At 37.2% G+C, this 72,089-nt stretch overlaps 1 protein-coding gene across 1 annotated transcript; it reads right to left on the reverse strand.

Annotated features, from left to right (window-relative positions):
- Positions 1-219: 219 nt before the first annotated feature.
- Positions 220-11,665, reverse strand: UFM1 (ubiquitin fold modifier 1). The gene is made up of 7 exons (XM_062615373.1): positions 11,630-11,665; positions 11,242-11,375; positions 11,099-11,155; positions 10,661-10,718; positions 6,360-6,399; positions 5,948-5,980; positions 220-2,370 (listed from the first exon to the last, which is right to left on the reverse strand). Exons 1-7 carry the CDS (start codon positions 11,663-11,665, stop codon positions 2,303-2,305), a joined length of 426 nt encoding a protein of 141 aa, XP_062471357.1. The 3' UTR covers positions 220-2,302.
- Positions 11,666-72,089: the final 60,424 nt, after the last annotated feature.

Here is a 72,089-nt window from a genome sequence, read left to right on the forward strand (position 1 = left end):
CCAAAATTAGTTCACAGGATACCTTTGTAATTAAACCCACCATCCTTTTGCAAACATAAAATACAGAAAAAAGACCCTTTAAATTGACTTCAGCAAAGGTGTGATAATCACAAACAAAGGAAGCCTTTAATTTAACACCAGTCAAATTATAACCACAGCCAAAGACAAGATAAACTCCAGGTAGAGCTGACTTGTAAAGTACACTTTGAAGTTTTGTTAAGACAAGCCAGTACAGCACTTTTCACCATATGGTGACAACTCCCAAGCCCTAAGCAGGTTGGTTCTAAACTTAATTTTTTTTCCCATACAACCATGTCAAACATAACTTAACAAAATGAGCTTGCAAATGTCAAATCAACTTGCAAACATCTGCTAAGTACATTGTAGCACTGAAATTAAGCCTCTTTACCAAACAGAAAAGTTATGTTCAGATTTTAGACCACATGGTGACAAAGTTGTAATGAACAGATAAAGAGCTACAAGCACCACTTATTGTTCCAAATAAATACTTTGCATGTTACATACACTACTTGCAATGCACTATGTCAAACACTTTATGCCCTTATTACAGAAACAGTGTAAGAAATGTTAGCCACCACCTGAAATTAGTTTTACATAACTCTCTTTCACATAAGCATCAGAGCACCTTAAGTTCCAAAATGCATCTAACCACGATGGTCCTTTGAAAGAAACTGCACCTCTAGACAAAGAAAAGAAAAAAAAAAAAGGCTGTGTTTGTTATATTCCAGTATCAGATGGTTTTTCATGCATTCAGTGAAGCGATATGCAGCCAAAATTTACAAGCAATTAATTTGGCTCACTCTAATTATATCACGGCACTAGATTAATAGAAACTATGCCCTCTGCCCCTTAAGGGCAGTTTTCTGTAGAATTCTGCAAAATGAGTGTCTTCTGGCTTGAAATGAATCTCACAGCATGTTGGTCAGAAGATTAAAGGGCAGAGTTTTTAATTATTATTATTAATTAAGAATATGAGAGAGAACAAAGTTCATTTTTTTTTCATACAATTGTTTATTAAAATAAAAATACAGAATTTTACAATTCATCTGAAGAGCTGGAAAATGTTTACAGTCATATATCACTTTCAAAAGAGTCTTCCTCTATATGCTCCATTTACATCCACTTAGAAGGGCATTTTGTACTTCTGTACTACCTGACACATTATCTAAAAATCTTTCTAGAGTATGATTATTGCACAGAACAGTTGTATTTGTGACAATACTTACTTAACCAAGCACTACATTGCCCACTGTTCTTTCTGTTAAACCCAGTAGGAAAGGAAAAAATGCAATAATGTAAGATTCTGCCAAATATATTAATCACAAAGTAGATTACGAGTTCAAGGAAAGCAACATCTTCTCTAATTAAATTACACAACTGATAGTTTACCCCTGGCAATTTATAAACAAGAAACACATAATCTGACACAGACATTTCAGTGAATTCTACACTGTTTCCCATGTAACACGCAACAATAAAACCAGACTTTTTTAAAAGAACCAGTATCAGTTTACTGAAAAAGGAATGACATATTTGACCAGTTCCTACACATTCTCAAATTATGCTGCAATCCTTCTCAGCTGATGGCACTTCCTGTGAGATTAGGTCCATAAATTCTCTGAAATTACATTTAACTTTACAATACGTCAAACGAAGGTTTTACATGGAAAAACCTCTGTTTTCTCCTTTATCTAACATCTGCAGCAACTAAATCCTACAAAGACTTTGGACCATTTGGCAGTTATTTACTTACTTGAGTAGTGAACCCCTGAAATTTCCTTTCTATTTGAGCTTAATTCTTGAACCATGTGAAAACTGTTCCTGTAAACATGGAAAGTAAGTTTTGGGGAAAAAAAAAAAAGGGAAATACGAAGTTTTAGCACTCAGTAGGAACAATCTCTTTGTAACGAAATTGTAACTCAGTTCCCTCTTCCACAAAGTAGGCTCAACGCTATCCAATATTTTAAATATCTATTGATTGTGGCTGTGTGTTTACCCTTGTGGTGTCAGTAACACCTATAAAGAAATCCAGCTTGCTTTCAGGAACGCAACATGCAATCATCCCATTTTTCAACTAGTCCAGGAAGAATCCGTGCAGGAGTCAATATATTTTAACAAGAAAATGAAACCTTATCTCTATTTAAAAAAAAAAATCAAATCCTGGGGAGTCATTTTTACTAGCTTTATAAAAGGCCAATTCATTAGTTGCATTTTGGAGTTCCAAAATAAATAGACCTTCGCTGCATGGCAATGTCACTTATTCCAAAGCTTTCAGGAGATGTTAAGAACTCCCCACTCGATCTCTGGGAATAATCCGTAGATCTGAACCATGCTTTAGAAATACATTTCCTAAACAAACAAAACAAACAGAATGTGTTACCAACCAACAAAATAAAATGTTACCTAAACAAGCATACACATTTAAGGGATAATAATGTTAGGCCTGTGTTTAACATGTTTGCACTAATTCCTCTAATATACCAGAAATATAGTCTTTTATGTTCCCATGGAACTTCATCTTATCTCTCTTACTCCAAACAGCTCTTATTTTTAAATAAAAATACCAGTCCCAAAGTCATCTAATAGGACATGAAAGCTATGGTCTTTCAAATGTTGCCGTTGCATACTTGAATGTGTAATTTCACTTAAATGTCATAATAATTTTAACACCAAGAAATGCTTTACTTATCCATAATCACTTTTTTTAAATCTTGTGTTCATTCATGCATATAGTTATTTTTAATTCTCTCCTCAGTTCAGTACTTATATGTGTCTGACTTCAGAACCTTAGCTGTACCTTTCTTTCAGGAAGGCTCTCCACACATCGAAGAATAAGTCAGTCTCATTTTAGCATAAAAACATCTTAAACATTATATTTATTACTGTATAGTCCTAGTCATGATAGTCTTTTCAAGAGGACATAGCATGAAACATAGAAGTTTCTAATACTTAGATGTCTAGGATATTTTTTGCATGTGTTCAGAATTGTCATTTAGGTTGCTATTTTCTTCTATTAAATGTAACATTAGAAAATGAAACCACATTACTAAAAGTAATGTATTATTTAATTGCTGTATGGAACTTACTTTTTTTTAAAGTCATACTGCTACTGCACAAAACAGACGATACGTAATTCTACAATATCAGGTTTTAATAATATATACCTATTCTTACTCATCTTTGTGTTGACTTGTAAAAGCACAGTAATTGTATTTCGCTTCAGGCGCCACATGTCAGGGACGTAGACTGCTCTCTTAAAACAGTATTTAACATTTGTTCAAGTTATTACTCTATTGCAACAAAGCTACCTTTTTTCAAACTTCACTTTTCTGGCATGTGGATCAGGATAAAAACTATTCTAGTTATTCAACATCACAAATGTCAGAAAAATCAGTTCAAAAAAATGTTATCAGAAGACATTCTGGTTTTAGAGACCTGTCAAGATGACATACCGAAGAGATCTCTAAAACCCACTGTACATGAATCTGTCACACCAGCAAAACAAAGAACTAAGCTTACTAATACAGGTTAGAAGTATCTGTATTGCAAAGGCCATCGTAAAACTCCTAACACTTAAAGCAGGCCACAGCTGCATCTCATGCAGACAACAGTTCACTCCAACTCTCAGACTGTTTCCATCATTAATATCACAGTGGTTTTATGAAACACTATTCCCTAAAGAATACAGGATTTAAAACTGAAATCATTACAGGAATTAAGTACTAAGCCTAGTTTTTTCAGCTTTCATTTCACCTACTCCACAGACTCATGTAGGGAGAATGAAAATCATACCTGAGGAGTACTTTTATTCAGAAAGGTGCAGAAATAGTGGAACAGTACAAAATCTCTGAAATCCCCAAGGATTGCTAAGATTTTATTCTTAGATCATCTTATTTTGGGAAGTTTATGAAGACTAAAGCAACTGTTCAATCTTCAGGAGCTTTAATACAGGAAAAAAAAAGTACGTTTCACCGTACCAAGTTTCTGAAATACCAATTAATAAGACTGAACAAAAGGTTATATTTAAATTATATGTGTCTGCTTGTAAACGGAAGAGGGATTCTGGACTGGGTCTTGGTTTTGCTGTAAGTTATTGGGGGGGTGTTGTTTGGGGTTGTTTTTTTTTTTTTCCCCTGTGTAAGGGCAACATCACACAGCACTGTCAGGGCAACGGTACCTTCTATGTTAAAAAAAAAACCATGTGCAATCCATGTACCTAATCTTATATCTGCAGATAAGATCACAACTGTAATGAAAAATTTTGAATCTTTTCATTTATCTGATTCTTGATTATGAGATGCTGTCTTACAATTCTACTGAATAATTGCTCAACATTTAGAAGAACTTAGGAGAGATAAAGTAAATCCATGGGAGATGTGAATGCAATATGCACAGCTGCAAGCATGATGAACTGCCATATGGATGTTTTCATCCAGGAGTCATGTAGTCCTAAATACATGCACCTTGAAGTATTAAGCTACAACTAATTTGAACTACATAATACGATATGAAAGTATACTTTTGAGACAGAGAAACAGTGGAAGTATACCTTAACTTAAGCAACTGACTTTACCTATTTTGCCATGTATTCTTGAGTGGTCACGTGAAAAATTGGCTTTACATGTGGGTGATGATCTAGTAGAGAAACTAAATTATTACTTTCATTATCTGTTTTTAATATATTGGGTCATGAGATCATGACAAGGACAGCATCAGCTGAGGAGTCTACCTTAGGCAGCATACCTGTCAAACCATAATCCAGGAGTCCTAAGGGAAGGACAGAAAAGACAGAAACCTCCAGTGGAGCAGAAAGCCAAAAACTTGCTTGATCTTCATTTTCAAATGTTGTGGATGCAATCACAGACCCCAGAAATGGGTCACAACACTTAAATGGTTTCTTTCGCAATTCTAAGAAATTCCCCAAACTAACATCAAGCAACTGCTCTTCTAACCACCAGATACTTTTATGTGCTCTGAAAGGATTTACTTTATACTATTTGACTTACATAGCTAAATATGCTGATAATACCTTACTTTCTGAGATGCTGTAGAGATTTCACGCAAAAAAAAACAGAGAAGCAGTATGTCTCCAGCAACTGGGTTCCACAAGCACCAAAGTCATTATTATTGTTTCTTAGTAAAAAAAATTATGAACATTTCTTCCCTTCAAAGATATTCCACTCCACTGTTAACATTGTCTCAATGGGCTGAGAGTACTGTAACCATTTCCAAATTAATTTAAAAGTATAGCTTTTTTAACAACAAGTCCAAAGAAGCCTGGTTCCAGACAACAGACCATTATTGGTACAATTCAACATCTGGACTGTGTTTCCATGTATTACAGGAAGTAATGGGGAAAAAATTCACACTTTTCTGTGACAGAGAAACTCTCACAGGAAGCCTCTGCAGCTGAAAGCAGAGGTTTCTCACATGGAATCCCTTTTTGAGGCTAAGAGGGCTATTGCCAAGAAGATCCTCTCTTCTTGAGAACGTGCTTTCCAAAGCACCTAAAGTTCTTGCTCTAAATGCAAGTATTACTTTTTAAACATACCCCATGAGAAGTGCTGCTAAAATAGCGAATACTGCTCAACTAGGTATCACGGGGAAAAATAATACAGCTATTAGTTGTTATTTCAGTAGCATGTAATACAGTATTGCTCTTTTTAACTGCACAATAAATAGCTGAGCTCTGAAGATCAGAAGTACCTATTTTTTTCACAGAATTAAATACACAAATGCTGAAGAATAGCTCTGTGGGTTTTACCTTTTACATACTACACTGACTGTAGTTTCCAACTACTGAGTAATGCTTCTCTCATTTAAGCAATCAAAACTTAAAATATAAATCATCCCCAAGTGCTATGCATTAGTTTAAAGGAAATATAACTGAGCTTTTTAATACTAGGCTTCATAAATAATAACTTACCTGCTGTCTGCGCTGGGTTTATTCCTATGCCATCTAGAAGATGAAAGAGACATATTATGACTAAACTTAGAGCTCAAAAAATATACCAACAAGATGTAGTTGTTACATCAGGTCTTCATGCAGCTATTTCCTATAACCAGAAATAGTCTCATCACACAAGCTAACAAGAAGCATTCAGCATACGTATTTGGACAAAACCAAATTAATTATATTAGTGGTTTAATACCTTTACACCATGCATAAGCAATTTTAATAATGCTGTAATATTATTAAATTCAATTTGCAGTCTGTAGAGGTTGTGAAAGAAAAGACACTTTTGCTTTCATCAATACCCCTTAAATGAAACAACAAGAAAAACCCTATTAAAAAATAAAAAAATAAAAAATAATATATATAAAAACTATATTCTTACCATTTGTTATAATGGCACTTGTTGCTGCAGGAACTTTGAACTAAAGGAAGTAGAGTAGGACAAAATTACATGAAACATAGTTAAAGAAAATATATAGGGAATATTCAAATCAACTATATTTTTAGCTGGTTCAGGTACAACAAAATTATGGGAAAATATTTCCCTCAGATTTATAGATAAAGCAAAATAAAGGTTTAAAGTCAAAGATGATTAGACACCTCAATACAGAATGTGAAATTTGCAGGACTAAAAACCTAATTAGATCCAACTAGTATTAGTCATTGGATACAATATAAAAGTCAAGCATCCACCAAGTTGAGAAATTAGTTCCTATTGTACTAAATAAAGGAATACCTAAAGCACGTATGGAAATGAACTTCAAAACAAACGCCTAACAGGAATTAAAATAGAATTAGCTTGAGTTAATCTTGGTTAATTTTGAGCTATTTCCTAGCTTTCTCTCTGGCTGTACTGGGAGCTCTCCAACTGCACTACTGGAACAGAAGAGTTCATTTCAGGATTTGCTTACAAAGGAAGCACTTACAACACTGCATAAGATCTGCCTTCCTCCTCAGATTTCTCACACCTCCACAGCAACTCACCTTCATGCACATCATATGCAGTCAGTTTTAGAACATGAAAAGCCCTACTCAGGTAGGGTAGCATCACATATAGGCTTCAAACTACCTCAGAAGGTCTGAACTGAGATGGGGAAGCCAAAAATAATTATTTCTTAGAGGGACCAGGCAGGGCCAGAGAAAAATCCAGCACTATGTAATGTAATGTGGCTGGACCACACAGGACAGAAAAGGTTGGGTGGGTACAAGTCAATCAGTGCTACTTGGTTGGTTTAAGGACCAAAGGTTGTTCCTCGTGCTTCCTTTACTTGGCACAGTGAACAACTCTTAAGGTAAAAGACTGAGGTCTCAGCAACCACAGAATCATAGAAAGGGTTTGGGCTGGAAAGGACCTTAGATTATCTAGTCCTCGCTAACACACGCACGGACACCTTGCTACTAGACTGGGTTGCTTAAGGCCCTGTCCAACCTGGCATTGAACACTGACAGGGATGGAACATTCGTAACTTATTTGGGCAGCATGCTCCAGTGCCTCAGAATCCTCACAGTAAAGCAGATGAGCAAGCATCAGGGAAATCACCTCACAAAGCACTTCCTCTTCTTCTCTACATTGTGTAAAAAAAGGGTAAGCTAACTATGATTGCTAACAATGAGTATTTCCATGGAAGAACTGCAGAACTTTTCCATCTGCCTCAAACAAGTCACTTCAGCCCAGCAGTTCCTTTCAGCAGCATTCTTTCAACAGCATTCACTAGTTTTGCTTTCCCTATTTTCTGATTGCTCAACTTAAGATTTCCAGGTTTGATTTGCAGAAACACCATGCACTGACAGCAACAGCTAAAGCCCACAGAAACCATGCCTGAATATAGTATTTAGTTATTAATATTAAAAAGTCTTTTTTCATCTCCAGACACAAAATTAGCAGATATTAACTTATTTTCCTCTAGCCTTTTACCCGTAGTGGGTAAATCATGTCACCTTCTCATCTTGTAGCGTGACATGAAAGCAGTAGTTTCTGCAAAACATGTTAGGTATCATCTCCATCTCCAAATCAAAAAGTAAAGGACTAAACCACAAGAAACCCCTGAAGAAGCACAAAATACATGTTTAACTTATTTTTCAACAAGCAGATTTCCACTGCAAGTAAGTGATACCATCAATCTTTCATCCCAAGTCACCTGATAAAACCCAAACAGGTAACTTTTAGAACATTAAGTGCCTCTCCTCATTCTGTGTCTCTTATTAGACACAACAATGCAATGAATCATTCACAGTAGAATGGACATCTATTAATTTTGTGTCATTTTGCTTCTCAGTAGCAGAATCTACCTGATGGTGATACACCAAGTATATATGAGATCTGTGTGGCAACCGGTTTGTGAAGCACTAGTTAAGAATTTTATTGCTTCGTACTGTATAGTGTTAGAATATAATAAAACATTTTATTACCTTAGCCCAAAACACTGGGCCAAATAGCAATAGCTGTCAGCTATACAGTCAGCACTTAAATATCATCACAAATATAATACAGAAAGGGAAATTACCACACTGGAAATAATTACACATAATTTGGTGCGATATGGTTCGCTACTTAAATCAAAAATCCTTCCTGTGGTTGCTAAGTGTATGTATCCCATGCTGAAAACACACAAGCTTTCTCAGATACAAAGTCAAATGGATACTCAAGCAGCGAAATTCTGTGTTCAGTAGGCAATCCCTGGTTTACTTTGAAATCAAATTCCAGCCTCAAACTCACCCTTTAAAGAGATTGTTTGCTTTAAAAACCTTATAAATTGATAACTGAGGCTGTCACACAACTTATTTTCCCCAATACTAGGAAATATATTTATTGATATCTACAGCCAAACTATAAGGAAAAAGTGACAATCGCATGCCAACAATCATATTGCTTTCTCACTTCTTATAATGATGATAAAAAATCCTCTACAGTAACAAGCTCATCTCTTTCTTGCACAATGAATAGCAGATAAGTGCATTAAACCATAGAATTTTAGTACCAGTCTATCAAGAGTAACATTAAAATAACAAAATAGTTTCAAAAAACCCCATGCTTATGAAAGAATAAACAACTTTGTAAATGGAAATAGATTACTATTTTAGTAATGATTCCACAAAGTTAAGAGAGTTTTTTTATAAGTATCAGACAAATGTGCACCTGAGATATGTACCAAGTGGCTCTAACAGATGAAGGAAAAAACCTGATAAGATACCACACATTGTAAATGAGAACATTAGCGCTGTCACAATAAACTGTGACAGTTGTGGAAATAACCATAAATAGAGAAAAACTGAAGACAGCAGTGTTTCCAGTACTCTATATGTCATTTACATTTTTATATATAGTCTGTAAGACAAACAGAGAAAATAAAAACTAAGGAAAGAGCTAAATTTGCATTATCCAAATTATCACTGCCAAATGCATCTACTGAGAAGGGCTGACACTGCTATAAATGACAGACTTCCCAAGACCTCTCCATGTTTAATGATAGTGGATACTCAAAATACATCAACTAAAATAATGGTTTGCTAAATGTGAACATTCAAGTAATTCTCTAAATCAATTTCACAGAGGACCCTATAACTTGTGAAACCACTATAGTACTTGAACTCACTGTGGTTCCATGAGTAGGTAAAGATACCAAGTTTGATGGCAACCCTCCCACCAAAAGTGGCCCCTCAGTCTTGGTATCTCCAACCACTCAGTCTTGCTTCAGTCTTCCCTGGTCCTTCATACTAGGTCTCTATATATGGGTTGTGTGGGCACAGCTGCATTAGTTCAGATAAAAAATAACTGGGAAAAAAAAAAAAAAATTTTAAACCAGTAACTATCTTTAACAGCATCCATTATTCTTTATATTGTTCTGTTCAAGTAGTCATAAAACAAACAATCCACAACCTCCTTCCACAAGCTGTGCTTCCAATTAGAACTTCTGTCACATGTTGGTGTAACACCAACAACATAAGGACAATCAAGACATGGAGTCTATTATCTTTTCTAATTATTTATTCTATTACAATTCTAAGCTGTGCTTTTGAGCCCCTTATTTTACTGTTTAACACCCAGATGAACAGATGCTAATAATTGTACATTTAATCTGAAACAGGATGCATCTCTTCAAATACATTACATAGGCCAATTTAGTCACCTATTAGTTTTGGATTCTATGTAACAGATCAAACATAGAAATCAAACACCACATTATCCTCATCTTAGTCACTGGTGTCTGTTCTTTTAATCTAGGCAATATGACTAATATCAATACCTGCTATAATCAAAACCTGCATGTCTTCCAAAATTAGAGATTACTGGAACCAAATGCAAGAAGAGTTTAAGAATTTCTTGAATAATCCTAAAGAATTTTATGTATATTCTACATAAGCAATTTAAAATATTAAATATTCAATAGTAGTGCTTTTTAATTATGTTCATGTTCACAATGTTTTATGTTACTGAAATAAAATTAACTGCAAAGAACAGCAAGCACATCAATACCTGCTCTTAAAGTGTAAATTGTGCAAGAATTGCTTACTAACTTCTGAAAGCTCTGACAAGCTACTCTGACACAAGTAAAGCCTGTGTCTGTGCATATCTAACAAGAGCATTCTTTGTGCTGAATTAACCATATTTTTTTACAATTAAATAGCTTTTGCTTTCAGGAATATTCAGAAGGTTAAAAAACATCATCATCACTGTCTACTTACTTCTTCTGCTGCAAACTTCAAGACAGCTGTGAAAGGTGTACTTTCAGGCACACTTAACCTAAAATTACAATGTAAATAAACGTATGACTGCTGAGACAAACTAAAAAGCAATTTCATTTCACTTTAAGCAGAGGCAATACCCTTACCACAGGTGTGCATTTACTGTTTAAGGCCTAGATCAAAACCTAAAAAGACATCTATAGCAGCAGACCAAAGCAAACCAGCCCCAGCAGGTGAGTTAACTACGGCAAACCACCTCTCGGCTCACACGGAGGAAGTAAAACGCCTTTTCCTCTCGTGCGGAACCCCTGGAAGGGTGACCAGCAAACTATACAGCCCAGGAGCGCCTGTGCGCGCTGCCGCCGGCTTCCACAGCCACCTCGCCTCTCGCAGCAGGGCCGCAGCACCTGCCTGACCCCGGCCCGCCGCACCACTCACACTTTGTACGGCAGCCGCGGGTCCGAGGTGAGCGTCACTTTAAAGGTAACTTTCGACCTGGGAAGAGTAAGGAGAAAGTTCCGGTTTAGGGCGGGAAGGGAAAGTAAGGAGCAAAAGGGGTAGCGGGCACCAAGCTCACTCACATGATGCTCTCACCGCCACCGCTCCCCACCGACACGTCAACAGCCGCCTGAGAGGGCCTTCTGTCCCTTCCGCCTCCTGAGCTGCCCGTAGCGCCGCCTGAATTCAGAGGAAAATGAACCTGCCCCGCCGACCGCTACTAGGGAGAGATCGGCGATGTTGTGTCTCGACGCCCCACCGTCACGGGAAAGGGAGAGGCTGAGGGATGTGCGAAGGGCACCGGAGAACAGCGTTGAGGATTTGTAACAAGGCAGTGACAATGGCTGTCGTGCGGTCGATTTAGGACCGAAGTTTTAGATACAGCGTTTCCGTAGACGTCTGAAGTGGCGCCTGGGCGGTCCCTTAGCGGCAGTGGGCCGGGAGGAACTGCGGGGTTGGGGGGATGTGTACCCTCTGCCGGGCCGACCGGCTCCGAGGGCTTGGCATGCTGCGTGCCCCGGCCCGGTCACGGCGGGGGGGGGATACGGCAGGTTGCGGCCATCGCCCATCGCACGTGGCTGTCGGGGTCTACAGAGATCCCTTCTTCCGAGCAACAAGGGATTGCTGGTTTTAAGTCTGTGTTGTATATAACTGCAGGTTTATGTGTGTATATATATATGTTTATATATATATGTGTAATGCGTGGGGAGGAGGTCGTTCGTTTTTAGGTTTGTTTACCTGAGGCTGTGTGTCCTCAAACCGAAATGTTCTGCAGGTGCTTGTTGAAGTTGCGCAAGGGAAGATGGATGTAAAAGCGCAGATTGCCACCCTCTTAATACTCAGTATTGTTCACATCTTCCATGCAATGGGGAAGCTGGAGCTGGAGTTTTATTTGAATAATGGTGGATACTTATCATGGCAGAAATAAGTTTCCAGTTTTATCTGTGACCTTTGGCAAGCTAATTTTTATTAAAGGCTATATAAGGTTTAATGGGAATGCAAATATTTTTTGGTTTTATGCATGTGTTATATTCAAGTTAAATTGAATGTAAAAAGGTTGGTGGGGGCTGAGTTTCCAGCCCTGGGTGTGTCAGTATTACCTTTGTAGAAAGTATCTTACCAGTCTGCTTTCATATTTTATCCAGTATCTCATCCTTCTTTATGAAGTACAATTTTCATGTAGGCAGAGGTGCTTGTTCATCACATAACTGCTTGCCAGACAGGTCATGGCAAGCACTTTCTTGGGTTCACTTTAATTGGGGTCTCATTAGGGTTGAGGTAGAAATGCCAAACAAAAGGCAGTTGACACATTGGAGTCACGGATTTCTTAGTTAAAGGACTGTCCCAGTCATGAAATTTAGCTTTTCACCCATGCTGATCTTGTTTGAACATAGACAAAACTGAAAAAAAAAAATATCCAAAAACTAGAAGAAATTCATTACCAGCTTGTACAAGGGCATTAATATTTCCGTATCTCTCCTGCATTTATGTTATCTGCCTTTCACAACTGTATCTCATTGGTGGTTTATACTCATTTTGTAATCCATTGGTGATCTCATGTCTTTTTCATCTCCTTCCTCCTAAGACATTACACCCTGCACTGGAAATAAATATCGTCTCCGAGCATGTAACCTTGTTTGTGTAGCTAAATGTCATCCCATATTTATTCTTACCCTCTTTGAACAGTTGTTTTTGCATGATGCTGTACCTTTGATTTATACAACTCTCTGCCATCTGCAGCTTCTGTTAATGCATTGCTGTTTTCTGTGCCAAGGTCATTAATGCGTATGTGAAATACAAGACTGATCCTTTTAGGATTTCATTTCTTACTTTTCACTTTAAGGACTTCCCCTCTGAGGAAATAAGTGCACCCAAATCTTCATGCTGTTGAAGCTGGACTGCTTTTAGTACCTGAATTTACTTGGTTAAATCTGGTTTGAGCATGTGTGCTTAGAACAGCACACACACCCCTCATCCCCCGGCTACCAAAACCTTGCAATGCAAACCCAGTACACAGGATCAGGATATTTGAACGTAGATTCAGAAACCCACGTGACTTCATAAAAATGAGACTTCCCCACTGCAGGAATTTTATAATTTTACTATGCTGTTTAAACCTGTTCCAAAAGGTAGAAGGGTTAATATTTTTTTCTGAGAATTTACAATGAATGAAGGAAGGGGAATGTGCACGATTTTTCTCTTTCAGCTGGAGAGGTAATGAGAGTTGGTGTCCCATCTGCAGATAAGCCAGGGATGGATTAGAGGTGACTGTATCTCACTAATTGGTTTATATACAAAAACATTTTTCTCAACTCAGAAAAACTGGTCCATTCCCAGCAAAATCATACCTCCTTTCCCTACTAGGAATTGAGAAAATAATGGACTTTATTGAATTTGTTTTCCCTACAGCTCTTACTAGCTAACCCTTAATTACATTGTGTGGTATCAATGACACATAGCTTTTGACTTTTCTAGATATGTAGAGGGCAAATGGAATGACCATTTCATCAATTCAAAAGAATTGGGATCTCTGGAAATTCGTAAATGCACTAGGACAACAGAAAGCTTTTAAGTCAAGAAAATGTGAAGAAAAAAAAAAACCACCAACAAACCCAAACAAAAATAACAACTCATCAAAATAACGAAAAATACATCCCTTTGGTTGCTAAGCTGTGACTGAGGTGAATTGGGATACCCCTGACAACACTTCAGGGAAATCTGTCAGAAATCCTAGTTGTAAATAGCATTGCAAGAGACAGAAGTATTGCAATGTGTGGGAACTGTTTATCCCACGTGCCTGCATTACATAGGTAGCCACCTGGCTGGACCTGGTTTTATTATGTTGAGAGGGGAAATAAACAGAACAATAAGAAAGCAAGTACACAAAAATGCTACCTTACCAATATCTATTAATTGATACCTAACTGCTGGAGTGCATGTGCCATTTGAAGAACGAATTTTTATACTACAAAATGTGCCCATATAGAGAAAGGTTACTACACAAGCATCTAAAGAACTCCCTGGAAGTATGAAATCTCAAGTTTTTAAGAAGTGCAGTAAAACATCTCCCACCTGCAAGACTTGCTTTGAGCCTTGTCAGTTTTGGACTGAAAAAGGAGCATTTAACTTCCAACACTTAACTGGGCCAGAAAAGCACTGAATTAAGTTTTTTAGCAGGTACCCAGAAAATTAAATCTTATCACTCAGCAAGCTTTTTTCCTATGGTCACAAACAATGAATTAAACAAACAAGCATTGCCAAGCAGTATGCTACAGGAGGGAGAGAGGAAGGCAAAAGAAACGCAGTGGTTCTCCAACCAACCACTTTCATACTGAGCACATGGGTAACAGTGTGATCCCTTCTGCTCTTAGCGAGGCTGTGGTTTCACCAGATGGATTGAGCTGTCCTAAGCCCCAAGATAAAGGAGAGGTCCTGTTTTTATCCCAACTTCTGCTTCACTCTCTGTTCCTGGCCTCCTTCTTCCTTGCTGCTTCTTCCCCTGGCTTTGTTGCTCAGTGGAACCACCTGTAAGTCAGCTCATCAGACATAGCTGTTTTCCTGATGACTTGGAGCATTGAGTAAGCTTAAGTAACAGTCTGAGCTGATACAGCAGAGGCAGCAAGGAGATCTTCTGTCAGTAGGGAAACATGGAATAAGGCTTCCTCTTCATATAATTTCTTATAGTCAGAAGGCTGTGATTCTCCTTTGGTGGGTACATCTGCTTACCTGTCCTTTGGTTCAACATGGTGGTGTGTCTCTTGGTTCTTCCCCTCATCCAGGTCAAGCTCATCAGTGGTAAGCCCGTGTCTCTTCCCAGCATGTAGAGGCACCTCCTCAGCTGCACAGTTCCACTTGGTCAGCAGGAGCCAGCTGCCTTTCTCAGATAGTCTGTGCCTGTTTGCTCTGGTGGGATCTATCTGTAGGAAATTAATCCCTGCAGCAAGCAAGCAAGAGCACTGCGTGATCTCTAGGTTGTTTCTGTTCTTTTTTCTGGTGTTTCTCTACTCCAAGGCTACAAGCTGCAGCATTAGGCTAGATTGACTAGTCTTGAGCATGCTGGCTGTAGTTGGGTTGCCCTGACTTTTTACTCCCCGACAATTACAGATTCTGTTTTGTTTGTTTTGGGAGCTTTTTTGTTTGGTTTTTTTTTTAAACAGAAATAACAGTGTAACATACAACGTGAATTTAGCCTCTTTAAACTAGCCTGTTTGTACCTACCACTGTGAAAACTTTAACCTCCTTTAAACAGGGAGTTTTCACATTCATGAGCCTGCAGCCTATGTGAGACAAAATGAATTTTTTATTATGTACTGTGTCACTGGATTTCTCTGTAAAATATAGCCATAGATAGAATTTTTTAAAAGCACTGTTAAGCCAGATAGAGAAAGATTATAATACTTCATGAATGCAATACAAAGTTAATAATTAGACAAGTTAATACACCTTCATAATCTTCCTTTAACAAAATAATAATTAAAAACCTATTACAGCTCTCATTGTGCAAGCGTTTTACAAAAATGTCAAAATGAGATCACATACAGATGTCATGTTAATCATATAAAAGTCATAATGGTAGGTCTCTAGACTTCAGAATTTTTATTTTGTGTTAGTACAGATAACCATACACCAAACTAAGGATTAGTCTTCCAAAACACCCAGCACTTAATGTATTTATCAGCTGCAGATACTTTGTTCTTTCACATATGAAGGTTTAGTGGGTTAGTCTTTTTCCCTTTGTTCTTTCACATATGAAGGTTTAGTGGGTTAGTTTTTTTCCCTTTGTTCTTTCACATATGAAGGTTTAGTGGGTTTGTTTTTTTCCAATTGCTTTGAAAAAGTAATTATTAAGAAGTCTTTAAATCAAAAGGATAATAAGCATTTGGCAGGAAAAAGTGTCTGTGAGAGCCAAAAGTGTGTGTTCTGTATTTTTGACATTTTTTTGTCATGGAATTTGATTTATGTAAAAGGTGAAGAACACCATTACACATATGTACTATGTCCCAATTTCCAGAATTTCCTTGAAATCAACTTAACTTTGAATAATTTTCCAGGTGAATAAATTTTCAGGTGTCCCGTTTGTCTTAAAAGTAGTTTGATCTATATTTCTATATATATTTATGTATATTTGAAAGAAGGAGAACCCAGGGAATTACAGGCCAATAAGTCTCACCTTGGTGCTTGGCAGGTTCATGGAGTAGATCCTCCTGGAAAGTACATACACAGACAATAAGGGGGTGAATGCAGACAGCCAGCATGGCTTCACTAAAGACAAATTATGCCTGATGAATTTGGTGGCATTTGACACTGTTCCACATGACATCGTTGTCTCTAAACTGGAGAGGTGTGGATTTGATGAATGGATCATTTGGAAAATAGGAATTGGCTGGATGGTTGCACTCAAAGAGTTGTGGCCAATGGCTCAAGCTCCAAGTGAAGATCAGTAACAATGATGTTCCTCAGGGGTCAGTATTGGGACAGTATTTTTGACATCTTTGTTGGCAACATGGATTGTGGGATTGACCGCCTTTAGCAGGTTTGCTGATGACACCAGGCTTTGTGGTGCAGTTGATGCACTGAGGGAAGGGATGCTATCCAGGGGGACCGTGATAGGCTTGAGAGGTGCAAACCTCATGAAGTTCAACAAGGCCAAGTGCAAGGCAATCTCAAACACAGATACAGGCTGTGTGGAGAATGGATTGAGAGCAGCCCTGGGGAGAACAACTTGGGGGTATTGGTTGAAGAGAAGATCAAAATGACCCATCAATGTGCACTTGCAGCCCAGAAAGTCAGCTGTATGCTGGGCTGCATCAAAAGACACATGAACAGCAGATCAAGGAACATGATCCTGCCCCTCTACTCTGCTCCTGGGAGCACCTCTTTGTGAGTACTGTGTTCAGCTCTGGCGCCCTAAACACAAGAGGGAAGGGACCTGTTGGAGTGAGTCCAGAGGGCCATGAAATGATCAGAGGGCTGGAGCACCTCTCATATGTAGACAGGCTAAGAGAGTTGGGCTTGTTCAGCCTGGAGAAAAGAAGGCTCTGGGGAGACTTTTTAACAGTCTTCCAATACCTAAAGGGGGCCTACAAGAAATCTGGAAAGGGACTTTTTACAAGGGCATGTAACAAGAAGACAAGTGGGGAATGGTTTTAAACTGACAAAGGGGAAATTTAGATTAGACATTAGGAAAAATTTCTTCTCTATGAGGGTGGTGAGGCACTGGCACAGGTTGCCCAGAGAAGTTGTGAATGCCCCATCCCTCGCAGTATTCAGGGCCAGGCTGGATGGGGCTTGGAGCAACCTGGTCTAGTGGAAGGTGTCCCTGCCTGTGGCAGGGGCATTGGAACTGGATGATCTTTAAGGTCCCTTTCAACCCAAACCATTCTATGAGCCTATCTTTTGTCACAATGGGAATAATGACAATTTTTGTTAGTGATAGCAATGCTTATGTGGTATTTTGTTTTTATATGCAGGAAATGGTTTTAAACTAGTTTCCATAAGATTAGTATCCATCGTCATTATGTTTTGATTAGGCACTAAGAAACAAAATTCCATCTTTTGATTTGAGAATGTCTAATGAACTGTAGTTCTTCAAATCTGGAGGATTCCAATATCTCTGGTGAGAAAGAAAGACATTTTTGGGAAAGATACAGATATAAAGAAAGGATATCCAGTTCCACAGATTAAACCTTTTCTTGTAATTGGCAACTGCATCAAAATAATTTTTGCTTGATAGCAACAAACACAGGGTTTTACAGAATAGTTTATTAACTATGTTTTGGTGAATTGGGAAACAGTTGTATTTTGTCAGTCTCAGAAAAAATTTGTACCTTTGTTACGTGCCTGCTGCAAGCAGCAAATCTGTGATCTGAGCATACTGCTCTGAGAGTGCCCAGTATGTATTTTTGTATGTATTTTCTTATGCAGTAAAAAAAAATGCATCCATCATCAGGCTGTGCAGTTCTGTCATTTATTTTTACTACTATTAGGTACTACGGTGAGTTAGCTTGTTACTAGAGATAAAATCACCTTGTTTACAAGATGATTCAGAGAATCAGATAACATACAGAAATGTATTGCAGACTCCTATAGTGAAACATAAGAGTATACAGAGGCATAAATTCAGGCTAAGAATGTTTTTATTGTAGTATCTGTTTCTTCCATGGAGCATAAATACAAATCCAACTGAGTTGCTTTTGTGATGCTAACTGGGGTAGCTTTCTTATGTTCTGTTTCATGTCTTAAGCAGATTGTGCTTTACGTTCAGTATTAAACTGTAGCTAAGTCCATGAAAATTCAGTGAAAGACATTTTTGTGCAGCTGTGATAAAACTGGCAGGAGTCCTGATTCAGCTCCTCCTGAATTTCATTATTCATAAAGTGCCTAACCTGTTAGATTTTTTAAATGAGGGATACTTTCTTAAAAAACTTAGGTTATTCTAGTGACTTCACAGTTAACATTTAACTAGAAAAAAATGCACAGATTCTTGCTGAAGTGAAGCAAGAAATTAAGCCAAATTACATTTCCATTTTTTAATATAAAGACTGGCAAAGAGAAAGAGACTAAAGAATAAATTAATTTCAGGTCCAGGAAGTTGTGATTCTGGCAGGCTTAGTACAAGATGACAACTGTGATATCCCTCACAGTTCTCTAAACAAGGTCGTTTGTATATATTTTCTTTATTAGGTCATTTGTTATGAAGATACCTCTCGTATTTTTCCCTCTCCTTTTTGTTCTCTTTGATGGCAAGCCCAGAAAAGAGTTTATATAGTCTGCAAGCATTACTGCAAGAGGACAGTTTTCATGAAGGTGAGGTTGCACGGGTCATTAGTTTATTGTTTGAAGAGATTAGAAGAGAGATTTACTGAGAGTGCAAAAGGTGCTGCATCTCTGTAGAAATGAAAGAGATGTGAAAACTTACATTGTGTTTGCAAAGTCTGGACTTTTAAATTGCTGAAGCTTGCTTTGGCCAAAAGGTAAACATGACCTTTAATTTCTTCATCTAGAACAGTCCTTTCCAATCTGCTGGGGTTCAGGACACCAGCCTTCAAATCTTGATTCTGTCCATCAGGCTTTGCCTTCTAATTTCTTTGGGTACAAAGCCAAGAATTTCTCTGCATGTCGCCTTCATGTGGGCTTCTTAATGGATCAGAGGTTTACATGAAATGTTCTGACCTTGGAAATACACCTTTTTATTCAGTGCTTGCTGTAGTGCAAAGCTGAAGACTTGTCAGAACATTTAAAATGCTTTTGTGTTAGACATGGTGAGGAACTTCTTGTTTCTGGTCCATTACCCATAAAACAAAATTAATTCTCATAAATACAAAATTATATTGGCAGAAGGGATTGTTAATCTTTAAAGTGTAACACTGTTAGGAATAATCAAGAAACAAGCAGGAAACACAAAATGACCCTTAAATAGCAGATGAAGTGTTGTGTTGTGCAAAATGACTTTCTGAGTAATGTGTAATTCCTTTCAGTAACTTTTTGTTTGCTTTTCATTGCAAGTTTGTTGTTTTTTTTTTTAATATAGTGTATTATCTTGTTAGGATGCCTTTGTGCCATCTCCAAAACACTGCTGTTTAGCAAAACTTAAGAAAATTTTTATATATACTTAATGTCTTCTAATTTAAATACATTTTAACCACAGATTTAATGCTAACAACAGAAGAGTGTTCAGTCATAGCAGCCTTCCAGTATCTGAAGGGGGCCTATAGGGATGCTGGGGAGGGACTCTTCATTAGAGGCTATAGTGACAGGACAAGGGGTAATGGGTTAAAACTTAAACAGGGGAAGTTTAGGTTGGATATAAGAAGGAAATTCTTTCCTGTTAGGGTGGTGAGGCACTGGAATAGGTTGCCCAGCGAGGTTGTGAATGCTCCATCCCTGGCAGTGTTCAAGACCAGGTTGGACGAGGCCTTGGGTGATATGATTTAGCATAAGGTGTCCCTGCCCACGGCAGGGGGGTTGGAACTAGATGATCTTAAGGTCCTTTCCAACCCTAACGATTCTATGATTCTATGAAATGTTGGTGCCAACTTTGTAAATATCTATACCTAATGTAGCTCCCTTTGGGTCCCTTTATATTCAAAGCAAAGATAGTACTTCTAGTGCACAGTTTTCATCATTCTGAAGCAGACATCTAAAATAATGACCTATTCCTTCAAAATGCCTATTTATTCCGATTGACAATAGGGAGAGACTAGGCTGACTACCTGTCATATTTTCATCTGCTTTATACAAGCAACAGTGTTTGGTGAGGTAAATCCAACTCCATGTTCATGCCCCTGTGCTGTTCTGGAGCTTCATAATACAGAGCCCCTGTTCGACCGTTCCACTCTATAACTTTTGGCATCCAGTTGAAGTCAAGTAGATTTTTTTTTTTGTTTTCTTGTTAGAATGTTGGGAAAGACAGGTAAACTTCAGGTTGTAACCCACCCAGTGTATTAATTGCTTTTTTGAGTTGTTCTGGGTTTTTTAGGTCAAAAAAAAAAAAAAGAAAAAAATATTCTGGGACCTTCTCTTTATACAGTATTAAAATACTACAAAGCATAACAGATTACATAAACTTTAATTAAAAAAAAATCTCAGTTAACAATGCCATGCATGAAAGTGAAGTTGAATTAAGATCTGGAAGAAGAAGAAAGTGCAAGTAAAATTTCAGTGGATAAATACCGTAATGTTTACCATTTTCATGCAAGAGCTAAAGAATAACTAAATTACACATTTCAGGTGCAACATTAGTTGAGGTTAATGTGGTGCCTTCACAGACAGGACCTCTTCCATCTATCAAAAGCTTGCATAATTAAACTCTTAAGTTTTTCCTGGTCTAAAAAGACAAAAAAACCTAAAGCAATTGTTTTAGTGGTGATTTAAATATTCTCTTAGGTATCTGTCCTTCATGCCCTTTATCCTGCAGTCCTCATCACTCATACTGGGATCAGTTCTCTGGAATTAGTTTGCGCTATATGTTTAACTTCAGCAGTTAATTCTCTTTTTTTTCTGAAAGCTCCATTACACATATTCCCTTCAACTATTGCTTTGGGAAAAATTCCAAAGATAAATCAGGATTCTGGATGATAGAAGGACAGAGTGAGATACAGAGAATATAAAACAGAGTAGTAAATAGTAGTATAGAACTGAATAAAAGAAATCATAGAATCGTAGAATCGTAGAATAGTTACGGTTGGAAAGGACCTTAAGATCATCTAGTTCCAACCTCCCTCCCATGGGCAGGGTCACCTCACACCAAACCATGCCACCCAAGGCTCTGTCCAACCCGGCCTTGAACACTGCCAGGGATGGAGCATTCACAACTTCCTTGGGCAGCCCATTCCAGTGCCTCGCCACCCTCATAGTAAAAAACTTCTTCCCTATATCTAATCTAAACTTCCCCTGTTTAAGTTTTAACCCATTACCCCTTGTCCTGTCACTACAGTCCCTAATGAAGAGTCCCTCCCCATCATCGTTATAGGCCCCCTTCAGATACAGGAATGGAAAAAAAGGAAAGAGTAAAATTAAATAAATGTGTTGGAAAGAAGACATCACAGAATCCTGTAATGGTTGAGTTTGGAAGGAAGGGACCTCTAGAAATAATCTGGTCCAACTCCCCTGCTCAAGCAGGGCCATCTAGAGCAGGTGGCCCAGGACCATATGCAGATGGCTTCTGAGTATCTCCAGGGATGGAGACTCCACCACCTCCCTGGGCAACCTGTGCCAGTGCTCAGTCATCTTCACTGTGAAAAAGTGCTTCTTTATATTCAGGAGGAACCTCCTGTCTTTCAGTTTGTACCCATTGCTTCTTGTTCTAGTTCAATACATTAATTCAGAGGAAATAAGCTGTACACAAAAGTGATGACAAAAAAGGGAAATACAGAGTAGAATGGAAAAGAATGGAGAAAATTTATGGGTATCACCTGCCTTCTGCCCAGATGAAGAGAACCAAAATATAAAACCACAAGGGTTTTTAATGAAGTAATCAGATAATTGAAACGACATATGTTGGGAAAATGAAATGGGGAAGTATGACTTAACATCAAACACATTGTTAACTTGTAAAATCTCCCCTAAATGCAAATGATGGGAAAAAAAATAATCTGAATTTTTCTTCTTTTCATAGTTTCATTCTTGGTTACATATATGTGCTGTCTCCATTTAGACACTCTTACTGTCCAACAAAAAACTTTTGGCACCACGCTGCTGGGTATTTTTCTTCCTTTTCTATATAAAATTTATGGTTTTATCCTATATGATTTCAGGACATTTTCTCTTTGCTTTCAAGCTTCTTTTGCTGATCCCTACCTTATTTGAATTGACATATTTTTCTTCTTATCTCACTGCCTTCCCCATGCTGTGCTCCATTTACCCAGTCATGTTGTTTGCACTGTACAAATTATCAGTTCTTCACTAGTTCTCACCTTCCGTTTTTCTTAATATATAAGCCAAGATATGGCCTCTGCAAGATTGTTGTAACCTAAATTAATAGTATTATCTATTACATTAAAATATTTTAAATTCAGTGTTTCTGTAGATAGCTCCTAAGTCTGTTTTTTTGTGGGTTTTTTGTTGTTTTGTTGTTTTTTTTTCCCCACACAGAGTAATCGGTGATAGACTCAGTCAATGTGTCCCAAATGAATCACCTGTATGGAGGAATAAATGTAAACGTTGCATAAAAAGAGGATTAGTGTCTTTCCTCTGTAGTATACCACAAAAAACCTACTGTAAAACCAGCAGATTTTCCAGCACAGAAGACCTACTCTTAACATTTCAAAAATACCACATGGAAAAATAGAATTTATATGATATATAATAAAATTTATCAACAAGTTTCCTTATTTTTATGAATGCATGATTTTTATAATGCACAGTGGAGAATGTTGTTTTTGCAGGAACTTCAGCAACTAAAATGATAATTTGACATTAATTATGATGTAATGACCAATCTTAATACAGAAGTAATGTGAATCATTCTTACAGAGTTGAACATTCAGAATTTAGTACATTCAAAATCATAAGAGTATAAGTAAAATAACAAGTGAAGACAAATGCCCTCACAGAGAAATTAAACTAGTTTGTTGGACTTACTGTTCCTACTAGGTCTGTAGCATAGCTTTTAGTCTGTATTCTATCTATATCACAAATAAGTTTATTACCTTCAATAAAGCTATTGTGGAAAAAAACCTATACAGGAACAAATGTTAGTTAAAGGAAATACTGTCTACTCAAAAGTTCCTGCAATTGGTCATTTTTATAGGAAATTGTTGTTTCAGATTATGTATAGAGGATTTGGGGAGGATTTTTTTGTTTATTTTATTTTTAATTGAAAGCATTCAACTTGAAAGGGAGAAGGTCAGAGAGGTCTTAGTTAATCTTTGGGTTTTGATGAGTCTTCATAGATAGCAAGTGTATTCTACAGATTCAGATTAGCCAAAAGACCCCAAGCTCAGATAGAAGTGCATTTGCTTTATTTTGCTTGTTTTTTTCTTGCACAGTCCCTGATGAATTAATGCATGAGGTAGAATGTCTGTTTTTCAGGTAAAGCTGTTGTTGACTTCCTAGACGGGAAGAAGACTATTGAAACTAATATTCTTCTAACGTCGAATTTCCCATTATTGTGTTTGTTCCGTGACTTGTGACCACATAGAAAATAGTCCTGCTTGCTATTGATATTTCGTCAGCTTAAGCTAGTCTTTTTTCACTTCAAAGAGATTCTTATTAACTCGGTTTCAAAGCCCATGAAGGCATGCTTTATCAAGTGCTCTATTGACACTCTGGAAATAGATTTTCTAAGAAACCCAATTGACTTCTTGAGTCTATTATTCTATTAAAACTGCTTGCAAGGTTTGAATGTCTCCAGGGATGAAGATCCACAGCCTCTCTGAGCAGCCTGTGCCAGCGTTTGACCACTTTCACTGTAGAAAACCTTTCTCTTACATTTAAATGGAATTTCTTGCATTTCATTTTGTGCCCATTGCCTCTTGTCCTGTCATTGGGCACCACTGAGGAAAGCAGCAGTTAAATCCACTCCCTTAGTCTTCTTACACCTGAATAAACAAATGTTACCAAGCCTTTCTTTGTATGTAGTGTGCTCCAGCTCCCTAATCACTTTGACTTGCTCAATTTCTCAAAATCTTTCTTGTATTAGGGATCCTAAAACTGTACAGAATATTTGGGATGCAGTTTCAGGTGATAAATACAGAGGAATCACTTCCCTTTATCTGCTGACCTCCCTCCAGCAATGCACTTGGCCTTCATTGCTCAACTTTGCTGCACAACTAATCTTCTCAACTAGTTTTGTTGCCTGATGTCATTCCATCCCAGGTGCAGGACTTTGTATTCGTCCTTATTGAACTTCGTGAGATTTCAGTCAGCCCATTTCTTCAGGCTCTTGATATCCTCCTGAACAGCAGCCCTGCCCTCAAACGTTCAGATTTTGCTGTTTTCCACAGTCTTCCTCATAGTGCATTCTCCTTATTCAGGTTCTTAATAAAGGTATCTTCTCCAGTAGTAACCTGTAAGGAGCACCACTGCCAGCTGGACTTCATACCATTGATCACAACCCTCAAGTGTACTAGTCCAGCTAATTTTCCACCCACACTTATTGAAACCATATCACTGCTTTGTTTAAAGTATACTATGGAAGACCATCATGAAAACTATAGTAGAGACAGGGTAAATGACGCGCACTGCATTCCCATTGGCTGCATAGCTGATTATCTCATTATAGAAAGCTATCAAGTTGCTCAGGCAACTGAGCAACTGAGAGAAATCTGTTGTAACTGTTCCCAGTCACCTCCAGTCCATCATATACCCTAGATAAAGAATCCATCAGCATTTGCTCCATAATCTTCCCAGGAACTGATGTGCGAATGACTGGTTTGGAGTTCCACAGAACTTCTTTCTCTTCCTGAAGGTTTGTCTTATGTTTGTTTTACCATCCATCAAGATGGTAAAACATTTTACCAGCTATCAGGATTGCCACAGTCTTTCAAAGATACTGTAGTGTAGCCTTGCAGTGACACTGGTGAGTTCCCTCAACACCACCTGTATCTCAGAAGTTGGTTATTAAAAGTAATTCTTTATGTTAGGCACTGTGCATTAGCATACATATTTCCACTTCTCTCTCCCTCCCTGTATACATATAGAAATATATAGGTTAACATTTAAGTAGAAAAATTCCAAACCAGTGGTAAGAGAATATAGATTTTCAAGAAAATGTTAGAAGAGGATATAGCTTAGATTTCTGAACTTTTTGAAGTCAAATTGAGTTTTGCAATTTACTTCAATGATACAAAATTTCACTTGCAGTATTTATTACTTTATAAAATTTGGAGCATAACCTGCCTTTGAATCAAGTGTAGAGATTTCTTTGACACTCATTCTGAAGTCTTAGAGGGAAAAATTAATATGAATTGGAATTAAAAAAATAATTGAAAAGATAGAGCATTCATAATTTTTTTCTATGAAGTCTTGTCAGATATAAGGAAAAAAATGGGGCATTAGCTTCCTGAAAATTATTTTCCATTTCTTGATTGACAGCAGATCTTTATACTGGGTCAATGTTAACCCATTTAAGTGACTCCATTTGTATGAATTCTGTACATAGGATCCCCTTTTGAACAAATGTGTGTAGTTTGGATGTAGTGGGCAAGAAAGCTGACCACAAAAGATGATGTCTTTGAAAGTAAAGTTTCTCCTGAGTGTGGCTTAGTGGTTTCAAGCATTTTATTTGGCCAGACATTCAATCAGAAGTCTACAGAGTCCATTCAGATGGACTATCTAGTCAAGTTAATAGATTAAGAATATGAACATATTTAAGCACTAAACTGGTTGTTTTAAGAAAGAGAAAATCAGCCATTTTAGGGCAGTTTTTAAATGTGAGTCGAACACTTTTAAACTGTGTCACTGGAGATTAAGAGACTGCAGTAAACAGTGGCCAGCAGATGCAGTAGGGAGTCAAATGAGATGTGAATATCTTCACTGCCTCAGTATAATGAAGATTAGTGTGATAGAATGGAAGTGGAAGATAAGCAAATTAGTGGAAAACTTCATTAAGGGAGTTAATTTTCTCACTGGTCTATAATGATGGTTGGCAGAGCCAAAGACACCCATGGAGAAAATTCATTTGGTTAATGCTCAAGCTAGACAATAGTAAGCGTACACAGAAAGAAAGAAAGCCTTCTTCTAAATATATACTTCACTAGTCACATTTACGGCATTATAAGGCATGCTTCTGCAAACCCTTAGAAAAAGGAAAGGATTAGTTTTGATCCATATGAAATAGTGAATTCAAGTAAAAAGACATAGAAATGATAATGCTTGAGCAACTTAAGGGCTTGAGGCTCTTAATCCAGTCTGTTTAACAGAAACTGAAAATGAGCACATCCTACTGTTAATATTTGCAAATTTCTTAGTTGGGGAGAATTATTTTTTCTGTTGGCAACAGTTCAGTCAGGGTTTAGGGTGTTGTTTTTTTTTAAACTTCAGTTCTGCAGCACATGTTTAGAACCAATTTGTTAACATTTGCTTTGCTTGTTAAATAATGTCTGTTCTACCCATGCCAATACTTTCCTGATCAACCCAGGGAACTTTTTTCCTTTTACTTAGGGATTTTATTTATTTTTTTACCTCACTATAATAAAAACTAATAGCAATGGTGTGACTTACTAGTCAACTTTTCTTTAGGAAGCAATACCTCCTGTTTTGTTACCTAACATGGTGGAACTAGGCAAGGAGAGTGACGGCAGATGGCCTTTGAGCATGGAGCAGTATGGCACATGCCATCTTCATGCCATCTTCTGTCAAGATAGGCTGAGACAGTTGGGGCTGTTCAGGGTGGAGAAGAGAAGGCTGCATGGAGACCTCATAGCAGCCTTCCAGTATCTGAAGGGGGCCTATAGGGATGCTGGGGATGGACTCTTCATTAGGAACTATAGTGACAGGACAAGGGGTAACGGGTTAAAACTTAAACAGGGGAAGTTTAGATTGTATATAAGGAAGAAGTTCTTTACTGTAAGGGTGGTGAGGCACTGGAATGGGTTGCCCAAGGAAGTTGTGAATGCTCCTTTCCTGGCAGTGTTCAAGGCCAGGTTGGACAAGGCCTTGGGTGACATGGTTTAGTGTGAGGTGTCCCTGCCCATGGCAGGGGGGTTGGAACTAGATGATATTAAGGTCCTTTCCAACCCTAACTTTCTATGATTCTAAGATGGACTTCCTTCTTGTGGATCTCAAGTATGTCTGATCAGTCAGTCTGAAACTCCTGCTGAAGATCCTGCTTGGAAAGCCAGATTTCTGAACTATTTTGTGACTTACAGAAGTGGTTACAGACCTTTTCCAGATTCTCAAAGGTTTCCTCAGAATGGTCTAGCATACACACTTCTCACTGTAAACAGGGTGTGAAAGTCACTGAAGCATTTGGTTTTGCTACTCTGTCCTTAGTTCATGTAATTAGATCATTGTGGGGCAGTGGCATTTGGGTAGCTCAGGATTCAGTTTCCTAAAAGTATTTTTACTAGTGCCATTTGAAATGCTCTTGATCTGAGCCAACTACACGGGGCTGGCAAATATGATACACTTTGCAGAGATTTGCACCCTTGCTTATCAGTATGATACTGTATCCAGTGGCTAGACAGCTGGGTTGTTCTTCAGCCTCTGGAATAATGCCTTCATCTCTGCGGAGTACAACTTAACCACCTAAATTTAGGTGGTAGTAACCTCTGAATGAATCCCACTCTGGTTGCCTAGACTCACACTAGAGAAAAGACAGCTGTTCTAAAATAAGATTCATGTGCCCTATTTGAAATGTTTACATTAAGATAAGTAACATCCTTCAAATGTCTGTTTCTCATTACTCACTATTGAAGGATGCTACACAGGTTTCTCTGATTCTGTGTGTTCCATCCCATTTGTGTTTGGTGGCTCAGCAGCGCAGCTTAACAATGCAGACTGATTTAGGCATAGAAAGTATTGAATCTTGTCAAATTCTCCTTGCATGATGCATTAAATTGTCTTCCAAATAACGAGTAAAAGAGAGTCTGTCATAACCTACCTGCATGTTTTGTAGATTAAAAGTATTCCAATTATTTCTTGTAATGGTTTGCTATTACTACTTATCCTACCTTAATTATGGCTACTTATATTGCCTTTCCAGTTTCTGTCTCTGCAGTCGTATTTTGCATGTATTATTCTTTCCTGAGTACTATTAATATTGTACAGCATAAAAGTGAAGTAAATATGAATGTTCCAGTAAAGCAGGCCTTCCCTCTAGATAAAAAGTACTGAAAAAGAGGTAAAGAAGAATAGAAATTGAAAAGTCCTTGCTCAGACACCAAACATGGGGAATCTGAATCTTCACTGTTAAATTTCTAGATCCACAGAACTGGGTATAAGCTACTAGCATTTAAAAACTAAAACCACATTAATAATCAAGAAAAGCATGAGAGAAGTCGATTTCCCAACTTGTTCTGCATAAGAAAAAAAAAAAAGAATCTATATATATGTCTACTGTAGTTTTTACTCAGTTTAGAAATCTCACTCTGAAGTGAAAACTTTTTCATTAGTGAGTACTTATACTCTTCAGGTGGCAAGCCTGTGAAAAATCTTATTTCTCATTAATTTGAATTTATATGAAAGCAAATTATATTAATCACCCCGTGGATATTCTCAGCATGTGGAAAGTAATTAAAATAGGTATGTACCTTGTGATATGAAGTTTATTCACAGGTTTTGATTTAGCAGCTTTTCCAGTAGTCAAAGGAGCAGAACATTGGTATGAAGCTGAAGAAGAAAATGCTGTGTGAAGAAACACGTCCTACTCTATTAGAAATGGAAAACAAGTAAGAGTGATGACAAAAAAAACCCAGATTTGTGTTTGGGCCTAATTAATTTCCCTAGCCCGTTTCCAAAACCGATCTTCTCCCACTTGCTAATGCTAATTATCATTTAACCATTACGTATTTAAACATTCAGACCATCGAAATCAATTAGCATAACAAGTTTCTGGCATAATTCTGCTTGAACACTGTGTATTTTTCTTTCCTTAAAATTTCTAATGGAAATCAGTATCTTATCTAAATAAAATCAGAGCAAAACAGACTTATGCATAAAGCGCTATGTCTGCTATGGAAATAGAGAAAGCTCATCCAGAACTTTGTGTAGGAGTGGAAAATGATACATTGTAGTTATTCTGCTTATTAAGAAAATAAGCAAAACCCCACAACTTATTTTAAAAGTATTTAAAAAGTGTAACAAGGCTTTTCATTGTAAGCAATGCTGTAAAGGACAGTAGTGAAGATGTAACAGAGGAGCTCTGCTGCTACCTTTTCATTCTCTAGCTGGAGTTGGAAAAGCCTCTCCCTCTCCCAAGGCTGCTTTCACTGGCTGCTTTCCCAAGGACTCACTGACCTTGGCAAGAATGTATTGCAATATGTGTGTAACTGCAAAGGAATGGGACATCAGGTTGTTGGAGCCACACACACAGGGTTTATTTTACTGTTGACACCTAAAGTAGCTAAGAACCCAACTCTAAAGGTGAAACCCAAAATTCTGATTTACAAGGAGAGTTTAAAAGGTGTACATATAAAATGCTCCGATGCTCTCTGTCTGAAAATCAGCAGCCTCAGTCGATTCTGTCAGTAGTGACAAAGTGGTCTTCACAGAGGAACTGGATGCTCTAATTAGGAATGCAACTGGAAACATCAGAGATGCAAATTCATTTTGTTGTACCAGCAAAGAAAACAGATGGGAAAAAGCATGTTCTCTGCCTGTGATTTTTGCCTGATCATGCTAGCAGCAAAGAAACCCAAGAGGATATTTGGACTACAGATCGTAACACCCTTCCCTTCTACATATTTCCTTGAACTGTCAGATATTCCTATCTTGTACAAGCTGTAGACAATAGGCAGTCAGTTTTGCCTGTGTCCCAGGTTTTTGGAAATTTGGGAATCGACAACCCAGGTAAGAAGCAAGAAAGAATCAAACCTTAGTTGTTACAGTGGTATGTCCAGACTTGCATCCTTTTTCACTGAATCATGAATTGTGAAAGTGAAAAGCATTTTTAGTACCTATAAAAGCCCTTAGATGACAAGAACGTTTTTCTCAACCTTGCTTTCTTGCTTCACTTACAAACGCGTGGTATCTCTGCTTTGTCTTTCCCATTTGATCTAACTGAGGCTCCCTACAATCATGGACTGCTTCCTTCATGTCCCACTGCTTGGCCTTCAAGAAATTCAGTAACAGCTCATATTTTTTCTTTGCACACAGAACATTAAAGAGCTGTATCTTTTTCTGCATTGACATCTTACTGCTCAGAATGTCAATGTCAAGGGAATGGTAAAACAGAGAACAAGATATGACATTTTAGTACAGTAAAATTCAATAACCCTTTTTGCAATATTTCTCTCAGCTGGGGAAGACAAATATGGAATAAAGGTGGAGGAGAGAGAATCTGAGGTATGGCAGTGGAGTGTAACAAATCCTCTGGAAGGGCTTAGCTTTACTAAAATTAGTTTATTATTTCATATCTGCAGAGGCTGAGAAATCTGCCATTGTTGGAGATGCTCAAAAATCAGTGAATCAAAACCCTGTGCTCTCTGAGCTGGAAGATCCTGCTCTGAGTGGGCTTTGTAAAAGAAGACCTGCAGGGTCCTTTCCAACTTCTGTTCTGTGATTCTGTGGAGTGTCTTATCCAAGGCTAAGCTAAACCTATAAGGTTCTATTTACTGGCTTATCTGCCTTACCTTTTTTTTCTTGTTGGGTTTTGTTGTTTTTTTGTTTTGTTTTGTTAGTTTGGTTTAGTTTTACAGATTAGTCAAAATAACATACCTAAAGTTTATACCCAACTTTTTGCTTTTTTCTAGCCTGAAATTCAAGCGTCTTGTGTCCATTGTTAAATGTCTCCTAGGTATTATCCTGTTTATATCATCATCTCTGTCAAGAATTAATGTGGTCAAGTTCTCTCTGACCTGATCCACTACATTTGTCCCAAATAAAGTAGAATTTAAAAGATTAAACCCTCTCTGTTCAAAGGAACCAAGAGATGGTTTGTTTTGGTTTTGTCGTTTGTTTTTTTTTTTTTTTTCAGAGAAAGCCTTTGATGTAATGAACTGAAATCTTTGAAAAAGATTTTGGCATATGGCAAAAACTTTCAAGAATGAATGGAATAGTTTTGCATTATTGCAAATGAACAACTCATCATCAAGAAATGGCAATAGAAAGACCCACAGAGCCTGTTTTTGACACTGCTGATAGCAACACAAGGAACCAACTATGGTAGTATTGGAATAGGAATGTTTTCTGTATGAATATCACAATATACGTCGCTGCGTCATAGACAACCTTTTCTAAAAGTCAAGCAAAACTTGCAGATCTTAGTAAAATGTAAGATTCATTGTGCTAAGTTCATGATGTTGTGTATCTTAACAAAATACCATAGAACATATCATGCAGCCTGGAATTACAGCTGAGTCACAGAAAGGAAGAGAGGAATAAGGAAAAAATAAGAATGCCTGTGTAGCAAAGAGGGTTCTTCAGATTCTGCCTGGCTTCCCGGAAACTACGGCAGTAAAGAACATACACTACAGGAGATCAGCTAGAGAGTGTGTGTTTCAGACAGACATAGTTTAGCAACTGTGATTTTTAGGGGAGAGACGTTAGACTGGATCAAAGGAGAACTGAGTTTTGATTACTTAAAAGACTTCTTTATGACATAATATTTAAATAACTTGTTTCAAAAAGCAAGATCATAGTGGGAAAGTTTGTGAAGGGCTGAGCTGATTAAAAAGAAAAAAAAATATTTTATTAAAAGGCCATCTTCCAAAATATACTGCTGAAGGTAGGATGGGCAAACCTACTAACAACTGAGGGAACATATCGAAAGTCATATGTCAAGGGACAGCAAATTTCTCTCCTTGCCTAATAGTCTTGCTGTGTTGCTAGGACCTGGGAAGACAGCCCCTCTGAATATATTCTATGCAAATACTGATTAAGTATCAGACACTAGGGTTGTCTATCCCAGTGAAACTGAAAATCTGTGATTTAGCTAGTTTTAGGAGTATGAATAACAGCATCCAGAATTGTTTATAGTGCAATAAAGATTGCATAGAAATGTAATAATCTCTCCTCTTTTCTAAGATCATTACATTAAAAGTACTTTATGTGAAAAAAAAGAACAGGGAAAGGATCAATCATAGAATTGGGAGTGGGGGGAAGTAGCCCTAATGTTCAAATGATAGCTGGGATTTCAGCAGAAACTATAACAGCTTGGCATATTAAAATCCTACTAGGTTCCCTGTAAGACTACAAATCATAATCAGAAAGCTCACATATATTTCTATATGGCTATCCTCTCACACCAAACTGAATTTCATTGGACAATACAGGTCTTCCGACAGTCAAGACATGAAAATAATTTTGCCAATTCATTTTTTTGCCCATTTTAATTATCCATCTTTTTACAGTCCTATATGGAATTACTGGCAGCATCTTTACATAAGTGATTTAATGTTCTGCTTTCCTGCTGCTGTTAAACATGATAGCAATTAGTTACTCAGTATCTAAAGTATGTGCAAGTAGAGTGTATTTTATTAAGCTTTTGTTAATGTCCACCCTATATACTGATTCCCAGGCTCAAAACTTTTCAACTACATTTTATTTCTTTGCAAGAGGCTGTGGGGACATTATCTACCTTTTCATATCTGTCCAGGATTTGCTTTCTTGAACCTCATAAAGATACTGCTTCCAGTCCTTTGAAAATTCCCACCTCTCAAATTCTAGGATTGTCAGGGGATTTATTGAAACCATTCTGATGTACCTTTGTTCACAAACCTGTGATGCCTTTCATAATGAAATGTATCTTTTTATACTATAGTGTGGCTCTTCCAACTATGTGATTTTGCAAGGGGAGAACATTGCAGGGCAGATAATCTGGCAGATCTCATTAAAAGATGTCAGTGTCTGGACAGCATTATATTTTAAATGCTTTTCTGTTGAAATAGTTTTGCCCTTTTTCAGATCTGAGCACAAGTCCCCAGTGCGTAACAGCCCTTTGAAAAAGCTTGCATTTAGAAAGGAATATATCCAGGACCGGTTATGCTGTTTCTTCATTAGATGATTGTCTAAGAAGGATAAATTACTGAAGAAGTCAACTACTCCCTGAAGTATTTTATTTTTTATTTATTTATTTTGGAAGACAAACACAGTGTTTATTAATCTGTTTAAAGAGCTTCCCAGAGAGAAGTTTAGAGTAGGTGTTTGTGGGAATTTAGTTCCTGCTTTCAAAAGTAAGCACTGTTAAGTCCTGGATACAAAGCCACAGAGAATAATACATAAATAGTTACATTATACTGCAAATTATGAGGTTGAAGGTTCCACATCACTTAGAAAATAGTTTTATTTAATGGGCATGTTACTAAAGGTACATAAAGATTATCTTACCCTGCAGTTTCTGCTTTTGTCATTGTTGTATATGAACATTGAAAGTGTCTTTCAAATGTTAATTTATCTGCTTTTGTCCAGACAAAACTTACTAGCCATTTCAAGGTGCAGTGAGATAAGATCTTGAGAAGGGATTTCCAAATTTCTTAGCCGTTTAAGAATATATACTCTCTGTAGTTTATATCTTCAGCTACATCCTCAAGAAAGACTCCTCAGGAGCATTGGGACTGAACCTACTTAGAACAACTTTCAAAGAAATGGTAAGGTATTGTGTAGCTGCTTTGGAAGAAATTACTTCCCTTTGCAATAGGTCTGGCAGCTGATCTGGGGAGGCTGTGTGCATTTTGACTGGTGTGTTAGTCCTCTAGAGAAGGATTTCTGTGTCTTCCTCTGTATTTAGCTGGCATTTGATTATTGCCTGTTCCCTCCTGAATTGCCTCAGAAATCCTTCTGACTTGGAGGAGGTTTGGCTTTTTCCTGCATCTGTGCTAAGAAACACGAGCAAACTGAAGAGAGGAAGATTTGTTCTTCTGCAGTTTCAGACTTCTGGGGAGGTTGTGGATTATTATTTGTCTTTCTAGCCAGGGAGGCCAGAAAAAAGGGGGCCCGCACTCTTTCAGGCTTCTCTATAATATATCAGCCAGCCTGGTGATACAGGCTTTCTGGGAAGGAAAGGGGGGTAGGTATAGGAGGTGGGAGAAGGACAACTGTTGTTTTGAGTAGGTTGAGCTGTTTCACAGCTACAGCCACAGCTGTTTTCAACAGGAGAGAGCTCTAAATGCATTAGTAAGCCATTTGGTTTCAGAGAATAAAAGATGTGAAGAAATTGAAAGAGAAAAACCACACCCCTTTCTTTCACATCTGAGCATGCTGGATTTTCAATATAATCCATTAACCTACACATAGCCTTTCATCAGAGCCCTTGGGAGACTGGAATATTTTTGGCAATGTACTGTTATGAAAAATGCAAGTTAAAACCCCACATAAGTGCCTTCTCCCCAGCAACTGAAGGGGTCATAGGGAAAGTCAAGTCTTTTTTCCGAGCATACCAAGAACCATGTGAAATTACATGCACATCAGGTATGTTTCACTCCATATTTACATGGTTTTTGTGAAGAAATAAAAAAGGACCCATAATTTACCATAATTTGTCTGCTTAGTGCTCAATACATAAGACATTCACGAAGTCTTTTAAATACGTGCTATTAGGATAAAAAACCCACAAACTTACAGGAAGGTAGTTGGAAAAATAGACGGGATTAGACAGTCTGAAATAGTAAATTCTTCTGATTAATTACAGAACCATTCTGTTAGTTTCATTGAAGGCATCCATGGTATAATACAAGAACTTGCTGGTCATTCTAGTTGACATGGTAGCACATTATTTTCTAGTTTCAACCTGACTTACTGTGATGATGCTCTACATCATTTGCCTTAGTGTTTTTTAAAGGATCTTCAAGATGCCCATTTTATTGTTTCTTAGAAACATTTTTAATTTTATATGGAATAGGTAAGTTTTTGCATCTGCTGAAATTATTCTGTTTTTTCTTATGGAATCTGGATTTTAATACAGTCAATGCTTTTTAAATGTAATGCTGAGCTCTTTCATTGTTTAACATGTAAACTATGTATGTTCAATATTTTACAAGCAGATTATATTTGAGGACTAATCAAGCATTACAGAGGAGTTATAAAATATAATAAAAGATGTCTGAGTGACATTCAAACACTGGTACCATAATTATGGGTTTACAATACTGTATTCAAAGCTTTATTCTTGAAAGTGACATTATTGACTAGCTAAATCCATTTTCCTCTATGGTCATTGGTTAACAATCACACATTTTAACTCTTTCTGCTCTGAAGTGTGTTTTGGCCACATTTGAAGAAATCCATTGTAAAAATCTGCCTGCAGAAAGATGCAGACAGAAGTATGTGTTTTTTCCACTTGGTTGTAGCTAACAGATGCTATACAAGTGTATTATCAGCAGCTATATCTTGTTGCAGCAATATTTTATCCTTTTTTCTAATAGCTATTTTTATAACTTCCAACAGGGTTTTGTGAGTTCAGAATTTCTAGTATCTGTGGCTGAATAAGAAAATGTCACTGATTTTCCACAAGTTGGCATGTAAGAATCAGTCTGGATGTATTTTGATTAGTGTCAGTTAATATACACTTTGTATATGTCAAATGCATATGCATACTCAATGAAGAAGGAATACATTCATAGGACAGAGTATACTATGGTTGGCTATTTAAATACAGTGCTGCAAATGATGCTCTATTACTAGATATAGTGTAGAGTTGACTACTTTTATATAATTTAAAGCATAATTTATCAAAATAAAATCTAACCTAAGCACCTTGCAGTTACTTGTACCATGAAATGAGACTAAAACCTGATTCATAGAATGAGATTCTGTGGAATTGTCCAGTTACTTTGGGAGAAATTATTTATTCACTATGCATTATTATTTATTCGTGCTTACCTTTTATGATAGACAAAGATCAGTATCAATACATATTTCTTTAATGTAGATAGGTAACTTTTAAAGCAGGCATTTAGTTATTATTAAAAATGTTTCATACAATCATTTAGTTTGTGAATTACTGGACAGTTTCTGTTCAAGAGAATTTCCTACTCAAAGCAAGAAATAATTCTGACCTAAGTGTCCATCCAAGCACAAACTAGTCATGATTTTGCAGATATAATAGTTCAGCTACTGATTGCTTTCTTATAGTGCTACAGATCTCCACACTCTCTAAATTTCCTAGTACTGCGGTAAATCAAAGCAATAAAATCTGCTACCACCAAAAAGTTGCCACTACAGTACTTTTTATATCTTATTTAGATGCTGAATAAACAAGTAATCTGAGAAACTGTGCTTACAACATATTTTCAGCAAAAGAGACTTCTGGCATCTGAAAAAATGTACTGATCAGAACTGAGCAATCTCCTGCAATTTGCATAAGATTCATCCTGAGCGCTCTCATGATGATGGAGTTACTTGTTTGAATCTGTAAAGCTATTTGCACTATTCCAGAGACACAGAAAGAGTTATAAATTTGATATTGTTGGTTGGTAAGGATCATCTCATGTTTAACCAACTCCAGGAAAGCAGTGCTCCATCACCTATAATGGTTACTTGTTATGACAAATGTTGTCACTCTGGCAAACGCCCCCACTTCATTCCTTTTATTCATGGTATTTATTGCTGAGCATCACATCTTATGGTACGGAATATCCCTTCGGTCAGCCAAGGCCAACCACCTCATCTGTGCTCCCCCAAACCTCCCACGAAGCCCAAACCCACTAGTCATGAGGGCAGCACGAGAATCGGAAAATGCCTGGTTGCTGTGCAAGCACTGCTCAGCAGCAACTGAAACATCCCCTTGCCATCAACACCGCCTTCCTCACAAATCCAAAACATTGCCCTATAATGGAGCCCCAAAGAAATTTAACTCCAGCACAGCTGAAATCCAGTTCACAAAATGACTCTTTGAGAACTGCAAACAGCCCAAGGTAATTCAACACTGTACATTCTTTGACTAGTCTCTGCTAACTGTGAGGTGTTATCAGAAGGAAATTAAATGATCTAAAGCCATCTCCAGGTTTTCATATGGTTCAGCTTTGGTTTGGCTCAAAGACCTCCTTATTCATCCTAGAAGGATGGTGACAAAGAAGAAACTTCAGATTTAGATTCTTTCCTGAGATCCTTAACAATGTGCCTGAAGTTAAATTTTAAGACTGAAAACTTCAGAATATTGCAGTAGACTTGCAGATCCAAGAAACTGGAGGAAAAGTCATTGTCAAAGTATCTCAGCTGAAAAACTTATGCAATTGTTTAACCATTAATTGCAATGCAATTTATTGAGCAGCTCATTTATTTAGTTTATTAAACATATCTATACAGTTCATGCAATAAATATAGGTGAGTTTTTCAATTACTGTTTGCATATGGTTGAAAACTTTATTATTCTAGATTTCACAAATGCAAACATATCCAAGAATAAAGAATAAAATAAAAATGCTAAAGATAAAAATATCTCACCAATTTGACTTCAGCTTCAAAGCCCAGTTGGTCATCTTGCATTGACAAGCAGTAAAGAAACTCAGTCTCTTTTCCCCTTCTTCCTACAAATATGTAAATTTTGTGGCCAGATTCACAGTTTTCATAAATAGAATAGGAAAAAACTTCAGAGATTTTTCTCATGTTAAATTTGAGGAACAAAGCAATCCATATGGTAATCAATATAGTTAATGATAAACTGTAGGCCAAAGTGAATCATACCAAGAAAGAAAATGGCATTTTTACCGGACTGCAGACACTGTATACAAGACATCTAATTTTGGAGTCACTCTGCAGCAGATCTCTGTCTCCTTCTACAGATGAGAAATACAATCTAGCAGTACATAGCAATGTTCTCAAGTCCGTATAAAAGACATATAATTGCCATCTACTAGAAAAAGTTCCCTGAAAAATTATAGAATCATAGAATCGTTAGGGTTGGAAAGGACCTTAAGATCATCTAGTTCCACCCCCCTGCCGTGGGCAGGGACACCTCACACTAAATCATATCACCCAAGGCCTCATCCAACCTGGTCTTGAACACTGCCAGGGATGGAGCATTCACAACCTCCCTGGGCAACCAATTCCAGTGCCTCACCACCCTAACAGGACAGAATTTCCTCTTTAGATCCAACCTAAACTTCCCCTGTTTAAGTTTGAACCCGTTACCCCTTGTCCTATCACTACAGTCTCTAATGAAGAGCATCCCCATAGGCCCCCTTCAGACACTGGAAGGCTGCTATGAGGTCTCCACACAGCTTCTCTTCTCCAGGCTGAACAGCCCCAACTTCCTCAGCCTGTCTTCATACGAGAGGTGCTCCAGTCCCCTGATCATCCTCGTGGCCCTCCTCTGGACTTGTTCCAACAGTTCCATGTCCTTTTTATGTTGAGGACACCAGAACTGCACACAATACTCCAGGTGCGGTGTCACAAAAGCAGAGTAAAGGGGCAGGATCACCTCCTTCGACCTGCTGGTCATGCTCCTTTTGATGCAGCCCAGGAGGGCCAATATCTTGGCTTTTTGATTTTGTTATCCAGGAAGATTATTTTACCATGAATGGTGGAAGAACAACATAATTTTAAGTGAGCGGGGACACCTCTCATCATATCGCTGCCAAACATGTCTTAGCAAAATATGTACAAGTGATGAGAAGGAAGAAAAGAAGCAATATGCCTTTGGCAGCCAAATTCTAAATTCAGTCATTATCACAAGCAAGAGAGATAATTAGCATTGTGTCTGAAACACTATTCTTAACCCAGGAGAATATTACTAATAAAATGTTGAACTTGATACTTGATTTGGGATTGATCATCTCTGGAACTGAGCATCACTGCAATTAATCTTTCATCAACTAAAATTCTCACCACAGAGGTGCCATTCTGTACTTGAAGCACAAAAGGAAGGGACTTCCCAAAATTGCTCTTGTCAATTTCCTTATGTTTCAGCACTGCAAAAATAGCATAGCAAGTTCCTACATGCTGCCATTTCAAGAAATGAACTTTTCAGGATGATAGACGAATAAACAAGCAATTAAGAACTGTAATGAGTTCAGGCATCGTGCACAGTCCTATGTTCACACACAGTGATGGTGAAGGGTACTGTGCATGCTGCAGCTGATGATCTGCTAAAGTTGGTGATCTAGATACACTTGATTCCTTATCCAAGCAAATCATATTGGCAGCTGAAGGACAGTTAGCAGCAATGGTAGCTGAAGAATTTGTAATTCTCATGCCTGAGATGACTGATGCTTGTGACTTTTCTCTAAAATTGCTCCCTTAAGCTATAATACAGAATATAAGTATCTATTCATGTTTTATTCTGAAACTGCTGCTCCAACTCCTGCAATATGCCCACTTGCACTTCTGGAGGTGAAGAGTTACTGGATTTCATCAGGTCACAGAAGACTCCATTTGATTTTTTTTTTTTAAATTTTTCTTTTTTTTTTTTTTTGAGCAACCAGCTCATTCATTAGCTGTCTCAAGATGTTTGCAGCTTAGAAAATGAACTGTCAAGGGTTATGGTTTTAACCCCTTATTTCCTCCATTCTCCATGGATGACAGACAGAAGCTGGGGCAGTAGGACTGTGTGATACTGCAGAGCATGAACTGTCTCTTTTTAAAGCTCTTTCTTCTGCATGAATCTTTCTTGAATCAAGGGAAGAGTTACTTTCCTGTTATTATTGCTAAAACAATTGCAAGGAATTGCAGCCCCAAAAGAGTTTCCTAGTGTGCAAAGCAGCTCACTATCATGCTGAAAAATTTTAATTATCAGTATTTAAGCCAACCATTTGATGTTCTTAGGCCTTTTGAGTTGCTGTTCATGATAGATTTTATAACTGTATCAACACTGCTCTTCAATCTATATGAGGGATTTCCATTCCATTTAATGATTATTCCAAAGTCATATCAACAAGAATTATACTAGTAAGTATGAAAGTGTAGCAGTCTAGTTAATGTAATTTCCCAAAAATCTTATCACATTTTTATGATGCCATCAAAATATTTGAAATAATATTATCATCTATGCTGAAAAAGGAATCCAGGATTACAGTTTAATTGACTATTTGTAATTTATTAGAAGTACAGTGTGCTCAATAAAATTTACGTGACAAAACTTTAAAAATAGAAATGTTTTTCAATTTTCTGTTTCTGATGAAAAAGGAAAATTCTTTGTTATTACTAATAGTTGTTATTCTATGGATGTATAATAAAAATGTAAACAAGCTATTTTGTTCTTCATCATTGCTACTGACAAGGCCCCAGAGCATGTCAGATACTGTTGACATACTCCCCTGAGTTTATTCATCAAGCAAGATGATTTGTTTCTTTTGCTTTGAAGAGGCGGAATCAGGTAGATTGAAATGCCACACCCATTTTAAGCCTCAAACAGAGCAAGTATAGATAATATTTGTGATGTCAAAGAATTATGTTATTTCTAATCCACCAAAATATTAGCAGAAAGGTGAGATTTCAGAAAAATCAGTTTTATTTCTCTTTGCCTTTTCACTCGTGTTAGTCCTGTTAGTGTCTTTATAATGGATGTTAAAGATCACTAAGCTCATACCTGAGGAAATATCCCCCAAATTTTCGCTTCTTGATGTGCAAAGGCAAAGTTAGAATGTTTACTCTTAATAAGATAGCCATCTGTTGACATACATCATCTTTTTAAACAAGCTCTAGATTTATGTCTTCACGCTGCTAATGTCTTTATGGTTCATCTCAAAATATCTTCACCTTTCTTTCAGATTTCATCAGGCTTCATCAAGAAGCTGGAACAGGAATTCTGCAACTGACACGCTTGTTGCATTTGTTACATCTGGTATTTGAGTTTTATTTGTGTCTCAAACACCAAGATACTAGAATAGAGGTCCCTGTGTAAGGCCCATCCATATTGTCTTTCATTCTCATTATGCTACCCTGAAAACACTTGCTTGGATTTAACTAAATCTAAAACTAAAATAAAGATTTTATTTCAATTGTACTGAGTTAAATGACATTCTTGGATCTATGAAATCATGTCAGTGGTCATTCTGATCAGGAAATTATATTAAAATGCTCTCTGCCTTCATATCAGGGATCTAAAGCTGTTACTTCCTCTCCAGCTATAACTCAATTTATACAATGTTAAAGCTTTAAACTGGGCTAATTTTAAGATACTCTATCTTTGATATTGATGAAATAGTTTATAGTAGTTCCCTGTCATGCGTGTACTGAGTAAGCTTATTGAGGTTTTTATAAAGTTCAGTATGTTCTTAATGGCAAAGGCTGTAAAACTCATATATTGATCAAAACCTTATATTAGTGGACTGGCTGTGGGGATTACTAGAGGTACAGCTATCTTTTCCAACCAATACTACAAAATCAACCTATAGAGACATTTGCAGTGTTCTCTTCCCTATGGCAGGTAAAGGTTAACTCAGTTGAAACCTCACCTCAAATGATGCAGTCATTTGAAAGAAGCAGTAATAGGTGGTAATGTCTTTATAAATCCTCCTCTTACTGGACATGTGGAGGCTACTGACTGCATAAGCATCCTTGGACATTGTCTGCAAACCTTAAGTTCAGACAAGCCGTAAAAATGTACTTATTCCATTAATGAGATGCTTTCTGTGAAAGGACAAGCTTTTGAAATTACTCTGCAATCCCCTCACTGGTCAGCCCAAGACAGATTCATTGCCTTGGTTGCTGGTAAGAAAGGAACATGAAAGGTGACTCTTCATTGGAAATGATCAGTGAGTATTAAAAAAAAAAATCTGAATTGCTGCAGTTTTTTTACTTTAATTCACAATCTTTTAAACTGCATCATGGACAATAAGTTATAAGGTCCACATTATTTAGAGAACTTACTACCAGTTCTAAACAGAGATCTGACAAATTTGAAACTGGCAATATAGTTGGAGTTAATAGTACTCAAATCTCAATGAGGTATATATGGGGCACACGTCCCTCCCAAATAAGTTGAATCTTCTGCATTGCATTATCTCTAATTTAATTTTATTTTTTTTTATTTTTTTTAAGGAGAAAAAGGCATCTGATAATGTATATTTGCTCTGAGTCTCTGTGTACTGCGTCAAAGAACTTTTAAGCCAGATACTCCTGATCAGTTCTAAGGTCATATGTTGTTCCTCACAATTCCTGTTCTTCAGCTGAAAGTCTTGAAAATAAATCAGTCATGAAAGCATATGTATGGTTTATTTCTCAGTGACAATTACACTTTACACTAGATATGTATTTTTTTTCTGAGCTTACCAATAACTTAATTTGACAAATATTCATTAGTGCTGAACTTACTTCTGTAGTCGCATTTTTCTTTGATTTAATATATTAAAACTAAGCTATTAGTTTTTTGTGCAGTCCATTTGGAATGATGCTGACTGTCTTTCTGTAAAGACAAATAGCCTTGAAGAGCATGTTTTAGAAATTCCATCATGACAAGAAGGATGTGATCAGTAGCAGTGCAATTATGTTTCTTAAAAGCTTTTCTATTCCAGTATCAATTAGGAATATTGTGGTTTTCTTCCACTGTCTTACAACACTTACACAGATGATGGTTTGACTTTTTAATGTTTTCTGCTGTTGTATATTTATGATTACATTACTGAGTGATTAAGTTTTAAGAATTATCTGGACTCCTTTGAATACTTGAAAACACGCATAGCAATATACTTGTTGAAGTGTGAAGACTGTGATCCATTATATCTCTCATCTCTCCTTTGTTTCAAAAGTTAAATTTATAATTTGTGAACTTTGTAAAATCCATTTTTTATAAATAAACAACAGACTAGTCTCCTACTAGTATTGCTAACAGAGAGCTGAATTGCCTGTCTTAGGAATTGAGCCATTGAAACACTAATAGGTATGAAACACCAGTATGTATGAAACATGAATATGCATGCAAGCACCTGTACGGGTCATAAACTCTGAATCCTTATGGAGAAGCTCTGTGAAAAACCTTATCCATAGATGATACAGCTTTGGAACAATGTCTGATTGCTACCAAAAGTCATCAGATCTGCATTCATGATGGAGAACCCTAAAGCAGGCTGAGATATACTGGTATGTTTCAAGGAATACGTACATGTTTTATAAAGCCCATGAAATGTGAATAGCATGATTTTACTTTCAAAGGTACTATTTACTCAGTCTTGTCCTTTTGAGAGGACTCATATTGCCTCTGTGATCCATATACTCCCAGATCTTTCTGTTCTCAGCTTCTGTTCTCACTTTATAGTGTTACCCTCTAGGAGTAGTTCAAAATAATAACCTGTGATGTGTGGACCAAGTATTACCAGCATCAGGAGAGGAGCCTTTGATGTACAAGCTTGCTATAGCATTAACACAGCTAATTTTCAAAAGCGAAGAGAGCCCCACACACTTTAGTAACAGTGTTTGTAGATAGTTATGCATTTTTACAGGGCTACTATAATGTTGCAGAAGATAAAGGCGTCTAGAACAGTTGCACCTACCTTGCAGGTCAACTGTCATCAAGGCAGGAATAAACACTTATGATGTGGTCACTCAGTTAAGCAATGACCAAGGATTTGTAGAGATATGAACTGTGGCGATGGAACGCCACTCCTGATTTTTAGCAGCAATCCTTACAGGGTGTGAAAGGGACATAAGAAGGACAAACTATAAGAATATATTGAGAATTAAGATATTAATAGAAAACCTAGGGAAGACTCTTGCAACACAATTAAAAGGTCAGACTGTTGGAAAACTGGTGGAGATGTGAGGTAGCCAACCATCGTACCCATAATACCTCCAGGTAAGCCTATCAGGAAAGTTTTTAAACTGGCAGTGATTTGTTACAGCAGAGACATGGTTTTACATGTACTTTGTCTTTGGGGAGCTGAATATTATTTCTTTATTAGTTTTCACCCATATGTTTAAGTAGGTCATTAGTCATTATCTATTTATGTTATACCAGCTCAGAATAAATAAATACTCAATTTCACTGATGAAACTGTATGCTTCAAATACTCTAGGAGTTAGATACATGAAAGTACTTAATTATTTGGGGAAGTAAATTATCCTTGTCTATTTGAAATGTCAAACTGTCCTGGGTAAAATGGACTGCACTTCTGATTTATCTAATTTAGTTAAATACACTACTGTTTTTAAATATGCATATCCTATCTTTTTTTATGTCTGTGTATGTACACACATTCAGCCTTTGCTGGGAGCCAGGTCTAGTGTTTGGTGACTTGATGTTGATCAGAAGCCTAGACTGAAGCCTTAATGCTCTTGCTATTGACACTGCTCAAAACCTGAGCCCAGATTTAAACACTCCCTCAGTCAGAGTTTAAAACTCCTAATCCCTATGGTGAGCTGAGCTTGGCAGCTGAGTCTGCCTGGGTTTGACATGTAAAGCAAGTTCCCATGTGGTAACCAAAGGCTATATTGCATCATACACCCATGTTTTGGGACTCTTAAAATATTCTTGGCTGTGAATTTTCTCAGCTGTCCTGCTAACATGTCTACAGGTAGTACCTGATTCTCAGCCTCCTCTGCACTTACCTACTATCTCACAAACTGTCAAATGCTTACTCAATGCCTGAAATATGGATAAAATTTGATATAATTAAGATAATCCTAAAGCAATTATTTTTCCACTTACATTTTGCTTAGAATTTTCTTCCTGTGCACGAAGCTGGCAGACGGGCCTTGCTTTTCTGAAAGCAGGTGTGTTTATCTGTTGATATAACTCAGTGTAATAAAAAATATTATTTCCTACCACACATACACTACTTGAGAGCAACTCTAGAGACTTTTATTTAAAGTGTTAGAAGGTAGCTGAATGTTCGTAATCACATGGTTACCTGTGGCTGTGAAACAGGCAATGAAAGTTACTGACTACTCTCAAAGATTAGCTGGAAGGTTTTCTAGTTGCAAACCCAACTCTTATTGCTTTTGGTAGGTCTGTCTGTGTGGCAGCTGGTCCTTTGAACTTGGAGAGCAGTCTACTGGCACGGCAGGTAGCTGAAGGACATAGAGGGGTAAGACAGATGAAACCCCTTAAGAGCTCTCTTTGTGTTGATTAGAAATTGAGCCTCTGTTAGAGATGTAAACATATACATTAGCAATATATAAAATTAAGTGAAGTAAATCATACCCAGCTAACCAGTGGTTATATCTTTTCACTTTCTGTCATGATAACATAAAAAGGGATGAAGTATTCCTGAAAGCAAAGACCAGTTCAGGTGATGTGTGCTATACAGTTATGGCAATCAACAGGAGGGTCAAAGAAGTTCACCTACTTAGAACAAAACCACAAGATGCATACAGTACCTTCATTTCTCATCCCTTTAAAAGCCTAGTCATAGAATCACAGAACCATAGAATCATAGAATAGTTAGGGTTGGAAAGGAGCTTAAGATCATCTAGTTCTTACCCCCCTGCCATGGGCAGGGACACCTCGCACTAAACCATGTCACCCAAGGCTCTGTCCAGCCTGGCCTTGAACACTGCCAGGGATGGAGCCCTTACCAATTCTTTGGGCAACTTGTTCCAGTGCCTAACCACTGTAGTTTTTCAATAATTCCTGAATTTATATCTGATCTGAATAGATTTATTTGTGTAAGAAGTCTTGGACACTCTGCTTCAAGTTTTGTTGTTTATAATGTTATGTCTGTAAAGCAGCATTGTCTGTTCTTCAGCTTTTAAAAGCAGGTGACTGCAAGAGGCATTACCTTAAAGTAAGTTGCAGATCTGAATTTTTTCGTATTTAAGCACAATGAGCTCTTTTTATATTCACGTAAAAAGAAAAATGCAATTTCATGAATGTTTCGACAGTGCACATCAGTTTATTTCAGAAGGCTGAGGAAGCTTTTGATCTTGTCTGAAAGTTAACGAAGTAGTGAACAGAGAAAGAAGCAAGGAAGAAAAATGAATCATCTTCATTTTTATTCTGCAAACTTTCCCATAAAGAAAAATAGGTGTATGTGTTGAATACATACATCAGATTTATTTCTCTACAAGAAAATTCAAAGCCTATGAACATGGTGTGAAACACAGAACTATACAACACATGGAAAGCAGATGAACTCAGAGGAAGGGAGGGTGGGTCCAGTTTTGCTGCATTGAAGATTATAATGCTGAGTTACACATTTGCTTAGTGATACCATAGTCATCTTCCACATAATCACTCTAGTTTTTTGCATATGGTCTTAATAAGTCATCTGATCTTCTGATAACTACCAGTCACAGCCTCAGAATAACATGAAACAAAGCCTGTCTTATCTCGAAGGAACATGTCAAAAGTGTAAATTCTTGATAATTTGCTGAACACATTATAGAGGATTCCTTTCCTTCCATAAGATTTTAAGCAAATATATATATATATATTAGATTTTAATATATATATAGTGCTTTTCATGTTTTCAAAACCAAAACTGACCTTTTAGGAAACTTCAGAAAAACTCTGGTCAGCCCTTGCTTTCATGTTCTAATAAAATGTCAAAAGTTAACTCATGCAGTTGGCTCAGCCAGAGCCAGCTGTTTTCTGCACCAAAGGCATACAAAGCAGGGCAGGACTAATTTCAGACCTGATAGTCTTTCTTTCCTCCGATAAAATGAATCAGATCAACTGGAGAAGTATTTATATGGACTTTCAGTTTTAAATGTGAAGCAGCCTGTTGAGATGGAACCATTTTTTTTCTCAGTAAAGTTCCTTAATTTAGCACTTAAATTACATCAGCATTGTGCATTTAACTCTAGTTTTCACTCAGGCTTTGCCCAGTACTGTCCTTTCACCCAGAAAAAAAAAACAAAAACAACAAACCTGACACAGATTTTTGAAATCTTTAAGCCTAGTTACTAAAACAAACATGCTTCAAATCAGGCCTCCTCCTGGGAGAAGACAGGTAATGATGGGAGCAGATGCCAATGTTAACTGAGAGATAATAGGGCTAGAATGATGATACCCAGGGACAATGTTACTTCTAAGTGCCACTATAACTTGAGTTGTTAGCACCAATCCAAAACCTGGATTTTAACTTAAATGCCAACATTGAAAGATTTACTACCCTTGTGGCGTAGTCCCAGTAGTCAAAGACTATAAAGAAGACGTATTTTTTGCATAATGATACTATCAGACTAGTTAATAGTTAGGAAAAGCTCCTAACAAAACGTTTTTTGTGTACAAACCTATCTGTTTTTACCAGCCATTCTCATTATTGCCTCAATATTAGGAAACATTTTGACTTTGACTGACAATTATAAGATACTTACTGAGAATCTCCCAAACTCAAATGCAAGAAAAGCAGAAGAAGAAACCAAAGAGAAGTACTCATAATTTTGAGGCAGGCTATTCAGCCTTAATTCAGCCTGTCTTTTGCAAAAATTTTTTTTCTCCTTTGAGTTGTATACAGAACAGTTTCTAGAACTCATCTTTTCTCCTGTGCATAGTTATCTTTATTTCCATACAGCAAGAATATGGAGCCCTACAAGAGATGCTCAGGTCAAAAAAAAAGACAGGCTTAAGCATTTAGTTCATGTCAAAGCCACTTATATTTATGACAAATTCCAAGAATTTTGAAAAGGATACATATGTAGTATAGCCTTGGGGTACAAAGTGCTTATGCATTGCCTTCATACATTAGTCTTGTGTGTATTTGCTTTATTTAATTACACCCTAAGGCTCGCAAAGAAAAAAAAGAGCCTTTTAAAATACATTAAACATGACACACAAACCAGCTGTAATATACCGGACATGTTAGGAACCTGTGGATCCATTATACGAAAGAAAATAAATGCTGATAGTTTTCAGCATTGTTCAACACTGGGTCTTTTCAGAGAAACAACACTCACTTGCTAACGAAGTAGGTCACCTAGGCAGACCCTGTGTCTCACAACAGCATCAGTTTGTGCCCTGAGGTACTTAAAAAAATCTGAAAAGGCAGAAATTAGAAGAAACAAAGGGATGGTAAGGAAGAAGAAAGTTGTTACGGGCAACCCAGAAGCAGTGTGACCAAGTCATGCAGCTTGAAATGATTGATTTAATTGGCTGGTTAAATTGGCAAATCAAAAACTGTTCAAGATGAGGTGGGGTTATCCTTAAGTCAGAATGTGCTTTTTAGTCAGAATTCCTTTTTGTGTTGAGAGCGTCACCTCTGGGGATTTGTAGTCTGCCCTGGTCTGCGTGATTGTAGAATTGTAGTCCAGCAGTAACATCAGATCCCTACTATCATTTTTCAGTTTGGGAATCAATGGTCACTTTCTTCTGACAAAGTTGTTATTTCTCCCCTAAGAAGGTTTTTTGGTTGTGATTTGAAGCAAACTGGGTGTAATTAATTTGTCTCCTTTGAAAAGCAACTCCACAAAAACATTGGATTTTCCATAGGTGTACATCAGTGGCAGTTCATAGGTTAAACAAAAGCCTTGGAGACCTCATTTACAGTGGTGGCCACCTGGATTCCAGATAAATTTAGAAGCTGAACAAAAACTCTGGTTTGCAAGAACAGATCTTCGGCATTAGGAAAGCAAACTTCCCCTTCTAAAAGCTGAAGGTGATGAAGACAATGATGATGATAACTAGGGGAAACCTGTAGGGTGATATGAAAAGAAACAACACTCCCTCCCCCGTATTTACACAACTCCTGCTGAAAGAAATTTGGATCTGTGAGTGAAGGAGCTACCTACTGTTCCTCATTCTCACCAAAATGTCTGGAAAACACAGCAATATTTATGAGCAAACAGAATTGCATCAAAGATGTACCTAACCTACCACCAGATGTTCCAACAAACACAAATTGCAAGACTCAACACTTTGACTGTCTGCTAGGTGGCAAAGGTGTAATAACATAAATAAAAATAAGGAAGAGTTTTGATCTGTTATCAACCCACCTAATTTCTTATTCAAATGATTTGAGTAGAAGTAGATTCACACTTGGATCCAATGCTAGTCAAAAGTGTGAGATACCTCCAGAACAAGACTCATATCAGCAATTAGATTTGGCTGTATAGGGATTCCAGAGCAAATATGGGGATTCTAGAAAAAATTCAAGTGATTCTGGAATAGGAAAATAAATGGGGAAAAATCCTGACTGCAGTGTTTTTAAGAGAAACACATAAACCTCATTTAATTATCAAGACAAATAATAGAAGGCATTCTTATTTTATAAACAGGCACACTTATTTGGTTGAAATGATAATTTCAAATTGCATAAAACTTAATATTTCAGGGGTATATTTTCTAAATATTTTTCAGACACAGTTGTGTATTGTTCTGTTGTGCTCTGATAATTCAAGGTTTTCTGAGAGAAAAACTTGTCTTGTTCACTTGCCCCCGCACATTATGAGTTCAATTTTAAGTCTTGAACATTTTTCTGATTGTGATTAAAAAAAAAAAAAGTATTTCCTAACAATTCTGGTAACTTTTTTTAGGGAAGGTAAAAGCAAGTGGAAGTCACAATCAGTACTTTTGCTTAGGAGTAATTCTTAGACTTCATAAGAGACTATTCATCCATAAAATAAAAGAAAATAACATAAAATTTGCTTTGTCAAAAATGAGCAACCTCCATGTATATTGAAACTGGTGAGTTGTTCCAGCTAACGTATTTAGCAAATGTTGGGGGAAAAATCCTTTTCAAATTTAAGATTTCAGTCACTTACTTGAATATTGATCCCATAATATGTTTTCCTCCTTTTAGTTTTCTTGTGTAAGAATATTCAAATATTATTTCCATCTCTATTATTGTCTCAGCAATGTCATTAAGAAGACTTTTCAAAGATTTTTTTCAACTGTTTTTGAAGTATATTGTCCTCTGCATAAGAAACCAATTGGAGACAGTCGTGTTAGGTATTAATCAATGACAAAATTAATTTATAAAAGTCTCCTCCAAAACCACAATGTTTGGTTTGGGGATTGTGCTTCATCTAATACTGTGGCACTGCTGAAAGTTCCGTGAGAGGATATCAAAGTCCCTTGACCATTTAATGTTCTCTGGATCTCAGCTTCTTTTAATTGTTTCTCAGAATACCATGATTGAAAAGGGGAAACTTTATGCCAGAGAGAGCTGAAGCAGTTGAGCTTATTCAGAAGGAAGCCCTCCTAAAGAAACTGTTCAGAAGAGCTTTTAGGGAGAGTGGAAGTTCACATCCAAGAATGCAGCTTAAAATCTAAGGAATTTTGTAACTAGAGCTCTTAACTAGAGCAACAGGTCCCACTCCTGTCTGAAATTTACCAAAACCTGTTCCTCACATAATCACTGTAAGATGGACAGACTTTTCTGTATCTGAATCTGTATCTTCCTATAAATGTATCACTTTCATCTGTTATTATTATAGTTTCTGTTTCCTAAGATGCATCTCAGTCCATTTTTTTCAGTGATACTTGCCATCATATAGTATTTCTCATCTCAATGGATTTCAGAGAGCACCTTTGGTGTCATAGAAACCTGTTCCTTTAAGACTTGTCAGAGATAACTTGAACTTGTCTTGAAATAGCATCAGACCAAAGTTTCAAAGTGAAAAAAACCCAAAGCTTAGCAATTGCTTAGCAAATTGCATTTGTCATCTCCTCAAGGTGGAAGATGCTAGAGAAAGCAGTGCTTTTCTCCCTAAGGCTTTCTTTTTCCGGGTCAGCTATAAATGTTCTTCAGCATCAATATTGAAAATTTGTTCTTGTTCTGTCTTTTAAAGGCTTAGTTGTGCTTTGAAACATATATTTGCAAAAGTAAAAGAGCAGGAAATATCCTTTTTAATCCCTGCCCAAACATATGCAGGTGAATAGGGACAAAAAGTAATTTCCTTATAATTTTTAATTTATTCAAAGGGGAAAAATCACCTAGAAACATGATCCATGAATGTTTTTTATCCTGTTGCACTGCAGTCTCTCCCCTGTTCATCACAGTAGTCTTTATTTCCACCTTTTTTCCTGTAATATCTCCCATTTTCATTTGTGTGTCCCTTACTTCCCCTTTCCTTTTATATGGAATTTCAACAATGCCATATAGGACTTAAATTTGATGAAAACTGTTTAAAGCAGAACATGGTGTTGAATTAATTAGGTAGTTAAATTTAACACAAGGAGCCCGTCTCTTACAAGGTTAGTTCCCCTGATGCCTAAAACTCAGAATCATAAAATCATAGAATGGTTTAGGTTGGAAGAGACCTTAAATATCACCCAGTTCCAACTGCCTGCCATGGGCAGGGATGCCTTCCACTAGACCAGGTTGCTCAAAGCCCCATCTGATCTGGCCTGGAACACTTCCGGAGATGGAGCAACCAAAGCTTCGCTGGGCAGCCTGTTGCAGTGCCTCACCACCCTCACAGTAAAGAACTTCTTCCTAAAATCTAATCTAAATCTCCCCTCTGTCAGCTTAAAGCCATTCGCCCTTGTCCTGTCATTACATGCCCCTGTAAAAAGTCCTCCTACAGTTTTCTTGTAGGTATCCCTGCCACAGGACTGTTACAAGGTCATCTCAGAGCCTTCTCTTCTCCAGACCGAACAAGCCCAACTCTCCCAGTCTATATTCACAGAGGAGGTGCTCCAGCCCTTTGATCATCTTCGTGACCTCCTCTGGGCTCACTTGAGCAGGTCCACATGCCTGTTGTGTTTGGGGCCCCAGAGCTGAATGCAGCACTGCAGGCAGGGTCTCACACAAGAGCCAAATAAAAGGTGAGAATAACCTCCCTCAACCTGCTGGTCATACTCCTTTCCATGCAGCCCAGCATATGGTTGGCTTTCTGGCCTGCAAACACATGTTGCCAGGTCAAACAACACCTCCGAGTCTTCCTCAGGGCTGCTCTCAATCCATTCCCCACCCAGATTGTGTTTATGTGTGGGATTGCCCCAGCCTGGCACTTGGCTTGGTTGAGCTTCATGAGGTTGGCATTAGCCCTCCTCTCAAGCATGTCAAGGTACCCTTGAATGGCATCCCTTCCCTGCAGAGTATCAACTGGACCACACAGCTTGATATTATCAGTAGGATTGCTAAGGGTGCACTCAATCCCACTTATCACACCGCTGACCAAGATATTGAAAATTGCCAGTCCTAATGCCAACCCCTGAGGGCCACTACTCATCACTGGTCTCTTGACACTGACCCATTGACCGCAACACTTTGAGTGCAACCATCCAGCTGAGTGGGCCATCTGTCAAATCCATCTATCTCCAGTTTAAATGCAAGGGTATCATGCAAGACAGTGTCAAACGCTTTGCACAAGTCCAGGTAGATAACATCAGTTGCTGTTCCCTTATCTACCAATGTTGTGGCTCCATCAGAGAAGGCCACCAAATTGGTCAGTCATGATTTGCCCTTAGTGAAGCCATGCTGGCTGTCAGCATTCACCCCCTTATTGTCTATGTGCCTTAGAACAGTTTCCAGGAGGATCTGCTCCGTGGTATTGCTCTGAGACTGTCCAGACTGTAGTTCCTGGGTCTTCCTTTTTAAAAGCAGAGTTTATATTTCCCGTTTTCCAGTCAGCAGTAATTTTAGTGTCTTTGACCTGGAGGTGCTTGAAGATGCTGCGCAGAGCTCAGTGACTGTTGACCCATTGGGAAGTTCCAGTATCATCCTTGGAGTCAGCCCCACTGTCTATCCCAGTAGCTACCTGGATTGCTAATGTTTTAACTTTCACTGGCTCATTTACCCTATGCTTCTGCATCATGTCCCCTATTTTTCTAATTTTGCTGTAAAATCCCTTTTCTTGCTTGGGCTTTTGGAGAGGTCATGTGCATTGATCAGCTGGCTGGGTAGTGAAGGAAACTGTGACCAGATCACCAAATAAAGCTATTCCATCACTCAGACATAGTGTAGTGATTTAAAGATACCTGTTAGATTTAAAAAAAGTTTGTGTTTATTTATTTATTTATTTTTTACACCTAGAAATATGAGGTTTCAGGTTGTCAGCATTAAGTTTGAGTTGCTTTTTGAGTTGCTTTTTGAGTTACTTACATAAGAAGTACTTTTCATTAGTGAGTTACATTCAGTTGTTCTGCATTAATCTCTCCCTATGTGACACACCACTCTCTTGCCCAAGAAGTTCCTACTTCTCTAGCAATGCTAATGATGATTACCTAAATGTCCCATAAGCCTCAGGCTTTTCTTTTGTTTTTATTTGTTGATTGAATATTTTCTCTCCCTTATGCATATTTTTATCTAGAGAAACTTCAGAGGAAAATAAAGGGAACGTTTTCTCAAATAGGCTTAGAATCTCCATGTCTGCTCTCATTTCCACAGCAGATTTGAAAGATAACAATGAATATATCACGAGTACAATGATTGCATGTTATAAAAGAAACCTTGAAAAGAACACTTTAATTTTGTTCTGTAAACCAGTAGATAGACCCAGAAACTCTCCTGCTCCTGTACCTGTGTGATTGCAGCCTGCTGCATGTCTGTTAACACAGCGCAGCATATGCAGTCATAGGAAGAACAATGATGAATGCCTTGAAAATTTGGTGAAATTCCATTCAATGTTTTAAACAGCTAGTTACTGATTCAGTGGAATTTAATGTACCTCAAGAAGTGATAAGGTAAGAAATTTACTTTCTTTTTAAAAGAAAGCAGGTCTGGTTTAAAGAAGGTAGATGAATAATTAATACCAGAAAGACTGAATAAGTACTTGATATTACAGAGAGATCTGAACTAAAGAGGAAAAATAATAAGATCTATCAACAGACATTTACGTGACAAAGCTAAGGAAATGAAAATATCTGTTGTTGCTTTCTGAATCCAAACAATGCTGCATGAAGTCATTAGTAGCTTTCTGTCCTCTTTTGAGAGAACTGAATCTCTCAACCGAGTTCCTCCATGCTTACTTTTTTGTATGTCTTGCACTTGGCAAATTTTTATTTATTTTTTATTTTCAGCTGTGAATTGAATATTCAAATAATGCAGAAACATACAAGTTACTGTATGAGATCACACCCTGCTTTCATGAGCTGTGGCCTACATTAGATTGTGATGGCAAAAAAATGCTTCACGGAAAAGTGTAAAATATTTAGAAAAACCCCACTAAATCGGAAGGGAAGGGAAGGGAAAAGGAGTTAAAAAAAGTAAAAAATAAAAGGGAAGGGAAAAGGAAAGGGAAAGGGAAAAGAAGCCAATTTAATCGTTACTGTTTGGGATTATTCTTCATGACTTTCCAGAACTTTATACTGAAACATCGGAACACTTGGTAGTTGCAGACACCATTCTTGTTCTACCCTTTAATTGCAAAATAGAGATATTTTTTAACTTCTTATATGTCAAGAAGGTAAAACAAACCCACAAATTTTTCCCTCTTCACAATGCAAAATGAATATTAACAGGATCTTGGATGACCAAGTCATGATCAATTCAAGATCCTGCCCCTCTACTCTGCTCTTGTGACACCACACCTGGAGTATTGTGTGCAGCTCTGGTGTCCTCAACATAAAAAGGACATGGAACTGTTGGAACAAGTTCAGAGGAGGGCCACGAGGATGGTCAGGGGACTGGAGCACCTCCTGTATGAAGACAGGCTGAGGAAGTTGGGGCTGTTCAGCCTAGAGAAGAGAAGGCTGCGTGGAGACCTCAGAGCAGCCTTCCAGTATCTGAAGGGGGCCTATAGGGATGCTGGGGATGGACTCTTCATTAGGGACTGTAGTGACAGGACAAGGGGTAACAGGTTAAAACTTAAACAGTGGAAGTTTAGATTGGATATAAGAAGGAAATTCTTTCCTGTTAGGGTGGTGAGGCACTGGAATGGGTTGCCCAGGGAGGTTGTGAATGCTCCATCCCTGGCAGTGTTCAAGGCCAGGTTGGACGAGGCCTTGGGTGATATGATTTAGCGTAAGGTGTCCCTGCCCACGGCAGGGGGATTGGAACTAAATGATCTTAAGGTCCTTTCCAACCCTAACGATTCTATGATTCTATGATTCTAAGATGAAAAAATTAGAGAAATCCTATCACAGGGGCGACTGTCTGCTAATATTCCTATATATACTTCTTTTATTATTAATGTAGAGAAAAATCATATGTATTTGTAATAATTTAGAAAGTCTTGTTATATTTCTTCCTCACTCTTAGTTCTTTTTCTAGGAATAAGTGGGAGCAAACCTTTAGGAACTATACAGAGAAAAGACTAATTTTAACCATCAAAAAGGTGTGTTTAGCATATATTAATTATTCATTCACCATTTTAATTCCATTTTTATTCAGTGAACAGACACTTATTGATTGTAAGTTGTCAAATGTAAAAGTGTCTGAAGTAGGTAGATTGAATAGTCCTGTGGAGAAGTTCATGTCTAACTGTGGAGTGTTGCAGAATGACTTTAAGAGCAGAACCATAGAGTTCTGGAGGACTGTGCAAGCAAGGCAGGGGGTGGCCCCCACAGGTGGCAATGGTAATGGGGGCACCAATACTGTTATGGGGAATACCACTCCTATATATGTGTGAACTTCACAAATAAACCAGAAGTTGCTTATCACCCATATGCTACAGTGGAGACCAGGGAAGACTAGAAAACTAGCAATGGTAATACACCATTTTGGGGTCAGTTATTCCGTAATGCTCTAACTAATCTCAGAACTTCAGTGTCAAAGCCCACAAGTTAACTAAGACACCATCTATATTCACTCTGGTTTTATAATTTTTTTTTTGTCTTTTGCATCTTAGTTCACTCTTGGATAAAGAATAGTTAGAACGGACCTTTATGTGACCCAGCTTAGTTGTTCTATATGTTTTTATAGACACAAAACATGACAAAGAACTTCCAGATGTAGACCTTTGGCAGAATCCCATGGATATTACATAGGAAAATAGGACTAGATGGGAAAAGGCAGATTCTACATACCTACAACTGTGGATAATTGTTGTATAGATGTTTAGTCCAGGATTATCTAGTATGTACTTTCCAAAAAGCAACACCATAGCATGATTCCTAGCTTCTTTAGTAATTCTAAATTCTTATGTAACCAAAAGATATTATGCATTGCAGGAATAGTGAACAAGCATAACCAGTATCCCAGAATATTCCTCTAGATTAAATAGTTGAATGTGCAGAAGTAGATAAAAAATATGAATATGTTTTTGGCAATTTGAATTTCAATTAAAAGTATTTTTACACAGCTCAGTAAGCAACTCCACAGTTAATTTCTTTAAAATTAAGTCTTCAATGTTACAAATGGTGAATGAGACACAGCAAGTAACTTAATCATAGTGAAGTTGACCTGCTCTGTTTTATCCTTGCTAATTACTGATCTATATATATCTATTATGACAACTGTCTGATGAGATTTTTCTTCTGTTGACTTAAAAAATGTGATGAAAAATTTTCCAGCCTCATTATCTGTTTCTCTACTGTGCTGTGGCAGTGTCAGTTTGATAATACATTCAAAATCATAGTTCTGCATTTGAATTCTACCTTTGTTCATGGACCGTGTTCCCTGAACTGTCTGATCAAGGCTTTGTATCTATCTTATCTGTCATTTTTCATAAGGCCTATTCCTGTCACTAAGCATCAAAGATAAATAGCTGATAAGAATTGATGGATGCTACTTGAAATATTTTTTTACACAAGCTCTAAATGGATATAGCCTCAAAAAAATAGTTGATTCCTCTCATTGAGTTATCTAAGGTAGATTTCTGCATTAATAAGGGTGACATCAGCTCTGTGTGAGAAGTATTGAAGAGACGAGGAAGCCATTTTGTCCAAAGCTGGAATTGCTGCTTTAGGATGTTTTAGACAAAGCGTGTTTTACCTAAATGCATTTGGACATTAAAAAGGTGGACTACAGCTCATATTGTTGGAAGAAGTGTTGTGTACTAAACTGTAAGGACTCTGAGAAAGACCTTAGTCTTACAGCTGTGTCTAGCATGTAGAGTGGATGAATAGAACTGGATCTGTAGAATTATATAGCTGATCTGACACCTACACTATGTACTGTTAGATTTTTTCTGGTTTGGTTGTTTTTTTTCCTCATCTTCAAACCTAGCCCTAACCTTATACTATGAGCTCTGTCCATTTGTGTCTGAGATGCATTAGATGCACTCCTAGAATTGCTTCCTTTTGCTTCCAAATTCTTTCATCCTCCAGTCTGGTTTCATCTGAAAGGAAACCCAGTCAGGCCCTCCTTAACCACATTATGATGGAAATCAAAGGTAATAAGTGTGAGGAAAACCAGGATATTCACTTCAAAGGTACCTTCTTGATCTGAATTAACACATTACTGAGGTAAAAAGAAAGATTTATATGTATTTACAAAGGAGTAGCGAGTAAGAGAGAGGACGTGTACACTGTATTTCTAAGGAAAATACTGGAATACTGTAGTTAGTTCTGGTGTACTCACATTTACAAGGATATTCATGAAGCAGCTGATACTCAAGAAAATGAATCAATGAAAGCACGTAAGTTCTTATCAGAGCTTGTTCTGGTGAAGTTATTAAAGAAAACAATTAAATTTAACCTAATTGCAGGTAAAAATTTCACAGAGAAAAATACTGTCTTTTAGCTAACATTTTACCCTAGAGAAGAGAGGATAATCCTACAGCTAAGGACTAGATAGGCGTTGAATGTAAATTAATTTGAATTATGAATACAGCAATACATCCAGAACAATGATCAAGCATTAAATTATATTTGGAAGTGGTAAATTCTGCATCTTTTAATACCTTCCAAATAAGATGCTATGCCGATGTAATTTGTCAGATATGAGTTACTGGGCTTGTTATGGAATCAAATGAATTAAATTACGTAATGTGATGTACACAAGATCAAATTAGGTGATACGATTGTTCACTCTCTGAAGACTCTACATATTTTATACCTCTTTATTGAATAGGATTTATCTATTCTGTTTCCCTGAGTAATGTTACTATCATAGACTTATGGGTGATTTAAATATGAAACTGTTTATGATTTACACTGTTCTGGTCTGTGAGTTTAAAGGTGTCAAACTTTTAGTTACTTTTTATATTGATATGCCTATTATTACATGCCTTTATGAATTAGAACTTCATGTCATGTGACTTTAATGGTTTAATTCCATCTTGTAGTAGGTACTTTAAAAGGCATTTTACTGTGCAGTCAAACTGGAGACTGCAATTGATGATGAAGGATATCTATAGTGAGGATGAATTTAGGTGAAAGTTGGTTACCTGCATCCATGTTAGTTCTGACAATCTGAGCTAAGTTTGAAAATGCCCTGTTGTCTCAAAGGCCTATATATTTGTTGATTGATGTTTAGATTTTCATCTGCCAGTTACTTAAAGGTGTTTCTTCCACCTCCCAAGAATTGCTCTAATCTTGAAGTAGCTCAGAGCTACTCTTAAATTCTGTCTTGGTTCTGAATCACATTATAGAATTTTAGTAAAATAGTATGTTAATTCAATATATATTTTAAAATCTTATGATATTTCATTCCCTATTGGATTCTGTAGATTTCCAGCATTATTTTTAAATTTCTTACTGTGATTTTGTGGAATCCTGTTACTTACAGTTTCCATTTTTTTCCCTGCATAATATTATTTTGAGACAAGTGAAACTTCAATATTTTTGCTCTACTATTAATCCAGAGGAATTAGAATAAATCAAACATTTTAAGATTAAACCAGTCTTTATTAAGTATATGGAGAAATGGGCAGTTAAGAAATGCACTTTGAAGTAAAGGAGAACAAGGTTTTGAATTTATTAGCATCCTAAAGAGTTTTGAAACCACGGGTATTCCAAAAGTCAGGAAAACATCTTTGTTGATGAAGTGAATAGATAATACCCTTTAAAGCTTGCTTTTCCTCAGGATACTAAAAGGACAAACTTTATTACTTCCTGAAATTTTTTACCTTAATTTGGCATTTTATTTCCTTTAAAAAAGACATTAATGTTTTAAAATGAAACCCAGAAATAGCTGAAGGGACCAGATAACATGCATTTGTTATTAAACAGAGCTTTGCTTAAAATATACTGTAGTAAGGGAAGTGCGATTTCTATGAAACACAGGAAAACTATGCTTGTAATGAAAGAGAATCCCCTCACAAGCATTAGTAAGAAATATCTTTTAAGTTTAAAAAAAAAGAACTGGAAAACAAAGTGAAGCAAAACAATATGGCTTATTTGCATTTAAATATTTACACAAAGGCAATGGGAAAACTTAGTTTCGGATTAAAAAAAAAGCCCACAACAAAACAAAACAAAAAAACCCAACAACAACAACAACAAAACCCAACTCCAACCCCCCCCCCCCCAAAAAAAAACAACCACAAACCACCCCAAAACCCAAATAATTGTTTTCAGATTTATTTTAAAACAATTTATTGTGCATTCAGTGTAGAAAAGTGACTCCTAAACTCTTTGATTATGATTCTTGTTACAGAGAGCTGAATTTCTGTCAGGGTTCTGATGCCACGTCGTTGTCGTGAATTTACTTAATGTTATAAAATCTATGTTCAGTAACTTAAAGCATAAAGAATGTTTGAGATGGTCAAAAGGTAAGAGTTTTGTAGAAATAGTCACAGTTATGTTCTATGGGGATTCAAAGGTGAATGCAGATATCTAAAAAGGATACTTTAAGAGAATTTGAATGAAAGGTGAAAAGTTTTTCCTCTCTCACAGTAGTATTGTCAGCAACATAAAACCTACTCTTTGGTGTTTGTCAGTAAAGATTCTTTAACATAGAATTGCAATTTTTTTTGCAATCTCATGTGAAGAAATATTTGGATCAAGTGAATAATAATGAAACTTAAAAATGAAAAATTAGGGAAATAAACAAAAGGTGCTATTTACTGCTTTATCACTTGTTTCCTCTTTGACAGTTCTCTAGGAAATGAGATGAGACATGTAATTTGGTGCTTCAGTACTTATTTCCTCTTCACAAATACTCCACTAAAAACTCACATAGTTGGTTTTCTATAATTCTAATCAGATGAAAATCAAGAAAAAAGATCAATATCCAAATTAATTTATATTTTGGTAGTCTGATACCAAATGAATTACAAGCATCTCTCCACCTTTTAAAAGAAAAGGAATTATTGCGGAATCCCATTATTCCCACAATAGCAGCCTTTGTCCCTAGCTGTTTTGATGTTGTAGTGATATTAATTTATATTAACCTCTAGATATTATATGGTCTTCATAAGTCTGAGTTTATTTGCTAGTGTGTATGTATTTTTTGATTCATATTTTGGTCTAACGTTACATCACTTAGGAAGACCTTTCCTGGAAGACCCTTCCTCCCTGCCCTCCACTCAGTTCCCCTCCCCAAAACCTATAATTCTATGGATTTTCCTAACTGAACCAAAATAGGATCAAAAGAGGACAGTTATATGAGTTGAAAAAGAAGAGCATGCACTTGCCATTTTGATCTTGCTGTTTGATGTTAGTTAGGATACTACTAGATGCTTCTTTCTTCTTAGGACTTGCAGTTCATATTCTTCCCCTGAGGTAGAACCTGAATCTACATTTACCCGTTTTGATAAGAATCAGAGGGGACAGCAAGTGTTTTTTTTCCCTTTAAAATGCATGCAGAGATGAAGCAATGCCTTCAAAAGCTCATCTGTTAGAGAAATCAGTGAGCATACTAGACACCCAAGTTCTCTGCTTGAGAGGTTTCAGAATCATATCAGCAGTAACAGTGCCTTAATAACAGAGAAAATGAGCTGGAGCACATGGGTGCTGAAAGCACTTACTACTGCACTGCACATGCATGCTCCCAGTTGTTTTCTCCTTTTTCTCCTCCAATGTCTCTTGATTCAACAGAAAGAACAGAGACATTATCTCGACCTTGGAACAGCTGACACCGTGGTACTGTGGGTACTCAAAAGAGCTATATATATGCTCTCCTACAAAATGTATTTGCTTTAATATTTTTTTACTATTATTTATATAAATGTGATTAGGATGTTATATGAAACAAAATAGAGTAATGGAAGAGGCATCTGGCAAAAGTAACCTTTGCAGGAATAGCATGTCTTTTCATGCAAGTTGAACAAAAATTGTTGTGTTACAATTTCTTCAACTGATATATTAGGCATGATTGGACCTGATTCTGTATTTTCAGAGCTGCTGAGACTGCTTTTCGTTGACTGAATTAGCAAGTATTTGAAAAATTACTATAAAGCATGATTTCATTCCGAATCTAGCAATTACCTATCTTAAGGGACTCCTCCTGCTTTCTGTGCACTTAATTTTTCTTTGTTTAAAGTGTATTTCTTAGGACACTGAAGTAAGGACCAGATCCAGAAAAACTCTTAAGCATAATCAATGTTTTTGTCTACAGTTTCACATGTGTGTAACTTACCTTGGTATTTTGGGTCCTAATTTCTCTGCTAGGGGATTGAATTCTATAGCTAGAGCCTTGTCAAGAGTTGTCTTATTCTATATTTATCAACAGCTACCTGTTGATTTTGATTTCCTTATCACTGAAAACAGTTACCTATTTATTTGGTCTGAATTTATTGATCTGTTCTCATCCACAGATCTTCAGATAATTTTCTAGGGAGTAGTTATAATATATATATATGCATACATATATATAAAAATGAATCTCTACATTATATTTCCCATTTTTAATATGATAAATATAGCATAATTTGTAAATATTGAATATCATTACTCACCAGAAAGAACAGTTTCTCTATTAAGACAGGAGAAACAAATCTGCTGACATTTTTCACATTGAGCTTAACTTTTACTTACTTCTTTGAGTGTATTTCTCTGAAGTTATGATCTATGTAATTTCATTAGTATTCAACTGTTATGTTACATTTTATTCATCTGAGACAACATGTGCAGTGAACCTTCAGGAATTCTATCAATTGTAGAGCTGATTCTGAGAAATTATGAATTTTAAGAAGCACAACTCAGTGCACATAAATTAAATCAAAAAGACTTTTTTGTCCATAAAAAAGTCTTACAGCCACAAAGGTAGATCCATTGGATAGGGTTATACAGTCTTCGGCTCCCGGTTTAACAAGGAGTATCTGATTCATGGTTACCAGAAATGCCTCATTTAAACATAGAAAGTCAAACACTTCAGTGCAGTGCAAGACAGCCAACTGTAAATGCTAAAAAGTAGATGTGAAATCTTGCCACTCTCTCAGATGAACCAGCTAAAATTTTGTTGTAATATCTGATCTTACATACGGTTAATTGTTGAAAAATAGTTAGAAATTTTTTAAAAATGCACCTGAGAATATGCCTTCTCAATAAAGAAAATGCATTTTTCTAACGTCTTGCAAGCATTTCTGTTAGACCAAATGTTTTTTGATATTTTTATCAGAAATCTAAGGGTAAAACTCATCAGACATTTCATAGAAAATTAGAGAAATTTACTTTGGCTTTCAGGGTTCCCAATAATTATGTAATATAATGTAAAGCTTAAACACTTTTCATGATGTATTTAGCTTTTAGGAAATTGGGATAAACATTGTTTTGATGGTGGTCAAGAAGCTCTACAAAGTCAAGCAATCTTTGTGCAACCCTATGTAAAATCTTTGCTATCCAATGGCTGGAAACATACTAGGAAATCTAAAAGAAAAATCACCATTTCATGTGGCCGAAGTTCACTTTTCTATGTACCACCCGGAAGAGTAAGGAAGAGAAAAAAATCACCCATGGCCATCCCGTTGGGAAACCTCCCAAGACCGTCGTTCCTTCTGAAGTGGCAGTAAGTGGCAGTAAGAACATACTGGGCAAGGGAGTATGGAGAGACAGCAAATACCAGAAATCTAAGGACAGCCTAAAACAGCTTAGGAACTTGCCTAATTTAGATTTATGTCATATTTAAGCTATGCATTAATTCCTTAGTCCACATCTTCAGACAGGTCAAAACAAAGTGTTATGATTCATGCCCTCCTTGCCTGAGTCAAAAGTATGTGCTTTATGTAAACGCTCAGATTGTGTCTATAAGTGGTCTAGACTAAGAGATCCTTGTTTGCCCATGGGTGCTGTACTGCGCAAGTGATATACTATGAGCAGCATCACTCTTATTCCTTCATGTCAGCACCCAGCAGCCACTTCTCTTGTTCATTGGAGGTCTTTGTACGTAGCAAGGTGACCCTTAAATCATGCAGTGAAGATTGGTGTAAATTTCTATTCAGGAATGGCTGAATGAAATGTTCTGATTTGCCCTTTGCCAGAAGTCAGACAAGTCTGTCCCTTCTACTCTGTTATGTATTCAGCCTGTTAGTTGTCTTTAAGAAGAAAAATGTCAGGTATTTATTTTCCATCAGATTTCCAAGATGAAAAATAAAGCAGTTTCCTGACATTTCATAACAGTGACAAATAGGTATTTTGTCATAAAAATTGATGAGGCAATGAAAGACTTATTCCACATGTTAAACAATTCAGTAAAACGGTCAAGGATTAAAAACTGGAGAAGAGAAACAGTTAATAAACTCCCTTTAAAAAAATTAGCAGATACAAGACAGTAAAGAAGGATAAAGTATTTTGGTTTAACCCTTTAAGAGCATATTGAATTATCAATTAAAACATCAGCAACAACAAAAGTGAAACTATAAGCAAAACCAAACCAAATTCAAGGCAGTGTGTCCATAAAATACCTCTGGAATTTTTATGCGATGTATCATCCTGTCTTGTGAGATTCACCAAGGAAGGTGGAAGGACAGTGGGAAGAAGTTAGGTGCCAGCCTGGCCTTTTATTTTCATGCTTTAATCTGTGTCATGGGGAGCAGTTATGGCATTTAGCATGTTCCTCCTCTTGCTGTTTACACAGCCACAGTCCAGACTGGAGTTGTCATCAAGGACTGATAATCTAGATACAGACGTATGATGAGTAATAAGCCTTAGTGGAAGCTAAATTTGTGCCTTTTTGGTTTTTTGGGGGTTGATAATTTTGGTCTCTTTGATGCTTCCTAGAACAAAAGTTGTTGTCTTGAAAATAACTAAGGAAGGGGCAATTCTATAAAATTTTGAGAACTGTTAGAATTTGCCTTCACTGGTGAAGAAGACTCTTTCTACCCTACCCATCCTTTTTTTCCTGTTTAGAATCAGACTATTCCTGTGCTGATATATCACCAGATGTCAGTTAAACAAAAACAATGTTTATGTGGAAAATCACCATCAAAACTGCTAACAAAATTTGCTATTAGTCTGCTGCTGACAGGCTCTGAAGGAACCTTTTTCTGTCAAGGCAGAATAACCTATGGAAAGATAGCCTGCAATTATTAGATACTCTAGCTTTCAAAATAAATAAAAACCTGGCCTTATGGAAGTCAGTGCAAATGGTAGTGATTTCAGTGGATCAGTTTTTCATTCCTTCTTCTCACTCTGCTAGAGAACTAATATGAAACGGTAAATCTGCAACCAAAGCTCAGACAAAAAAAGTACTGTCAGAGAAAAAAAGCAAGTCTTTGAAAAGTTATCTGACTTTGAAGAGTTAGATAACCTCTATTCCTTGTCCACATAGCAATTCCTAAAGAAGATATCATCTATTATCTTTGTGGTCTTTAAACACAGACTTTACATGGTATTAAAATTGTGCTAGAAGGACATAATCATTTAATGTGTGCAAGTTTTTCTTCAACTGTTCAGCCATTGTTTTCATTCCAGTATCTCTGTTTTGCCAGTAATGAGTTTTGTCACAGTGTATTTATTTTCAAGAATCTTTCTGTCCATCTATAGTCATATATTTATCCCTTAACTGATGGAAATTAATGTGATAAATTGCAATTGCAATTCTGGAGCATGTTTACTATAAGATACAAATACTCAGTAATATCATAGCAGAATGTTAATTTAAAATCCATTCTTGCTTCCCAGCTATGTAGCAACATACAAAAAACCAACAAACTTGCCCTCAAGATAAAGCAGTATGAAAAGAACCTCAATAGATTTCCTTTTATATAAACAATTCAGGAAATTATTTCTAAAAAGGACTGTTTTAATAAAAATGAATTACTTTGAAAGGCAGCAGCTAGGAAAAGTCAAAACTGTCCCGATACGTATAATGCTGAGACTCCCAAAGTTGCAAGCATCTTCATTAATTAAAAACAGATTATTGTTGAAAAATTCTGTTCCTGTTTTGATACTGACAAGATCAGACAACTGAATTTAATTCAGTTTTGCTCTGTCAGAAATCACAAGGCTCCCTTAGAACCATTAAATCATCTGGTAATTTTCAAGGGAAAAACAATGGGAAGAAATGTTCAAAGTAGTTTATTAAAGGCAGTGGTCAATTCAGACCATGACTAAGTAGAAAAATGACCCAGCACTACTTTAAAAAGATAGCAAATTTTCCATTATCCCTAGAATAAATTAAAAATAAAAAAGTGAATTAAAAAGAAGTTTCATTTAAAGGGAGTAGAGGGGAATGCTTGTAAAGATAGAACTGATATGGTCAGTTTATTGAATTTTGTGTATGAAGCGTTTAGATAAAAGCACTTTGGAATGCCACAGTAGAGGTGAGGTATCCTCTTTTCTCCAGTACAGCTTTATTTCTTGACTAACTTCTCAAACTTAAAGGCAAAATCAAAATGCAGCTCCTGGAAATTTATGAAACTTGATTTATAAACCAGCAAATAAATGAACTGTTCATTCATTGCCTGACAAGACTCAGCCGCGCAGCAGTGCTCATGAGATGCTGGGGTCAGTGGTAACTGTCTTCCAGCTGCATGCCGTACCCTAGCTCTTTGGGGTAGATTTATCACCGCATGCTTAAGCTCCAGTGTAACATTTCCTTCTCTTTGAATGTGCATGAATGTAGGGTTGAGAGTTGTTCCACAGATGCTTTTTCAAAACAAAAAGTGATAATTTTTTATAAACCCTCCCTTTGTAAAAAGAACATGTTCAGCGCAGATCCACAAACAGCCTCACTCCAATGACTGAGAGCAGTAAGCAGCCTCACTGGCATAGGAGCTAGGGTCCCACCTACAGCAAATGTATTTCTTCCATTTTAGCATCTTCCATCAAGATTTAGTACTTCAGTCTAAATCTTGATCAGATATCAGCTAAATGCCATGGCCTCATCTGGACAATCTGTCAATAACAGCATTGGGCTCCTCTCCAGAATGATGGCTTTCCTGACTTGTAGGCACAGGTATGCCAGCTGAGAAGACATGGACATTAGGGGTATGTGATTATATTTGGATCAAGATAGACTTTACAAATTTACTTTTGCTAAGTTATTATTAGAGTTTTGCTTCCCAACATGCAGACTTCATAAATTTTTTCTTTTTCAAAATAAAACTTATATTAAACGAAAACTAGTGTGCTTAGGTCCATACAAGTATATGCATTTGTGCTGTGAAAGCTGATTTGAAAGAGCAGTGCTGTCAAGATAAAAAGAACCTGTCTTGAGAAGCTTCCTTTAGCTCTGCACAAACTTGCCATGCACTGTCATTTGTGGGTTATTTATATCATTAAGGCTGTATTTACCTGTATTTCGTTTCTGGCCTTTCTGCAGTTTTCTCAAATAATTAATTATGAATGGTGGAGAAACAGAAGAAACCAGAGCAACTGCTTGGCACATGACCAAGACATTTTATAAGAGCTTGCTTGCTGCAGTGCCAAAAGCCATTCAATACCACCTGAGCTGCTCTCCGGGATCACTCCCTGGCGTGGATGACTGTATCAGTATAGTCATGCTAACTCAGTATCATAGTACTTTGGTAGCAAGAGTGCAGCTTGCAGTTGGCATCATTTTTCTCATCTGAGTGCCTACATCCCTCCCACAACCCTAAATCCACTTGGGCCACACTCAATAAGCATTCCTGTGCCTTAATCCCCTTAATCTCCTACATTTTAATCCCTCCCTCAGCACAACAGCTAGGCACCTGATGGCCGCTTTCACTCTACAAGCACTGCTGGATATAGGCTGTGCAATGCATTAGCCATTGGTGAAAGTCAAGAGGTAATACAAATGCTGCTCCTCCTTTAGCATCAGCTGAGGCAGCAGAGACAGCAGTGAGAGATTTCTGTTATCAGAGCAAGCGCAGGCACAAGCACAGCTCTGCAGGTCAGACAGCGGGGTACCTGCCTGGGGCTTAAGAGCCCCCGGGAGGTTTAATGTGGGACCATGAAGTATCCAGAGAGGAGGACTCCCCTCCTGTGGGCTCCATTTATACTCATTTGTGCAGACTTTTACACACGTACCTTGATTTCACCGCCTCGCAATTCTCAGCAGAGGGAACATTTTCAACTTGCATCATGTAAGGTGGCTTCTCTTGTAGGGTAATGAGTCTTCAGTGACTCGCAGTTTGTGCACAGCATGACCTCATTTACTTCTGTTTCACAGGAAATTATTTTCTTCCAGAAGACATATTGAGAGAGAAAGGGAAAAATGGGGCAAGCAAGGCCATTTAAAATCTTCTTTATCTGCCATAACACCTGGCGCATGCAACATATGATCCCATGTCATTGCACATCACCACATAGCTCATCAGGCTTTCTTGGCAATATAAGGCACAGGTATAAGCACCACTAGTAGCCAAGTTTTCTATGTTTAAAGGGTGAAATAGATATTAAATTCAGGTATGTGCTTGCGGCTGTGAAACCCCATCTCACATACCTGAGGCTGAAGAAATCCTCTTTGGTCACAAGAAAGCTGGGATTTCATCTGTAATCTGTACTTCTCTTTGGTGTTTACTTATGGCAAGTTTAAGTGCTTAGCATGTCACCTGTCATGACTATCTTCCAGTTAGATAAGCAGAAGTTTCCAGGCAAGATAATGCTGCTGTGTGAAGTGAGAGTGGGGTCAATACCTGCATGGATTCTCCTGAGAAATTTATGCTGCCTGGGACAAGTTCCCTCCCAGGCCTGGCTACCAGTCTTTGGTCACCTCTGAACCCAGCTGCAGCTGCAAAGGGTGCACAGTGCAGCATGGTCTCTCCAAGGCCACAGGTCATGAAGAGTACTTCATTTGGCTTTCAAGAAAATGCATCCCTAATTAAATTTCCTGGACTCTATTAGCGATAGGACCAGGTGCCGGATTTGTTTATGTTATAAATGAGTATGGCTTAGAGGAATCTGGCTAAATTACTCTGTAAATGGATTTGACTCACAATCAGCAGAGGCTGTTTAAAAATATGGGATGAGGTTGTGTCTGGGTGCCATGGGAAGACAGGAAAATGTCATTATTCTGTTCCAGGGTGTGCCAACACTGCAGAAAGCCATGACTATACATGCCTGAAGAATGTGCTACCAGACATTGGCAAAAATACTTGCTGCATTTTGAGATCTGAAGAAGAAAACTTTATAATAATTATTCATTTTCTATTTTGTTATTGAAGCATACAGTTATTTGAGCAGATTGAATTCAGAACCATTTTAATGATGTATAAAAAGACTAATGAGCATGTAAAATAACAACTTAGTTACTCTCTAAATTTCCTGGGTTTGCTCTAAGAATACATTCTATTAATTATGCTGCAGATGCCAAATACTGGGAAGAAAGCTCATTCCTAAGATAATTGACATTTCTCATTTTGTCTAACCTAGTTTTTTGTAGAGGAGAAATAACAGCTTTCTTGCAGTAATGGGAATGCTCTTGGTTGCTTATGCATGCTTTGCATGCTTCTCTACAGCGTAAATTTTTTATCAGACAAACAAGATAATAAGACTAATTTGAGATAATAACCAATTACTTTATGCATCCTGGAGTCACATTTGTATTAGGAAAATGTTATGTTTTAAGGTGCACCAAAATGAAATGGTATTACATTTATAATTAGTTTTGAAGTAGTTTAGGAAAACTTATTTTGACAGAGTGTTTCATTAAAGCGAATACATTAATTCTCAAAACATAAATTAAAAAAAAATTACCTGCACTGTAAGTTGGAGAATACATATGAAGGGAGTTGTGAAGAAGTAGACCAATGATGAGAAGCAATTTTCAATTGATTGATTGCTAAAATTTAGGGATCAAAATAAATGTTTTATTTTGGGAGACAACCGTACTGCTGCGAAAACAACCTGCAGTTTTGAGAGGAATTGTTTTCTTTTACAGCCTTAATCCTTCAAAACTGATGAAGAGGTAATCTTAGTTATTTAAATTCTTGAAGTAAGGATGTTAAAGATACCACACAAATAATCTAATTACTGCCAAAAAAAAAAATGAACAACCGAACAAAAGCACTGTAAATTCTATGGTGACTTGTTCTGGTTTGTAGATTTGTTAGCATATAGGCAAAAAAATTTCAAAAACACATGATCACAAGCTTTAGCATATTGTTGTTTCTTTTTTTCATCCCTTTCTATAACAAGATGTATTCAGTTTATAATAGTACTCTTTCAGACATGTTTTACATTCTAAAAGTAATGCAATATGGTAGAGTTTAAGACATGGTTCAGACCATTCACTTACAGTTAGTTATGAATCTCCAGTTAGAAAAAAATAGTTCTTTGTATCTTTTCTCACACTTTCAGCATCCTGATAAATGTATCTGAAGGTGTTTGAAAATAATATTAAAAATGAGACATTGTGAGATTAAAATGGATTATGGTAACAATTATTCTTGATAAATTTCCCTGGTATGCTGATGAACCTGGGAGGAGAGATGGGATTTGTCAGTAATCTCACAGCAGCCCAGAAAGTGTTTCCATTTTACGTATTTTAAAAGCCGCAAATAACTCTTTAAACACTTACTTTATTCTAAAACTAATCTTGTGGCCTGCAAAGGATAAAGTCATTGAAAGGCAATCTGTAGAGGAAAGAGGGTTTAGCAGTCTTACACTCCAAGGAATCTGCTGATACTGAACTTGCTGATGTGTATGGTGATTTCTAGGTTATATTTCATTGTACTTAGTAGTAGTATTAGCATCCTAGTATTATGCATGCTGATATTATATAATCCTAATTTGATTGCAGATCCTGCATTCATATACATCAGCAAATACTCAGGAAGTGGAGACCGTAACTCCTCATTGCAGATAAAGATAAGGATAGGTGACATTTTATGCATCTTTGTAAACAGTTTGTATTGTGTTTGCTTCTGAATGTAAATACTACCTGTCACCATGAGAATACTAATTCATTTGGTGACAATAATGTAAAGTTATGGATGTCTACTTCCTTGTTTTGTATCTTTTTGTAGTTCCAACTAAAAGTCTATTGATAATAGGACATGTGCTGACAGTCTTCAGTGAAGCACTTGATAGAGTGCTGTGTGGGCAATTAGAAATGTAATTGGAAAGAATGGATTTGGCACAAAAAATTTTGAAGGAATAAGAAGCTGACTAAATGGGGTGTGACAAAAGGCTCTTTCAAAGAAATGTCAGTCCTGAGGAAGTTTAATAGTAGTGTTCTTTAATGTGTGGTCTTACAACAGATTGTAATTAGTAATTTCACTAATGGCAAAGGATAAATATATTTAATAAAGTGGAGGCATAAGGCACAAGTCATGATTGAAAGAAATTGGTTTAGGTCGCATCATTCTTTTGAAAGTGTCATGATTTAAGCCCAGCTGGTAACTCAGAATCATGCAAATGCTTGCTCACTCCTCCCCTTCCCCCCCCCCCCGCCCCATGGTATGGGGAGGTTAATAGAATGTAAACCCCATGTGTTGAGATAAGAACAGGCCAGTAATGAAAGTAAAATACTAAACTAATATTAATAATAATAATGATAAAGAAAGTAACAGGGGGAGAGAATATAAAACTAAAAAGGGAAGCAAAAAAAAAAAAACAAACTACCCCACAATAAAGAGAAGTGATGCACAATACAATTGCTCACCACCTGCTGACTGATACCCAGCTTGACCCAAGCAGTGGTCTGGGCCTTCTGGGCCTCCCTCAGTTTATATACTGGGTATGACGTGCTGTGGTACGGAATACCCCCTTGATTAGTTTGGGTAGGCATCCTGTCTCTGCTTCCTACAGGCTTCTTGCGCCTCTCCTCACTGGCAGATCATGAGACTGAAAAGTCCTTGGTCAAAGCAAGAATTGCTTAGCAACAACTAAAACACTGGTATGTTATCAGCATTGTTCTCAGACTAAAGCTGAAACATAGCTGTGTCAGCTAATAAGAAGGAGAAAAATAACTGTTATAGCTGAACCCAGGACAGAAAGACATTGTACTGAAAAGTGTCATTTCTCTTTGAGACCTTCAGGATGAACCATTCCATCACCTTTCCAGGGACGGAGATGAGACTGCGTGTGGAAGACAAGAAGGTGATCAGGATTAGTAAGCATGGATTCACCAAAGAGAAATGCTTAACCAACCTGACTGCCTCCTACAATGGGACAACCGGATGGATAGATGAGGAGATATCAGTGGATGTTATCTACCTTGACTTCAGCAAGGTTTTTGATATCCTCGTAGTCAAGCTCAGGAAGTGTGGGCTGGATGAGCAGATGGTGAGGTAGACTGAGAACTGGCTGACTGGCCTGTAGTTCTCAGGGTCCTCCTTCTTGCTCTTTTGCAGACTGGGGTAACATTTGGTTTCTTCCAGTCCTCAGGCACCTCTCCTGATTGCCATGAACCTTTCAAGGATGATTGTGAGTGACCCAGCAATGATGCTTGCCAGCTCCCTCAGCACTTGTATGTGCATCCTGTCAGGTTCCATGGATTTATGGATGTCAAGTTTGTCAACATGATCTCTAACCCAATCCTTCTCAATCAATGGAAGAATTCCTTTCTCCAGACCTTCTGACTGAACACCTGTTAAAGGCTGAAGCAAAGAAGGCATTCAATATCTCTATCTTTTCTGCACCCTCTGCTGCCAGGGTCCCTGCTCCATTCAGTAGCAGGGAACACGTGGCAGGAACATTTGGGAAGGTTGGCACAACAGGTTTAGATTTGCATTAGCTGTCATGTGGCTGCGTGCTGGCTCATGGACAGCTTGTCCTGAAGAAGAAAAGACAAAGACAGATTAGCTCAAGGTCAGCATCAGGTTGATATGGTTTCATTGCTCTGAGGCCTGACCTACAACTGTGATTAATGCTGCACTTGACCACACAGACTTGCCTAAATGTCTGGGGCTCCCAGGTGTTTCTGTATTGAGCTGTCTTGCTGTGTGTAGGCATGTTGTTTCACATAGAGCAATGCTGTTAGGATGCAGCTCAGTAACCTCC

Source organism: Pezoporus occidentalis, unplaced genomic scaffold (assembly GCF_034315485.1).
Source record: "Pezoporus occidentalis ecotype Australia unplaced genomic scaffold, CSIRO_AGI_Poc_V1 ctg18, whole genome shotgun sequence".
In the NCBI taxonomy this organism is placed as follows: domain Eukaryota; kingdom Metazoa; phylum Chordata; class Aves; order Psittaciformes; family Psittacidae; genus Pezoporus; species Pezoporus occidentalis.

Bases quoted from the DNA above. Each gene is read 5' to 3' on its own strand.
- UFM1 (XM_062615373.1), bottom strand. From the start codon at position 11,665: ATGCCAAGCCCTCGGAGCCGGTCGGCCCGGCAGAGG. The intron at 11,156-11,241 runs GTGAGTGAGCTT...TACTCTTCCCAG, and splicing joins GGTGGCGGTGAGAGCATCAT to GTCGAAAGTTACCTTTAAAG. The intron at 5,981-6,359 runs GTAAGAATATAG...TTCATCTTCTAG, and splicing joins AAGTGCCATTATAACAAATG to ATGGCATAGGAATAAACCCA.